Here is a 72089-nt window from a genome sequence, read left to right as displayed (position 1 = left end):
TGGCTACAGAATAACTTATTCTGTAGCCACTTTGAGTTATGATAATTACTATGTTAATTTACGAGATTATAGTAACTCCTTACTAAGTGGTTTAATATAACGTTATGGTAAATATCCCCATGTGTTATAGTAACCCAACTATCGTAAATATGTATTGACATTATGGTAAATTAGTATATAAAATTATAGTAAATGGAGGTGGCTACAGAATAACTTATTTTGTAGCCGGCTATATATATATATATATATATATATATATATATATATATATATATATATATATATATATATATATATATATATATATATATGAAAAAAATTTCCTACTCCCTGGGAGTAGTTACTCCCTCCTCCTAGGCACACACGAGAGGCTGGCTGGTCTGTTACTGCAGCTAACGGGTTAAAAAAACTTGACCCGTTATATATATATATATATATATATATATATATATATATATATATATATATATATATATATATATATATATATATATATATATATATATATATATATTATTGACGGCCAATGAAAAAAATAAAAATTCCATGTAGTTGACAAAAACATCTTGTTTATATTACCTTAGATCACAAAAAAAGGGGACGTGGCAAAATTAGGCTCCTCAAAATTGTGGGAGCAATTCAATTAATGACGTAATCTATGTTAGATAGGGACACGAAAGGCCTTAAACCAGCCACGTACGTTTGATCCTAGACTGGGATAACCACCACCATCAACCAAACCACATACATGAAAGGAACGTTTATATAAATATAATAAAATAAACAAATAATGTTGCTTATTAAGTTAGCTGAAACAACAACTATAAAGAAAAGTCAGCAAGGAACTTTTTTTGGATGGAAAGTTTTATTGTTTGTAGCCAGATTCCATGTTATGGTCCCAGTCCCACATCATCAAAATGAAAAGGAGCTATGGCATGTTGCACGGTTAAGGCAAATAATTTAGCTCTGGTATCCTTTTTTTTTTGCGAGACCTCATATACACCAGCATTCACTCGTCCCTATGAACATACGCACACGCACTATCCCTATGAGCATATCTAAATTAAAGAATTGAGTTGAACCGGTAAATCTAATGTGTTTGACACAACGTGAGAGTTGAGACACATCTTTCGGGAAAAAAAGACATGGCGTGCGAAACAAAAATATGGGTCCTTTATTTGCGGAGCATTGCTTGCCCTAGCTGCTTTCTGATCATGGTTTTTATTTCTACGATATATAATAGATAATTAATGCTAATCTTTGTTAATCACAATATAGACACAAACACTCATATATGCATGCTCATTCATCCTTATAAGCATACGTACGTATACTCTACCTCTATGATTACCTCTGAAAGATTGAACCGACAAATCTCGAGATTGATAAAGTAGTCATATACACCTTGTTGTCGACGTGCTCAAATCGAGGACTTGAACCCCGATATATAGCTTTCCATCACGACAAAAAACTTAACCAACTTAGCTCAAGTAACCCTAATCTAAGCTATAAAAATTGAAGTTGTAGGAATATTTGTTTTTTCTTTGAAAAAAAAGATATACTGTCCTAGGTCTCTAGCTATTTACTACATGAACACGAAGAGAGATAAGACGTACATATAAATATACATTTGATTTATTTGACCTTGACAACAAGTAGATACCATGTGTTCCGTTTCATGTTTGTGTAGGAGAATGTGAAATAATTTATACCCCGCTTGGATATGGATATTGGAGCTTAGAATTGAAAATTGGAATCAGGTTTCCCCAATTCTATTGTTGGGATGTCTGTAGAGTTGAGATTTAGAATTACAACCCCCATTCCCTATACTGAACTAAAAGTAGAAGTGGCCTCGTGAAATCCCCCCTGGTCGGAGAATCATGACCACTCTCTCGGGACATGCACCTCCAACCTTGATGCCTCCGTCGCCGCTCCACCCTCTCTATAGCTCTACGCTGCCCCAGCCCAACGCTATCCACTATTGCTGCCCTGACCCTCTCCACGTCCTTGATCCCTAGTGCCTCTCTCAATGCTCCTTTTTCCCTACCTCCTACAGACGTACTCCTTCCCCATCTCCGGTGATGTGAGACATCGGGTCATGGGCAGTGGCGGATGCACGATGCGGGATAAGGGGGGGCTAAAACAATGGAGATATTGATTTGCATGAAGATTTAAGGGTGAAATCAAGCTTTTGCTATAGTGATTAGGCTTGAAATCAAGAAATTAGGGGGGGCTGGAGCCCCCCCCCAGCCCCCCTGTGGATCCGCCGCTGGTCATGGGTACGGTGGCGAGGAAGAGAAGAAGATGGGTCAATACATCCAAACAATAGATTGGGTATTGTAAGCCATTTCCAAAAACAAGGATGATGCAGTTTTGTATACAATTCAGTTTCAACACCTCCAATATATACATCTAAAGTTCCAAACGCTTTCCTTAGGGTATTTTGTTCGGTCAGAATGAGTAGGTTTATGTGAACTGAGTGTAGCTCAGCTAGTTAGTTTTCTTGTGGTGAAACCTATTGTAACACCCCGGTGTTAAGCCTACATTTAGGCACTGCAAATCATGCATAGCATGCATCATAAAGCATAATTAATCATGCATGCCTAATCATGCAAATAACAACTGAAACACTGTTTCGAAACATATGAAACATGCTCGTGAAACATGAATGTTGCATATACTTGTTTAGAATTGTGTTTGCCCGAAATTCTTGCTAGATTAGTAAAACATGTTTAGCTATTATTGTAAATCATCTAGCAATGTTTAGTTCAATTTTTGGAGCAATGTTTGTATTCCAATTTAATTCAAAATTTGGCTTCAAAGATAAATTTCCAAAAATTAGGGTTTTGAGATAAACGTGGACTTTGATGTTACAATTCAAAATCTAGAAAGAATTTGGCTTTGGTCATAAAAGCAAAGTTGTAGAGAATTAAATTCTAAACAACTTTCATTTTTGGTACATTTTCAAAAGAGGTCATTTTCTTGTTCAAAATAATATTTGAAAGAGGGCATTTAAAAATTTCTTGAAAATATAATTGGAAAAAGGATTTTTCCTCATTAGTGGGCCGCCGCCTCGCTTTCGGCCCAGCCGCACAGGCGGCCCGGCCTGCCTCCGCGCCCGCCGCCCGCTCACCCGCCTCTGCCTCGGCCCAGCTGGCTCGCCGTGGCCCAGTCCACCGCGCGCTGCCTTCTCCTCCCGTGCGCCGCGCCCGACCGCGTCAGGCACGCCGCGCCGCGTCGCGAGCGCATGCCGGTGACGCCGGCCGGGTGGCGTCCCGTGGCCCCCGCAAGCACGCGCGCCGCGCCGATATCATGCCACCACAGCTCCGCATTCCCGCTGTCCGAGCGCAGCATTCCGCACTCAGCCAGCCGCAGCAGCTCCTTCCGCGCGCAGTGAGCTCCGCCACCGAGCGCCGCGGTCGTTCCGCCGGTGAATTGCTCCCCCTCCTTCGCCTCATTCTCCGATTCCTCGCGCCAGCAGCTCAGCCTCGTCAAGCCCTTTCAGTTGCGCCCGTGTGTGGCTGCCGTAGGCGAGGTGAGAGGCCGTGGTGACCGTTTTCTTCCCCGCTCGGCCATGGCCAAGCTCGTCGGAGCTCGTGCCCGCGCCGGTGAACCGCTCCACCTCGGTCTTCCTTATCTCGCGCATCAGCACCGCTCTGCCCCCACGACCTTTGTGCGCGCCTTTCCGTGGTTTGCCGTGGCCAGGAAGCGCCCGCCCGCAAGTACGCCGCGCCGCCGCGCCTGTGCAAACGCCGGCGAGGCGCTCTGCCTCAGTTGGCCAGGCCGAGCCAGGCCATGGGCTGACGCCCTGTTGGGCCGTCTCCCCTCCCTCGCGCTCGGGCCACGCAGGCCGGTGATGGCCGTGGGCCAGCTGTTCCCTTCGGGCCGGCCCAGTAACGTTGAAGTGAATTGATTTTTCATTTATTCTTTATTATTTGAAATCTGAAATGGTTTGAAAAATGTTTGGATGATCAAGCTTGCTCCAAATTTGTTGAAACAAATTTTGCTAGGTTCCTTATCATCAGATCTACTTGGGAAAATTTTTGCATGTCATTTTTGGGATAATTTGCTGTAGGATTTTATTTAATCATGGATATTGCTGATAACTTGAAAAATATGTAGAAAAATCTATAGTCTGCAGAAAAATATGATTTCAAGTTTGTTAATCTTCTTAAGTCATGTACTTCCTAGGAAAAATATGTCTCATGCATGTGCTGTGGAAAACTTTGGAGGTGTAGTTCAAGTGCCTTTAATGGCTGATTTTTGTTATTTTTGCTAGAGAGCAAACTTTGTATAAAACATGCATGTGATAATTTTTGTACAGTCATTATATGCTATTAAGAACCTAGGAAAAATACTAATTCTGTTGTTTGACACTTTTCATAGTACAAAGTAATTTCATGCTCATTTTTATGCTATAGCTTGTCATTTTTGTGTAGGATAGTTTACTTATCCAAATGCCATAAAATTTTTATGGTAGTTTGTTTAGGATAGTATTAGGCTACTGTAATTTTCTCAGATTTTTAGGAGCATCAGAAATATATGTTGCTATTCAAACCTATTATTAATTAGGGTTTAAGCAAGTGTTGCTTTAAGTGTGATTAAGAAATTAGTAAAGCTTTGGTGTATCTTTGAAGCATTTCATAAGATATGTTGATTTAACATATTAGTAGTAGAAGAGAATGCAGTAGATGACATGTGCTTGTAGTATAGTTTCTTGGATGATGTTGACTACCTTGCATTTAAACATATCCATTGCATTCATCTCCTTCGATGCACCGTTTGCATAATCACTTACGCGCATTGCATCATACAGGATCGCAAACCGAGAACCCAATCGTCATACCCGAGGAGCCCGAGGAGCAGTTCGAGGTGCAGCAGCAGGAAGTGCCAGAAGCCGACGAGGAGGACGATGAGGAACTTCCGGAGTGCCCCGATCACCGTCCGAGCTCCTTCGAGAGCGGCAAGCCCCGGAGCATTTTCTCCCGGTTTGCAATTATTTAATTAAATGCTTTACTTAATTGATGCATTACGTTCAGGAGTTGTTTGCAACCGTTGCTGCATTATACCTTGCTTACCTTTGTTATACTATATCCTTGTTACCCTGGTATCCGTAGTCGAGTCAATGCTTAGCTGGCTTAGACCGGTAGAAGTCAGGTGATTTCCTGTCACCTGCGAGCTATAGGTGGTTACCTGGATCTGCTTGGATGACTATGAAGTCGTGGTATAACTAAGTGTTAAATGAAGTTGAGACCAGACGGAGACTTGCAGAGTTTTGGACTGTAGTGTTTCCGTTTGTGTCGATTAAGGACCGACCATTGTTGGGCCTCGAGTCATGTTGAACGCATGCCTTACATTTAGCTGGCCGGATAAAGTACCTTCCGACCGCGAAGCTGGGAGATTTTTCGGGCCGAGTAGATTGCCCGTAACGCACTGTACCGGAGCAGGTGTGGTAGGACAAGGGGGCGGGATGATAAGACCAAAGTGCAGTCGGTCGGCCCCCGGGTACATGTGGTTCCTGGCAAACTCGAGATTCCTGGAAAGTTGACTCGGTGATCAATATCTCACTTTAGCGGGTGAGTGAGGTTTGTGTAAGGAATAAATCACCAGCTGGTTAGGAATCGATTCGAATCGCCATCGCTCCTGGATAGTGAGCACTTGACTTGAGTTACTTCATCGTAGTAAATGTTATAGAACACTTGGACAGTTATAATGAATATGACAGTAAGGAAGTTGTTTGATGATCATGGGTTATCGTTATCTGCTTAATCACATGTTTACTCTAGTATAGGTGCGAATCTAGTTGACAGGTTAATAATAATTAACTTGGCAATAATGCTTTTAGAAAGGTTCTTGAAATGCTAAAAATGCTTCTTTTTGCAAACGAGTCAGCTACCCTACTATAAAGCCCTTCATAATCCTTGGTGTCATTTATTTTTGGTTATGTCGGGTAAGTCTAGCTGAGTACCTTCTCGTACTCAGGGTTTTATTCCCACTTGTTGCAGATGGGCAGATGTATTACGGCTACTGTATCAACTGCCTTTATCCTGCGATGGGTGATGCTTAGGACCATGGGCATGGTCATTCCTTACGTCTCACCTGATGCTTTTGTTGGAGATGATCATTCGCTGGCACTATATTTAAACTCCGCGTGAGTGTGTGTGTGGTTTGAACAAATGACTTCCGCTACTTTTATTCGAACTGGTTTGTAATAACTATGTTTAAACTCTGATGTATCTGAGATCGCGAACTTTTATGTAATATGTGATGGTGACCGCTAAACTCATTACGATCATGGCTGGGACACAAGTTGGTTTGAAATCCTTCGTGATTTCACGGACTACCGGGTTATACGGGCTTAAGTTTGCTCAATCGTCTGCTCTGGTGGATGATTTTCTTACTTAATTTCGTATAATTGGTCGGTTCCGTCACACCTATCCACCCAAAGTTTAAGTCCTTAACTTCTCACATTTTTTTCTAAAATTATTCTAGATCCAAAATTTAAGACACTATTCTTTCATTGGTAGGTGATATGCTCGTCGATAGCGAGGCATATATGGTAATTTTGTCAACTTCGTGGTTAATTGGCTCAGTTCACTACCGGATACAGGAGCAAAGGGTTTGTCGAGTGTTATACTCGGCAAACAACACTCAGTAAACCCTTTAACGACAAACGCTAGTTTGCCGAGTGTTTTTTGTCGTGCACTCGGCAAAGACGTTGCCGAGTGCCCAAAAAATACTCGGCAAACTTTTTTTCAAAAAAAATAAAAAAAGGCACGCCGACACCATGCCCGCACCACCAGCACCGCCGCCGCCGCCACCATCCACGCCGTTGTCCCCTCCGCCGCCTGGGGTGCGCTAGATCTGGAGCTCAAGGTGGCGGAGCTCGTTGGATCCGCCACCTGCCCGCCGGATCTGGAGCGAGAGGTGGTGGAGCTCGCCGGATCCACGCTGCCAGGCCGGAGGGAGAGAGGAGAGAGGGCGCACCGGAGATGACGTAGAGCTGAGGTGGAGGAGGAGCGCCGCATCGCCGGCCCGACGCCGGTGGAGGAGCGCCGTCACCTCGCTCGCGCCTGCCGGATCTGGGCTGCTCCTCGCTGGGGCGCGCCAGATCCACCGTCAGAGCCCCGCCGGAGTAGACCTCCGCCATCAGGAGACGCGTCGCCGGAGCAGACCTCTACCCCGCTCGCCGGCTGCCGTCTCCATCCCGAGAGAGAGAGGTGTGAGAGAGAGAGAGATGAGAGGGAGAGGGAGAGGGAGACGGCCGCTACTGGAGGGAGAGGAGTGAGAGGGGCTCTCGATGAGGAGAGGGAGGGGGCGCCGGCGAGGCGAGGCGAGGGGAGGGAGGAGGTGCGTCGGCGAGGGTCGGCCGCCGACAGGGAGGGTAGGGAGAGGGAGCTGGTGCTCGTGTGCGGGGGGAGGGAGGGAGGGGCACGCGGTGTGCGGGGGGGGGGGGGGGGGGGGGGGGGTGGTGTGCAGCGGGGTTTTATTTCCAGAAAAAATTTAATTTTTTTGCCGAGTGTTCTAGATCTGAGTACTCGGCAAAGTTTTTTTTATTTTTTTTCTTCTCCTTTATTTCTAGAAAAAAAAATTAATCTTTGCCGAGTGTTCTAGATCTGAGCACTCGACAAAGTTTTTTTTCATTTTTTTTCTTCTCCTTCTTTTCCAGAAAAAAGATTTTATTTCTTTGCCGAGTGTTTTTTTTTTGACACTCAGCAAACCCTCTCTTTGCCGAGTATTTTTTTTTGCACTCGGCAAACCCCCTGTTTTGTCGAGTGTTTTTTTTACCGAGTATTTTTAGCGCAGCACTCGGCAAACATAAAAACACTCGGCAAATTTGAGGATTCCGGTAGTAGTTGTATATTTGAAGGTGCTCATAGAGATATTATAGGGTTTGCGTGTGTGTTCATAGAGGTGCACATTTGTGTTTGTGTACTCCTGCATCCGTGACTCCTTGTAATTCAAAAAAAAAATGAAGGGGGCTTTGACGATTAAAAAAATATTATTTGTTGGCTATTTTTGGGCTACTTATCGGACGTGCTTCTCGTCCAGCCTTTAGAAAGAGAAAGATAGCCCAAAACTGAAATAGGCTTCGTATGGTGAAGACAACGACAATCGAGGTCTTTGCCAAGTATGGATGGTTATTTTGCTTAGTGCTAAGTTGCTGTTAAATTTGATTTCTTTTTAATGTTTGTGAGCTTGCTCTTTTTTTTTTTTTGGGAACACTGTGAGCTTGCTCTTTAATAGCCAGAGGCTGGACTAATAGGGATTGGCTGTGTAACTCATGCATAAACCTGAAAAACAAAAGACTAAAATGTACATTGTAAACTGTATGCAGAAAATTATTTTGAGACATACCATTATTACCACCACGTCGCTATGGACCGGATGTTTCAGGCCCACGTTGCTCAGTCGATTTGGGCTGCGTCCCTTAAAAATGAACAGGGCCAATCTTGCCATCGGAATAGGATAACCGTCGCCGTCCTACCTACCGGATGTTTCACACACAGTGCGGCGTGCCTAGCATGTTGTGCTGTAATGGGAAGCATAAGCATTCCTCGATCGGCGAGCAGAGCAAAGAAAGAGAATTGAAGCTCGCGCGGCCATGGAGTTTGACCAGTTGGAAATACGAATCGTGCGGCCAACAACGAACTCTCGGAGGCGAAGACGAGCTGTGCAGTGCAGCTGTACAGGTACATCATCATCCCTCGTTCCCTCCCCTCGATCTCATCTCAACGTGCTGCCCAACACGTCGTAGCGGCCGGTCCGCCGGCCGGGCAATCGCGGCTAACTGCTGCTGCTTTATAAACGACGTCAACCCGCTCGTCGTCTGGCCAGCAGAGCACAAGTCGTCATATCCATCTCCATCGGTCGACCAACAAGGGTCGTCGTCGGCCGGCCGGACGTACGTACGGCGGCGAGCTTGCTAGCTAGCTCTGTTCTATTCAATTCATACATACACATACATTACATTACGGTGCGTATATATATATATACCATGGCGTCGAGAGCTCCGGTGATCGCCGTCGTCGCGGCCGTGATCATGGCGGCACACCTCGCGAGCGGCAGCGGCTATGACCAGGCCGCCGCGCCCTTCACGACGTCGGACTGGCAAGAAGGCAGCGCCACGTTCTACGGCGACGACTCCGGCCTCGGCGCAGACTTCGGTACGTTGCCGCCTACTACTTGGAGTATGCATGTACTATAGAGCAAAATATATCGGCGGCCCCTAAATTTATATATAATCTTTTTTAAGTCCTAAATCCAGGTGTTAAATTTCTGTTTTTTCTCTTAGAATTTCTGGATCTTTAAATTTGTCTCAGACTCTAGGATTAGTTCAAATAAGTTTTGACTTGCTCCACATACCGGCGTAGCATCAGTCCTGTTGGGTACCTAAACGTGCTTCGTCGTGTCATCTAGGCCCCCCGTGCATAAAAAATTGCATATCAAGTTTCCAAACTTGCTAAACGAACCAGAAAAGGGACCTAAACTTGTGGGTCGATGCTATTTAGATCCGTGTACGTAACACCCCGACCCATTAGTTGTATGTAGTAATTACGATATATAGAGGTGGGACTTGGGCCATGCCGTGCCGGCACGACACACACCCTCGTGCGTCATGTCGCTTCAGCGCGCGTGCCCTATAGGCACGCGAGACACGTTTGTCCGTGCCGATATGGCACGATAAATCTTTCTTCGGCTCAAGCACGGCCCGTGGCACGCCGGCACGTTTTAGGTCATGCCGGCCCAAGCACAACCCTCAAAGTATTTCTCTTAGTTTTCTTTATCCGCTTGTGATATACAAAAAAAAATTCGTGTGTACTATTTTCATGAAAGTTCTAATTAATGATTTTTATAATTGATTCAAGGATTAGATGAGTGGTAATATAGTAAATGCTAAAAATCACATTGTAGCGTTGTCGAAGTGCTTACGTGCCATTTTCGTGTCATGCCAGCCAAAAATGCGCGTCGGGCCATGTAGCCCATCATACCGAGATCCCAGGCATGACAGACCCTCACGTTCATGTCGTGCCGGCATGACCCAAAATATTTTGTGTCGTGCCATGACTCGCCCTCCCATGGCATGACCCAAAATATTTTGTGTAAGAGAGATGATATGCATATGCAGACCCGTTTCACGTACGGAGCTGGGCCATATAAGCAGATTTTAGATACAGGGTGTTACACTATATCCAAAATTGCTAATCTAGGTCCCCAAACTTGCTAATCGGGCTAAACAAGAGTAATTTTGATCTTGTGTGGTCTAATTATCACGTTTGCGGACTTGTATTTGCAGCCTTGGAAGTTAGGGACCTAGATTGCAACACCATACAAGTTTAGGTATCTTATGTGGCTCGTTTAGCAAGTTTGAGAACTAAGATAAGATTTACAGTTTTATAAGTTAGGAACCTAGATATTGAAGTTAGGGACCTATATGACACTGCCGTATAAGTTTAAGTATTGAACCAAACATGTCATGTCCACGTTAACGCTGAGTTATATAGCATACCATGTCAGCGTGTGGAGTGGGTTCGAATTTATTTTAAACTAGGGCTGGAGCCTAGAACAAGTTTATATAGAGACCCAGAAATAAAAAAAGAAGTTTAGGACCCAAAGACCACAGGTTTATTTTAGACTATGCTTGTATGTGTTATGCCTTTGCGGCTTTGCATGGAAATCATCATTGGAACGCATGCAGGCGGCGCGTGCGGCTACGGCGCCAATGACATCCAGTCGCTCTACTCGACGCGCACGGCGGCGCTGAGCACGCCGCTGTTCGCGAGCGGCAGCGGGTGCGGGCAGTGCTACGAGCTGCGGTGCGTGAACTCCCGGTGGTGCAACCCGGGTTCGCCGTCCGTCGTGGTCACCGGCACCAACCTGTGCCCGCCCAACTGGAATCTCCCCAGCGACAACGGCGGGTGGTGCAACCCGCCGCGGCAGCACTTCGACATGGCGCCGCCGTCGTTCCTGATCCTCGCGCCGCGGGTGGCGGGCATCGTCCCCGTGCAGTTCCGCCGCGTGCCGTGCCAGCGCTCCGGCGGGGTCAGGTTCTACGTGCAGGGCAACTACTACTGGCTCTTGCTCTACGTCATGAACGTCGGCGGCAGCGGTGACTTCGGCGACCTAGCCGTCAAGAGGGCCGGCGAGCCGGACTGCAACTACGTGCCCGCGTCGCGCAACTGGGGCATCACGTACCAGGTGTTCGCCGCGCTCGGCAACACCCGGGGCCTCGTCGTCAGGATGACCAGCTACAGCTCGCCGCGGAAGACCATCGTCGTCGACGACGCCATCACCGCCTGGTGGTCCACTGGACTCTCCTACCAGGGATCCAACAACTTCTATTGATTATCATACTCCTTCTTCATTCATGTATCATCACAGATTGATTGTCGATCCACGACGATGGATTGATATGCGGCATGATCCTTAATTCCTTATACATCAATTTCAGTTGTTTTTCGCTTCCGGATGCTCGTTTTATTTTGGGTTCATACTTCATAGCTAGGATCTATCTATGGTGCTAATTGGTCTTATTGATCAGTTCGAATTGCCTCCGTGCAATTCTTGAGTGCTTTGCGGGGGCGTCGGGGATGGTGACCAATGTTGACAAGTGCCTGGCGTCGCCAATTCGCTACTCTGAAGAGGATATTGCTCAGGTCCAGGCGGTCTCCCCATGCCGGATTGCACCATTCCCGTGCAAGTACCTCAGTGTGCCCTTGTCCATCTACAATCTCCGTCGAGCTCAAGAACAACCTATCGTCGACTCTATTGCAGCGAAAATTCTGACCTGGAAATCCGGCCTTCTCACGTGCGCGGGACGCGCGCTGCTCACAAAGGTCACCTTATCCGCCATACCCGTCCACGTCTCCATCGCGACATGTCTTTCTGCTTGGGCGATCGACCAGATTGACAAAAGAAGAAGGGCGTTCTTGTGGACCGGGAAAGAGACGGCGGGTGGGGGCAACTGCAAGCTGGCCTGGCGCACGGTCTGTTCTCCTACCATCAATGGTGGGCTCGGCATGATCGATCTTCGTCTGTTCGGTTTTGTGCTGCGGCTCCGTTGGGAGTGGCTGCACCGCGTCGAGCCATACAAGGGGTGGGCTCGTCTACCAGCGAAGCGAGAGCCGGTCGTTGCGGCAATGTTTGAGGCTTCTTGCTCGGTTCGGCTGGGCGACGGCATGACGGCGAGCTTATGGAAGGACAGATGGCTTAGCGTTGGGCCACTACACTCCTTCGCGCCGGCCCTCTACAATGCAACGTCGAGGATCGCCGCGGTCGCTCGGTCAGGGATGCCCTGCTCAATCGGAGGCGGGTCAGGGAAATCACTGGAGCGACGACAACTCAGGTGCTTTGTGATTACCTCAGAACATGGGCCTTGGTCCACAACATGGTTTGGACCCCTTGCAATCCGACCGGTTCATCTGGAAGTGGTCACCGGACGGGCAGTACTCGGTTCGGTGTCCTCCACTTACCGTGCTTTCTTCGCGGGGTCGACTGACTGAACTGCTGGGTGCTAAGGAGCTGTGGCATACCAGAGCGCCTCCGAAGGTGAAACTCTTCTTCTGGCTGGCAATGCACAACAGGCTCTGGACCGCGGATCGGCGGAAGCGCCACGGCTTGCATGATGATGACGGCTGCATCCTTTGCAACCAAGAATCCGAAACGGTAGCCCACCTCCTGTCAGGCTGTGTGGTGACTAAGGAAATTTGGTTCACGGTTTTGCAGCCTGTCGGCCTCCAGCAGCTCATGGCGGACTTGGGGGAAGGGGACCCGATCGAGTGGTGGCTGCATCGAATACTTTTGCTTAGTTCGGAGCAGCGTCGGGGGTTTGATTCGCTGGTGTGCTCCTTGTCTCTTGGGAGGTCTAGAAAGGACGAAACGCGAGGATCTTCAGGAATGAGGTCTCCACTCCGGCGGTTGTCGCGCAGCGCATCCATAGTGAAGGCGGACAGTGGATCGATGCGGGCTTTACCCCCTTAGCTTCTGTTTGGGCGTTCCTTGCTGCACCGACTTTGTGGCACCATCGACCACCGTATAGTATATTAGGGCTATGTAGTTGTAGGTTGTTAGCCTTGCTAATGATATCGCTTGCCACTCGCAAACGATTTGATGTAGCAGACCTAACAACCGGTTATACTAAAAAACTTCTTTCGTCTTAATGAAACACGGGCTGTAAACCCCGTTCGTGAAAAAAAGAATTGATCGAGTATGTGTTTTTGTTGTTGTAAAAAGAACAATTTTTTGCGTCGACAAATGTACGCTATGAATACAGTATTTAGCATCCCTGAAATGTGTTTGTTTTCTGATATCGTTGAGCAATTGTTGTAAAATCGACATGTCCCTCATGTTGGCAGGTTGAGTCGTTAGCGAGCAGCAATTGTTGTAAAATCGACATGTCCCTCATGTTGGCAGGTTGAGTCGTTAGCGCTAGACAACCGGAGTTCGTGGCTTCGTGCCAACGACGTTTAAGCTTTGAACAAGAAACTTCTACTCCTAACTTGTAATATAAAAAGAAACTCACCAAACATTTATTTATTTCATGGCTCAAGCTAGCTAATAAACTGCATAGCATGTCTGCAAGCCTGTTATCTACGACAATTAGATGAGGTACGGTAGGAGAATCCTGTAAGCCTTTAAAGAAAAACCACTACTACTAACAGCCCAACTGCCCAACACTGGCGCCTGGCGGTTCCAAAAACCATCTTCACTCTCGGTAACCGGCGGTAAGTGATCGGCAATGATACCATCTACCAAGTGATACCAAAAAGAGGGGATACTAGGGTTCTACGTTAGAGAGAGTAAGAGAAAACTAGTAATTGGCAAAATTGTCTTGCCTTTTCCATTACAGGCTTGGTATTATATCCCTCCCAATATAATTAACCTGAGGTAAACAAGTTAAGAGTAAAAAATTGTATGCAGCCATTCCAGTGTTTCACCATGCATGCCTTTTCGCTCTTCTTCAGTTATCTTCAGAGTTTCGGCATCAGAGATTCAGATTTCACCATCAGACATTCAGACTTGCCTTCAACCCTGACAGCACCTACCGGTTTAATCAAATTGTATGATTGTGATTTTTTTCCTTCTTTTTTTTTATTTTAAAAATGCCGCCCCTAACGTGACACTATTAGCTAAATACTTTTTAATTTACTTTTTTAGCTTGCACTTGTTATCGTCTTCTTTTTTTGAGTCCATTCATATTTCCTCTTTTGATTTGATTGAAGCGACGGCTATCATACATAGACATGGAAGTGAGCCCGGGAGCTGAACGCCTACGTGCATTCAGCCCATACTGAGTCGGGCCGGCCCATGGTCACTATTTCGAATACTGTTGTTAGCCTGATGGGCTCCTTTGTCAGCGTGTTGATCTGGGTCAAGGCCCATTGTGCACATGCCCATCTACTCGTGGTTTACCTGACAGCGTCATTTTTATATCTTCCAGTTCCAGCTTAATCCAAACTAAAACCATTATGACAAATTGGAAAATACCGTGCATTATCCGTTTTTTTGTCCGTTTTAACTAACATCACTTGTGCCTCTGGTAACGTTGACATGCAAATAGATTAGAATTAGTCAATTAGAGATTCGATCAAATTGATGTATCATATATACACTACTAAATAAGCATTTGTAGGGGCGATTTTATCAGCCGCCCCTACCACACCGTCTCTATAAATCAAGGGTTTGTAGAGGCGGTTTCCAAATCGCTCTTACAAATCAATTTGTAGAGGTGACTTGTGTCACCAACCGTCCCTACAACCGTATTTGTAGGGGCTGTTGGTAACACCAGCCGCCTCTACAAAAATAATTTATAGGGGTGGTTGCAACACCAGCCGCCCCTATAATTCCTATTTGTAGGGGCGGTTCACTCTAGAACTGCCCCTACAGTACATTTTCATAAAAAAATGAAATTTGAAAATTTAAATATGACCAGAACATATATATATATATATATATATATATATATATATATATATATATATAATATAATATAATTCACAGGGACATTATATCAATAACTAATTGACAAGAAATATATGCATTACAAACCCATAATAATTTAAATTACTTCATTACAAACCCATTCGTTATAAACTCATAATAATTTAAATTTGTTCATTACAAACCATAATAATTTAGATCACTTCATTATTACAGCTAACAGTAATTTAACTTCCTAGAATTTTCTAACGTCGTACCATATACTCGGAGAAGTGCAGATCATTCATTTTATATGCCAAAATGTCACAGATGTAGCGCAATGTATTTACTAGTGCACTCTCCCTTGCTTCACAGGATCATTCACAAGGTCTACTAACGACGATCAACATTGGTCGAGAATATTCACTCCTAGTCACAAGAATTTTTTCATGGGTTCCCTCTGAAGTGAGAACAGGGCCACCATATTTCTATTTATAACGACCCAAGTGATACATGTCCTGGTTTAAAATGGCTTCAAAGCTACAACTTACGTATGTTACGTTGTTTTGTGAATCTACAAGTATTAGAAAAAATATGGTTATCAGAACCATATATATATATATATATATATATATATATATATATATATATATATATATATATATATATATATATATATAGACATAACAATTAATCTGGATATAAGTTATGAGACTGACTACATCATTAATGTTGTCCTCAGCAAGCTTTGTAGAAAACAGTCCAATATTGTGGTGGAGGCCCACATTCAAAGCAGCAGTCCTCATAGAGGAGTATGTAGGAATATTGTACCCAATATTTTGAAGCCCCCTTAAACATACTTGCACAACATATTTTTACGTAGTAATATCATGAGGTTGACCGCTGCTCGTCCTATCGATGTATAAAACCATACCTTATTGGATACCCGCCCTAGCGAGAATAGAAAAGCCAATTTGACATTGCTTGAGTCGATCATCTACGGGGAATGTACCAACATTGACGAAATCAACCCTAAAATTTGAGAGTATCTCTCTGAACCAAGGTATATGATGAATTATCTACATTTAAAAATTATATATATCAGAACAAAATATCTATAGAGGTGTCTTTAAAACATGTTACTTACTATGCTTGGATATGGGTGGTTTGCCCTCCCCAATGCTGGTTGGAAGCCTAGATCATACATATAATTATTTGGTAGATCCGGCTAAAGGAGTTCGGCCATATCTTCTCCTAAATTTATGTCAAGGAAAACAGGTATAGTACAGGAACAGGAGAGGAGAGGAGTAATAGTAGTAGTAGAGGTAGAGGCCTCAGAAAATAGCCATCAATCAAGTTCAAACTAATTCACAAAACGGGTAGTAATAGTAGTAGTAGAGGTAGAGGTCTCAGAAATATGTCAATCATCATTTGATAAAGAACTTAGAGCATAAAGGCATCACAAACACAATGAGCATATATAAAAAATAGTTAGCATATAGAAAAAGACAGTAGGGGCGGCTGGTAATGATGTCAAGTTCCTCACAAGTTCTTGATCATCAGCTCATATTCCATATAATATATGGACTTAGACAATTTCATCATCGGCAAAACAAAGGTGAGGAGAGGAGAGGGGAGATTTGACAAAAAAACAACAACTGCTTAGCAAACATAGAGCAGTAACTGATGGCAAAAATAGCCAAAAAATAGCTCCAGCTTCTTGCTACAAAAAAACAAAAAATCAATAGGGCACAAGATCAGTCAGAGCTCTCAGAGTTTCCAAAAGAGAGCAAGCACCATGGGGATGAAACTGAAAAGATTAAAATGAGATTACTAACAAATACCAGACAGAAAATACAATTAAAAATGACAACATAGCTACCGAAAACTAAAACTAATTGATATTACAAAACTGCAAGCTAACTGAAAGCACATTGAAATTACAAACTGAAAATACTAACAAATACAAAAAAGAAAATAAAACTGAAATACTACGTGGAATTGCGATTTCTGAGCTGAAGTTACTAACTGCAATTGCAAACTGAAATTGAAAACTAAAAGTAGCACTACTTGAAATTAGAAACTAAAAATACCAGACAGAAAAGTCTACCTGCAATTAGAATCTAAAATTAAAAAATGAAATTACTATCTGTAATTGCTAACCGAAACGAAAAACTGAAAGTAGTACTACCTGAAATTAGAAACTAAAAATACAAAATGAAATTACTAATTGCAATTGCTAACTAAAATTGATAACTAAAATTGATAACTGCAGTTACAATACAAAACACCAAGCAGCTGCAAAGAAGCTAGGAGAACATGGCATAAAGCTAGCTTCCATGGATTATGTCTCAACTGGCTTGCAGTATTAGTTGAACCTAAGCATCACAAGGGATACATCCAAGCACCAGCAAAACAAGATGCACAAGATGAACAAGATGCTGCTGGTGTAGAAGAACCTATAGCTGTACCAGTACCAAGTTCTGGAACAAAAGTTAAGCAAGCCAAGAAGAAGACTGCTTAGGCTGCCATCACTTCTTTCACTATTTCTGTTGTAGCAAAACCAGCAACTCAAAAACAGTCCAGGTCAGTGAGTTTCATGCTTTGCAAGTCACCAGAAGAAGTAGTTGCAGAGAGGCAAAGATCCAAGCAAAGTCAACCTACACTTGAGCAGTGCACAAAGAAAAATAAGGATGCCAAAGTAATTGTTGATGATCATGTTGCCGATTTCTTTTATGAGAATCGCATTCCATTGAACGTCATTAATTCAAGAAGCAGGGAAGTTTTGCTTGAGTCAATTAGACAATATGGTCCTAGGTATTGCTCACCATCATATCATGATGTTAAGATTCCGCTGCTTCAAAGAGCTATGAACAGAACAGCGGAGTTGAGGAAGAAGCATGAGGAGGCTTTGCCACTTCATTTCTCACATTAGCAAGCCTACATAAGAACAAGAGTGGATTGAGGAATTTAGTGGTTAGTGATGAATGACATGCTACCAGTTTCTCTACCACTCAAGAAGGCCGACGAGTTGAGAACATTATCCTTTCAATGCCATTTTGGAATAAAGTGGAATTATGCCAAAGAGCTTCACAACCACTTCTTGTAGCTCTAAGGATAGTAGATAGAGATGAGACACCAGCAGCTCCTGAGATTATGGTAGCCATGGATGTTGCAAAAAGGCCGCAATCAAGGATTTTTTTTGCAACGAAAACCAAATTTACTCAAAGAGGTACTAAAATACTATGACAACAGATGGGAAAACCAAATGGAGCAGTAGTTGTATGAAGCAGCCCTATACTTGAATCCAAGAAAGTTCTTTGCCCTAAAGGAAAAGGATAAGAGACAAACAGGAAGACTGAGAATCATGTTTAATTAAGTTATGTGGAAGATGGTGAGTGAACACTTTTAATCAAGTTCTTTGCCTACTTTTGTTGGATTGTTAAATGTTAATGTTTGTGACACTATGTTGAACACTTTTGTTGAACTTGTTTGGTTATGTAATATGCTGGTTGTGTGGCTGCTATGGTCTGCTATGTGCTAACTGCTAAATGCTAGTTATTTGCTACTACAACAATGCTTGCTAATGCAGCAGTGCTGCTGTTGAGCTGTGTCAAGATCAAGACTACATTAGTGTTGCTAATTATAGTCTTCTTTGGTATTTTAGGCTTCTAGCAGCAAGTCAGCAAAGAAATAGAGTTTGGGATAAGAATATGGACCTCTGGACATGGTAGAAAAGAGGAGAAAACAACTCCCACAAGTAAATCACCAGCTAAACACTAATGTTCTAGATTTTAAATTTTGATGTTACTCAAGCCTTTAGTTTGAAACCAGTCCATAACAATGCACCATTTGAACATATGGAAGATAATTTTATTCACTCGACATAAATAAATACAGAAGTCTAGTAAACAAGTACTCACTAGTGTGACCACAAAAATGGAAGCATATGAACCATATAACTTATCACCAAAGATCCAAATTGTTCGACTAGAGCAACTTCATCCATGAAGATACACTATATAAATGTCTCAACAAGCTTTGTAGTACAAATTGATCAAACACACAAGATGGAATACACCCAAGCAGAGACCGAACACCTCATAGAGTTTACTATAGCCTAACAAAGCTGCTAGCAGCTCATACCTAGAGCATGCACTTTCAGTGCTTGTTAGCACTGGTGATTCTAAGAAATATGAAATATAATAAGCAACTATCGTACTGTCTAGATTTTCAAAAGTGCTAATAACAATCACTTCCTTATGGTCCATGTCTTAAGTTATCAATTTATGGCTTAATTCATTAACACTGAAGACCACATTGCAATCTTGATGAATGTCAACCGTAGCAATCAAATCAATGGCTACCACCGCAGCAATCAATTCAAAAAACAAAACATGAAACTATCAGAGCCAAAAAAGGGTGGTGGACACCGGAGCACACGGGTTCTAGAGCCATCGAGGAAGGGAGCAGGGACGCCGAGGCGCACCAGCACCAGGGCCGCCGGCGGAGAGAGCATGGACACTGGAGCGCACGGCAGGTACTAGGGCTGTCTGGGAGGGAGCAGGGACGCCGGGGTGCACCGGCACCGAGGCCACCGATAGAGGGATAGCACACGGGCACCAGGGCACCAGGGCCACCGGGGGGAGGTAGCATGGGCACCGGCAGCGGAAACACTAGCTGCCGTGGGAGGGAGAACGGTGGTGGAAATCCTAACCGCTGGGGGGAACGATGGCGCGTAGGGCAGGAGACGAACCGGGGGTTAGAGGTGGATTAGGGGAGGTAGGGCGCGACAGAGGTTGGGCACGGAGGCAGCGAAGGTAGGGCACAGAGGCAGCAGCCTGCTGACGTCGTGGAGGAGAATAGCGCCTAGGCTTAGAAAATTTTCGGCCTCTCTAGTATATATACCGGAGGTCATTTGTATGGACGGCTCCTAAGTTAGCCGCCCCTACAAATATTTTTTGATTTATTTTAATTACTAATTCTGTAATTCATTCATATATAAAGAACACCATGTAAATTTATATATTAGTTTTTTTATTATATATATATAAATATATGTATATATAAACAACTTTATTATATATAGATATAATTCTATATTTTCTTCTTTACAAAAACAATATTTTAAAAATTGAAAATTTGAATACAAAACAACTAATAGAATTTTAGGACACTAAATGACCTCAAATGAAAATTTTGTAAACATCAAAGTTGTAGAACTCATCAAGATGTACAACTTATATTTTGGTCATCTTTTCATTTGACAAAATTTGAAAAGTTCAAATTTTGAATTTCAATAAATGACAACTTCAAATAAGATTTTAAAACCTTAAATGATTTCAAATAAGAAAGTCATGAACACAAAAGTTGTTGAACACATCACTATCTACAACTTTTATTTTGGTCATTTTTTTGTTTGACTAAATTTGAACAGTTTAAATTTTAAATTTTAATAAATGACAACTTCAAACAAGATTTTGAAACCTTAAATGATTTCAACTAGAAAAGTTATGAACATAAAAGTTGTTGAACTCATCACTATCTACAACTTTATTTTAATCATTTCTTCATTTAACAAAGTGCTAGTAAACATTATTCACAAATCCACATATCACTCATAATTTCATAAACTATACAAGAGACATATTAATTTGTGAACAACGTTTACTATCACTTTATCAGATGAAGAAATGACCAAAATAAAAGTTGTAGTTCTTGATGAATTATATAACTTTGGTATTCATTACTTTTTCATCTGAAATCATTTGGTGTTTCAAAATCTTGTTAGAACTTGTCATTTTTTTTAAATTTAAATTTTTAAATTTATTCAAACTTTATCAAACAAAAAGAATGACCAAATCAACACAGTAACTTGATAGGGCATAATTTTAGAAAATTTTAGGAAAAAAATTATCACCTTTGGAGTTAATATGAGGGAGAAAGACTAGTTACAAATTTTACCTAGAGATTAAAAAGAAAAATCATAACTATTCATGATGATCAATGATGAACAAGTGTGATTTCTCTTTTTAATCTGTGGCTGAAACTTGTAACTAGTTTTTCTCCCTCATACTAACTCCAAATGTGATGATTTTTTCCTAAAATTTTCTAAAATCATGCTCTATCATTTTAGTCTGGTCATCTATCTTTGGCACTAATTTTGGACAATTTAAATTTTGAATTTCAGAAAATAACAACTTCAAACCTGATTTTCAATAACTAAATGATTTTAGCTGTAAAGGTGATGAATATAAAAGTTGTATAACTCGTCAAGATATCCAACTTTTATTTTGGTCATTTCTTCATTTCATAAAGTGTTAAGTGCTTGTTTTAAGTGTTTTAATAGTAGTCCAAACATGTTGCAGTAGTAATAAGTGCCTGTTTCAAGTGTCTGCGTGTTACAGTTGTACACGTGTTTGTTGCGGTACTTGTGACTTGTCTTTAAGAAGCGCCAATTTCTTAGGTAAACTATCTTCTTCGATACATTCAGAAACACCCATGTAGTACCATCCAAGCAAACTAAGCATCCCATCTTTCCTTTGATCTATTCAGATAAAGCAAACAGCGTGGGGTCATCATTAGTAGTAACAAATATTATTGCTCTACATCTGAAGTCCTCCTTTTGGAACGCATCGTACATCGGCTCCCTATGCCTCCATAGCCTCTCTATTTCTTGCATCAAAGGCTCGAAGAACATGTCTATATCAATGCCTGGTTGTTTAGGGCCAGAAATAAGAATAGTGAGAAGAAGGTACTTTCTCTTTTCACACAACCATGTTGGAATGTTGTACATGGTCAAGATCACTGGCCAAGTGCTGTGGTCGCTCATCCTCTCATTGAAGGGATTCATTCCATCGGTGCTCAACAAATCCTCGCATAATCAAATATGATCTGATGATAGTCACATCTGTCCATGCCATACGGTTCTTGTAATCTTTACAGGGATAAATAATTGTATCCTTATTCTCTGTCAATGTCGTTGTATGCTTCTCTACGGCTTCAATAAATTTATCCACCTCTTCACGAAAACATGCCTTGAACCTTAACGAACCATATATCCAAGAGTTCCTATACTCCATCTTTTACAACAACAACAAAACAAACATTAAAGGACTACTTATTCAGATATATATATATATATATAAATAAATCAAATTAATAATTACCTGAGAATAATTGTATATACTTCAGATAAATATGAATATAAATCAAATATAATTACATGAAGCATACAAACACACCATGGTAGAGGAAAATTAATTAATGGCCTATTTATCCATAAATAATTAAAATACATATTTGTTGATTACAATAAATAATTTCAAAGTCAACAATTAGCAACAATTATATTTTACCCAATATCTTTCATGCAAACCCTAGCCCAATTTCATAAAACATAAATTTACAAAAACGAAATTAATAAAAAAACCCCTAGATCTAGATCTACATGCACATGAAACATCCATAAAACTAACTAATTGTTCACAACTTGTTCCCCTATCTAATTTATCCTAGTACATTCAAAACTTGGGTCTAATTTGCTTCATAAGTAGCTCAAGCACCATAGAAGCGAGAGAAAAGCAAAACTCTAATTACTCACTAACCAACCATTTAAACTTTAAAAAAAGTGTGGAATAGCATTTTTCTTACCTTCTACAACCTCTCCATCAAAGGATTTGAGACTAAAATCTTTCCCTCTTAGTAGAGCAATTTTTGGGAGGTGTCAAGGCCTCCTAAGCCTTTTTGTCTCGGGTAAGAGTGAGTGACCCGAGGAGGAAGAAGGGGGCTGCAGCCTTTTGTACGTGCATCTTTAGTGGCGGCTGGTGATTGAGCTGCCTCTATAAATCGCAACACCGAAGGCGGCTGGTGAGTGAGCCACCCCTACAAATCGACTCATTTGTAGAGGCGGCTCGTATCACAAGCCGCTCCTATTATGCCATTTGTAGGAGCGGCTGGTCTCGTAGGTCCCGAGCACGTCCACTGTAGAGGCGGCTTCATCACCAGCCGTCCCTAAAAAAAATACCCCGTTACTATAAACGTTTTTTTAGTAGTGATACATGCACCTGCGCTATATATGGTTGGCCTGCATATATATTTTATTGAAATCAGATGAAACAATGGCATGTTGTTCTTCCTCCTGTTTCAACGGTAGTGGCAGGCAGGGTGAATAAGTAATCGTAGTCCTTGTAAAGGTGACAGAGCTTGAGTAAACAACCAGTTTTGACAGGCGAGTGGACAGTCAACGAGATGGATAGGAGTACAGCTTACTGCACCATGCATATTAGAGTATGGAAAGCAGACTATCACAACTTGTGGCAAATGAAAGAATTTCCTGGATTTTATTGGTTACCTATGACTGTCAGCCACTCAGGGAGCACGCCCACCAGGCCAACTTTTTTTTTTGGAACAAAATACTAAAAACCAAGGGTTGTTCTATATACCTTGAACTCCGAATCTCCCTCTGATCTTTATACATGTGGAAATAACAAAGCGCAGATAGAAATAGAATCATGCATTGCTGCTGCTTCGTTCCTGCCACTTTTTACTGCATTTTGTTTGATCTTTTGTCCAGTTCAGAATTGAATGGAAACTGCGTCTGAATTGAGCCGATTCTTGTAACTCTATTTTGGAAAATGCAAGTGGTAGGAACAGGTAACTGCATATGTACATGTTTCCCTTTTACAAACTGTGCATTGGATAGTTAAGTTAAGCAGACACTGCCAAGCCAAAGCGACTTAATTCTTCTCAGGAACGATGCAAGGTGGTAGCTAGTTAGTCGGCCAATACAGGAAACCAACAATCCCCAAAACCCAGGACCGGCCGGGAACTTACTTGACGATGAAGAGCCGTTTTGATTTGGGCCAGAGAACCTGAACCTTGGTTTCAGATACACATGCATGGGATCAAATGCAGTGCACTACGACATTCATCAAGTACTTAACAACCTAATAACCTATTGCAAAAATGCCTGGCGAACTAGTCTCCAAAGGCAATAAGGGCCCTGCACCTAGATAGCTAGTAGACAATCTCTTGGCCAAGGAACTTGCATGCTCATTTGATTTTTCTATTGTTTATTTTGCCATAAATAATTGGTGCGTGTTTGATTAATTAAGGAGCAACCTGCAGCTAATCGGAATCCGCGGCCCTGAACGAACTTTGTTTGACTAATGACCTGACCAGGGGCAAATGGCGCTTAACAGTAGGCTGACATACACCACCTTTCCGGGTGACATCATGCACCAGGCTGGCCACTGGCATTATATTCTCATATAATATATTTATATATTGCAACTGTACATGTGCCCATTTTTATTTGTTACTTCACTCCATCACTCATCTTTCTGAGACTGAAAGATTGTTTACTCCCAGTTGCAATAACAATGGCTGTCGTAGGAGGCCGACAAGCCCCCCACCACACAGCACATATCCAGATTTCAGTTCAGTTCATTTTTAATTTGCCGCTCTTCAAAATATGCAGATTATTGGTATATAATAGTAAGAGCTAGTACCCTTTGCTGTGTTTAATTTTGAAACCTGCTGTCCTGGAATCAGTTTATGCATGAACCCTTTGACCGGTCAGCGTTCAATTCACTAGCAGCCAAGAGCCAACAACACAGATTTTAGCGATGTGGATATATCTATCTATGTAGTATGTTTATCACTAAAAAAGTTTCCAAGTTTCAGACAAGCTGATGATGTGTCCATGTCAAAGCAGTTTCGTTCAGAAAAGTTTCATATTCGTCTAGGAGAGATTTTTATTTTTTCATATATTCATTAGACAGACTTGCCTAGCGGCTGTCTGACTGTTCTTCGCCATACCAATGCAATAATTACTCTGTTGTTTAGGCTGGATCACAGCTTGCTTGCTAAATGCGCGCTTTGTCGATAAACCTCTCACCTTTGCTCGATCGCTCTCAATAATTGCAGTATATATAAGCCTAGCTAAGCTGGAGTATATGATACTCAAGACTTGCAGGAACTTTTGGGTGCATATATACATGTGTATCCAGCTTGATGCAGCTCATCTAAGCCTAATCAATACATCATTGTTAATATCTCCCTGCACTCTAAGCTATAGATTGACGGGCTATATATCTGCCAATGTTGTCTTTTTTTTAGAAGAGCAAAATGCCTGACAGACATGGCACCCAGTACTTGATAGCTCTCTCATCTCATGCACCCAGTACTTGCAAGTACTAAATCTGAGCAAAGACTTTTCAAACGATGCGACAAAGCAAAGGAGTTGACTTTGTTAATGAATTGGCGTGCGTGGTCAAGAGTTAACTAAGAACAATTATGTAGGTGCAATGGGGGCAGCAGGAGAACACCATGATTGGCTTATGCCTGCTAATGGAAATTATCTAGTATGAATAAACACCGGTCGTCGCATCATCGTTGCTTGCATTGCTAAGACCGTCTCCAACAACCGCGACTCAAAATACAAGACATATTCGTCTTTTGCGTAGCGCTACAGGCAAATGGTTCAATATATATTTTTTGTCTTCTCCAACAATAAGACCTAAAAGACAATTCTTTCTGCAAATGGGTCTCCAGGAGAGAAGATACCCAGATTTGGGTTATGCCTCTCCTGACACTCAAAATGGGTCTTCCATATAAATACTCTATTAAAGGCTATATGTATTATGTTGGAGAGCCATTTTAAGTTTGGGTTTCGCAATGGGTCTCCTATTGGAGACAGCCTAACAACTGCTCCTAGTCCCTCTGGCCTCTCTGCATTAACCAGCTGACCTGCTCTTCCTTCCTGGACATAAGCCATAGCCCATACTACGATCTAGTCGTTTTTGACAAATCACTGGTGTGCCCGACCGAGACTGCGCGCGTTGATTTCGTAACTTGACAGCGAGCTGAAGAATAATTACAGGATAGGAAGAGCAAGCTACATATATGTACAGCTGATCGAGTCAGTCAGTCTCGATGATCCAGAAGATGAGAGTGAGGCAGTGACCAGGAATGCACTCATGGTTTCACATTTGTTTTTCTACCATGTTACGCATGAGAAATGATGAAAGCACATACACAGCAGCCCTTGTTTTTCTTCATTCTAGATTGCATTGCCTCGAATGAGATATATATTTAGCCTGTTCGTTTCGGCTTATACGATCGTGGATTATAAGCTGGAACAGTATTTTTCTCTCACACCAAACCAGCCAGCAGTACTTCTGGCTTATAATTCACGATTGTTTCAGCCGAAACGAACAGGCTGATTATATGCATATATACAATCTTGTAAACTGCGGTGAAGAAATATTCGTATAATCTTGTACACGCACGGAATTGAACAGGTAGTACAACGAAGTTACGAAGTAAAACAGTAGGTAGAAGATAGTAAGAATTATGTGTATGTAGCAGAAGAAATCTAAGAAGCTCGGCTGGACGGTAATGACGTCTAGGACATTGGTGCTTCCTCCAGTAGTTAATTTCATCATATAGCCCACATTTGTAACCCGCGAGCGGCCCTGGGTCGCTATCTCTTGTGACATAAACTGCTCTCCTTCTAGTACAATGATATGCACACTTGTGTGTATTTGAGAAAAAAAAATCTAAGAAGCTCACATGTGCATGCTGCAAATGGTTCCAATAAGATTTTAATTTGCATTGGAGAATGGAGATACATTTTCAGTTTCAGAGATATAACAAGAAGCAGAGAGTGAAAATGCCATCGTATGGCCGGGCTTTATTTGTATCATATATACCATATATGTCAGCTACCTATGGAATAAATCTATAATAAATAAGTAAATAAATGAATTAGACCAAGGATGGATATATATCATCGGTAAACGACGGACAAGGTCCGTACGGTCAACGCAAGGTAGGTGATCCAGTCCGGTCCATGCAGGCCGTTGGATCCAAAGCACTTAAGCACCAATGGATGCGGATTGCTGCTTGCCAACGGATCGCGATCCACGGCATGCATGCAGATGCAGAAAAGTCAGAGAGACCCCAGGTCCAAATGCTACTGCATGCTGCTTCTGCTTCCCTATAAATTCAGGTCAGACGACGGGACAGCGGTGGATTATTCATCAGCTAGCAGTCGCAAATATATATCTGGACCGATCCAGACATCCAGTGCACTGTATCTATCATAGATCGATCCCTTGGTTGCATTGCATGCAAATGGCCCTGACGCTCGCACTGGAGCTGGAGTCGTCGGCGGCGGGCGGCGGAGGAGTCGGCCACGTCGACGTCGACAACAGCCACAGCCCCAGCAACAGCAGGCGCGAGCGCATGTTCGAGAAGGTGGTGACGCCGAGCGACGTGGGGAAGCTGAACCGGCTGGTGGTGCCGAAGCAGTTCGCGGAGCGGCACCTGCCGCTGCGCGGCGCGGCGGCCAGGTCGCGGGGCACGGTGCTGTGCTTCCACGACGCCCGCGGCGGTCCGTCCCCGGCGGCGTGGCGGTTCCGCTACTCCTACTGGAGCAGCAGCCAGAGCTACGTCATGACCAAGGGCTGGAACCGCTACGTCCGCGACAAGCGCCTCGCGGCCGGGGACACCGTCACGTTCTGCCGCGACGGCACAAGGCTCTTCATCGACTGCCAGCGGCGGCGGACTCGTGCCGTGGAGCAGGGCGCGGTGCCTGCGGTCGTCGTCCGGCCGGCGATCCTCGCCGTGCCGCCGCCGACACGGCACCAGCAACAGCCGCAGAGCTTGGTCGTCTTCCCCGCGGCCGGCCATCACCAGCACCAGCAGGCGGAGAAGGTGGTGGTCGTGGAAGAAGCAGAAGCAGCAGAAGAAGAGGAGGAGGAGGCGCGGCGGCAGCGCGGGCGCGCGCGGTGGCTCCGGCTGTTCGGCGTCAACCTGCTGGAGCTTCGTATGGAGCCGGCGGTGCTGCTTGATCTGCAGCTCTGAGGACGACGTACATTAATTCGATGAGAGAATTGGCTTTGGCTTCGATTCTTGTAGCATACTATAGTAGCTAGCATGCATGCATTAAATCGAGAGGGCGGTGTTTGAATTGAACCCAATTCGGAATTCCCAATTGGAGCAGTAGTTGGTTAAACAAACACCCTCAACTTGAATGCATTCATGCATGTGTTGAAATTAATAACAAACTAGTGGGTACCCGGTGCTTCGCACGGGGCACGAGTCAGAAATATAGCACATTATATGATTATACATCGAAGCAATGGAAGGAAAAGATTAGTTAAATTAGCTATAGATGGTGTTAGCACTCAAAAATGTCCAAAGTGCATAATGGATTCCCCCATCATGTTTCTATCGTCAAGACAGCCAGAAAGCGTACTTGGATCATGGCATTTGGAGCCTGGGGTGAAGGAAACAGCTTTTCGGGAGGCTGACCTAGCAAGAGTCGGCTAAGCTGACTTTTCCAACTTCCTCATATGCAAGCATGGACTTCACCATTGCATTCCTCTCGTCGAGCTGATCGAAATACATATATGGATCGCCTCATTTGAAATCTGGATGAAGTACTTATGAATTTCGGAAGCTTTTTGCTCGGAACACGTGGGAATAGCTGACTTTGGCGGAATGCGTTTGGACGTTATTTGAAGGGGTTTCGACTCCTTAAGGGATAAGGCCGTCCCACCCTATAAATATAAGGTCCACTGTCGATTGAGGTACCCAACACACACAATCGTCACAAAAACCAATCTACAACCTCTTTTTTACCCTCTCTTTCCCTCTACTTCTTCTCGTTATTCGTCGACGCTGCATAGACCGTGGATCGATGACGGCAAAGCTCTAGAGCGGCTAGGCTGGCTAGGGCAACCCATAGCCGCCGCACGCCATGACGAGGTCCCTCCCAGGCGTGTGGGGTTCCATGTTTCAAGAGACCTCGTCAGTGTGTCTTGTGTATCACGCTCCTGGCGAGGCTGCTCCGGCGACGTATCTTACGTATCGTGCTCATATATAACTGGACGCACAAGGTACAAGTGCAGACGTACCCTAAGCGTCAGCCGACCTAAAAGTCAGCTAGACCCTACATCGAGCGTGCTAGCTCCTTACCGGCGTGTCGACCCAATTCGGCATAAACAGATGGGTCCTGTGCTGGGGTCGCACAATTAGGACATCACGCACCAGGTGTTTGCCGCACTGGGTAACGTGCAGGGCCTCGTTGTCATGATGACCAGCTACGGCTCGCCGCGGATGACCATCGTCGTCGGCGACGCCATCGTCCCTACCTGGTGGTCCAATGGACTCTCTTATTCATGTATCATCACATATTGATCCATCCACGATTGGATTGATGCATGCATGGTCCTTACATTAATTTCGTCAGTTGTTTCTCCCTTCCTGCATTCTCTACTTTGGTTTCATAGCTTGGAAAGGATCTATCCATGTGGTGCTAATTGCTCTTATTCATTTCGAATTGAGTATGTGTTTTTTTCGTAAAGAGAAGAACAATCTTTTGCTGCTCGACCAAGTAATGTACCTTATGAATACAGTACATATACATTAATACAAATATCCCTGCAATGTGTTTGTTTTCTGATATCGTTGCACACCTGATCAGAGCGGCAATTGTTATAAAATCTGACATGTCCCGCATGTTGGCAGGTTCAGTCGTTAGCACAAAAAGGCAACCAGAGTTCGTGCCAGCGATGACTAACATTTAAGCTTTGAACAAAAAACTTGTAATAAGAAAAATATCTCATCGAACATTCATTTATATGCCATTTCATTGGACGTGCTTGCTAGGGATTTAGGCATTTTTATGTTTAATTTAATTCAAAAAATCCATAGCAAATTGTTGACAACATGTATGTGCACGTGAGTGATATTACAACTTGCACTAGTAGCGGATATGAACATGAACAACATACAGATCATAGCGAAAAATATATTGAATTTAAGACATTCGAGAATAGAATTATACCTAGTGGAGGGACCCATATTCAAGGCACCGGCGGCTCTACGTGCACTAGTCGACATAGTGCGTTGCTCGATGTCGCGAACCACAGTCGATGCAGGATGAGGTTGGCAGTGCCGTCCCTCAAACGTCCATCAGGAAGAAGACGATCTGAGGAGGAGAAAGAAGATGACGCCCACAAGGAAGATGAAGACTACCCGAGGAAGTTAGCAAGCAGTCGCGGAGACGCTCCTCAAAAACCCGATCGCCCACATACCCGAGCAGATGTCGTAGATGCTGACGGCGGTTTCGGAGGCCTGCTCTCCCAACTCTCTGTGCGCAAAGAGGATTGGGACAGAGATAATCGAGAGCAACTCAACAGAAAGAACGATTGTGCTGGATGATGTGTCTCGTTTTCACGGTTGAAGGCGAGTACACCATTCTTATTGTCGCGAAAGGTGGAAGGTGAAGTGTAGAGAGGATGAACCTGGACGTCATGAAATGCTCATGAATTACTAGTAACTATTGATATGAATATGAGAGTTACCAGTAACTATAGCCATAACTATGGGAGTTATCATTAATCGGAGCCGCAACCATATACATGACCGTTATAAATTCAGCCATCAACTAAATTCAGTCTACCATTTTATTGCACCTAGCATCTAATATGGCCTTAGAATTTATTGATTTAACTATGAGGTTGATTAAAACCCACTTGAGTCTGCTCACAGGAGAGAATTCGGGCATCCGTGGCTTCTCCTTGTGTGGACGTGTGGCCTCAGCTGTTTTGCAGAAAAGCCCTTCGCGTCCGCGGAAATCAACTCACGATCCAATTTGGTTGTGATCTACAGTGTTTACGTCCAGTTATTTTCCATGTAACACCCTGTTGTACAAGATATTTCAACGTTCTTGTCATTTTTATGAAAAAAATGCCCGCAGGCAGTTTTGCAAAGGGCACCCCCTGTCCGCCTCAAGCCCCCCGACTCTTAGCTTCCCATTCATTCTCCTCTCCACCCCGCCACCCCTCGCTACTCGCCTCGCATCTCTTGGCGCCGCTGTCGCTCAACCATGGGGAGTCGAGCGAGGTCAGTGTGCGCAGATCGGGAAGAGCTCGCCGGACTTCTCGGCATCCCTGCTCGCCACCCCGACGCCGGCCTCCGACGATGTAGGCTTCGAGGGGATCTCCTGCGATGAGGACAATGGCGACGCTGACCTCCTGACGGTGGAGGGGATCTTTGTGTGAGTGCGAGGTGGGCAACTTATCCTCGAGGAATGTCAGATCAGATCTTTTATCGTGTGCAGCTTCAGTCTCCGCCGTCCGAACTCCAGATCCCCTTCTCGTCGCCCTTACCCACCCCAGCCTGTGCTTCTACAGTTTGGAGGTGCTGGCCGTTCTGGTTTGGGGTTTCCATGTGTTGTGTGTCATGGACTCAGACTCAGAGAGAGAGTCAGAGGCCACCATCAGATATATAGCAGGTACGTACGGTTGTAGATTATGTTAGGTTAATCTTTGGACTACCACCATTGAACATTGCGTTTTTACAATCACTCTGTTGGGGAGAACTTCTGCATCTTTCTAATGGCTCTGGTCCAAATATGAATGCTGGTGTTACCTCTTTAGTGGCTGGATGCTTCTGATAATTTTTCCATATGCATATATGCTCACAGGAGGAAACCGGTGACAACTAGGAGAGCAGGATGATGGCGTCAAATTCAACTGTGATTTTGATGGAGATGTGAGATTCCTTCTGAGCCTCCTTCTCTCCTGTTGACATATGTGTTCCTAGATTTTTTTTCACCGAGTGTTTAAGTGCCTATGCCCTTCTCTGGATCTGCATAAGAACCTGGCATCTCTATCCTCTATTGGACTTTGTTCAGTCCCATGGCTCTGCTTTTACTATCCATCAAAACAGCTGTATCCAATTCACTGGTTTGTGAAATTGGTTTCGACCTAAACTTATTAAGAAACTATCTGTAGCAAACTAATATATTAGATTTGGATTTTTGTAACAGTATTCCAAAAGAAAGTGTGGTTCCCGGTTATTGGAGGTTTATTTGTTCTGTATCCGACAAATGAGGCTTTATCAGTTTTCCGTGCTTGAATTTATCAGTAGGTTAGCATTTCTTCATTCGTGGTTTCTGTTGTTGCTAGGTACGTGGCTCTCTGTACCCTCCAGTTTTATCTTATGTTTTGCTGTTTTTCTTACCTGATTGTACCAACTCACTTGTATATATGTCCATACTCATCAAAGCATGTAGTGTTTATGTATGATTCCACATATTTTATCTTATGTTGTTGCTAGGATTATCACAAAAGACATACTTAGAAAAGGTTCTAAAGAAATACAGTATACAAAATTGTAAGCCTTCACCTGCTCCCATAGTCAAAGGCGATAGATTTGGAGAATTCCAATGTCCCAGAAACCAATATGAGATCGATCAAATGAAAGTGGTTCCATATGTTTCAGCTATTGGGAGTTTACGGTATGCGCAAGTATGTACACGCCCTGACTTAGTGTTTGTTACCGGGTTACTTGGCAGATATCAAAGTAATTCAAGAATAGAATACTGGAGACTGGTAAAGAAAGTTTTGCGTTACTTGCAAGGCATAAAAGGTCTCATGCTAATGTACAGAAGATCTGATTCCCTACACATAGAGGGGTATACAAATTCAAATTATGCGGGAGATGATAGAAAGTCCACGTCAGGATATATAGTTACTCTCGCAAGAGGAGCAATATCGTGGAAAAGTTCCAAGCAGACCGTCACTACATCATCTACGATGTATTCCGAGTTTGTAGCGTGTTATGAGGCCACGGGGCAGGTGAATTAGCGGAAGAAGTTTATGTCCGGATTGAAAGTGGTAGACGATATACATAAATCACTCAAGTTATACTGCGATAATAATCCAACAGTATGTTATGCTCACAACAATAAGTCAAGTGGTGCTGCCAAACACATTGACATAAAGTATTATGTTGTGAAAGACAAAGTTCGAGATCATATAATTAGTCTTGAGCACATAAGTATAGAAAAGATAGTCGCGGATCCGCTTACAAAAGGTGTACCACCCAACGTATTTAGAGAACACTTAGCCGACATGGGTTTAAGGGAAAGCCTATGATTTCTGGACAATAAGGGCCTAGTTGAGAATCTGTTTCAAAATAGAGAGGTGCATTGTAGCTGTTAATCTAATGGCACTGACCGTGACTATGAGGCATGCTGATGGAATGAAAAAAGATAAAGTAAGTTAAGTTTAAGTAATAAGATGAGATCAAGGGAGAGATTGTTAGTGTCGATCTCTCCAACGGCCGAGTTGAGCCTTTGACCTCGCGCCCTGATCGGCGGTGCCCAACCCTACATGGTTGGTGGACCCCATTGCACTGCGCTATAAAGAGAGGTGGGGGGCGGTGGCTCTAAGTACGAGATTCACCGTGAGCCGCCACACCCACTGACAAAACCTAACCCGATCTAGTGAGGGGCGCATCCAGCGACCAGAAGCACCATCACCGGGACGCCGTCGCCGTTGGACCACTTCACCGCTACACCGCCACTGGAGCGCCACCTCTTCACCGCCCTCTCTACCGACACGATGGACGGTTCCAGCTCCACCAAGCCCCCCCCCCCCCCCCCCCCCCCCCCCCCGATGGTCGGTACCTCTGCTCCTCTCTTCCTCTTGGATCTCATAGTCCATGTTCTAGGGTATATTTATCCTATTCTAGTCAAGTCAGCACCCCTAGATCTACATCTAATGATTCTGTAATTTTAACAGGCTTAGATAGGAGTACAAGTGCACCATTGCATATATATATGTATATGTACATTGAAAGAAGACTATTCGCAGCCTGTGGCAAATGACAAATTTCATGAATTTTAATGGTTATACACTCAGGGAGCATGTCCGTCTGGCCAACTTTTTGCAGACAGAATCATGCATTTGCTTGCTGCTTCCCGCCCTTTTAATTTGTGCTGCATTTTGTTTGATCGATCTCTCTTGTGTCCAGATCAGAAACGAATGGAAATTGAATTGAATGCCTATTTCTTGTAATTCTATTTTGGAAGAAGTGGCAGGGAGCAGGTAAATGCATGCATGTGTTTCCCTCTTACAAAACGCATGCATGCCTTGGATAGTTAACTAAGATATTTAAGCTGCCATTGCCAAGTCATAGCGACTACTTTCTCAAGAACAACACAGGCATGCAGGTGCTAATTAGTTAGTCGGACAATACTAGAAACCACTAATCCCCAAAACCACTGAACCTGAACCCTGGGTTTAGATACACATGGGATCAAATGCAGTGCACTACGTGCTACGACATGCATCAAGTGCTTCTTAATCTATTGCAAAAATGTGTGGCGACTGTCTCCAAATTAGGCAACAAGGCCTGCACCTTAATTAATTAGCTAGACAATCTCCTTGCCAAGGAACCTGCTCATTTGAAGAAAAACAAATTGCCATAAACAATTGGTGTACATGTGCCATAAACAATTGGTTTGTGTTTGATTAAGGATCGACCTGCAGTTAAATGGGAATCCCTGAACTTTGTTTGACTAATGACATGACCAGCAGGAGCAAATAGCTTAACTAGTAGGCTGACATACACCACCTTTCCGAGGGTGACATCATTGTGATTTATGCACCAGGCTGGCACTGTGCATGTGCCCACTGTTGTATATCTGTTACTTCGCTCCTCATCTTCTTGAGACTGAAAGATTGTTTAATCCCACCAGTTGCAATAACAATGGCTGTTGTAGGAGGCCGACAAGCCCCCCACCACACAGTACATACCCAAATTGCAATAATGTTTCATTCATTCAGTCCATTTTTAATTTGCCGCAATTTAAATTAATTATGCAGATTGATAATAGTATAGCTAGTACTCTTTGATGTGTTTAGTTTTGAAATTTGATGTCCTGGCACCAGTTTATGCATGCATGAACCCTTTGACCGGTCAGGGTTCACTAGCAGCCAAGAGCCAACACAGATTTTAGTGATATGGATAATACTATATACGTAGTACGTTTTATATCACTAAAAATGTTTCCAAGTTTCAGACAGGCTGATTGATGATGTACTCCATGTCAATGCCAATTTGGTTCAGAAAGGTTTCATATTCATCTAGGAGAGAATTTATTTGCATATATTCATCAGACAGACACACAGACTTGCCTAGGCTAGAGGCCTGACTGTTCTGCCGTACCAATGCAGCAGGAGTTTACTCTGTTGTCTAGGCTGGATCACAGCTTGCTTGCTAAGTACGCGTTTTGTCGATAAAACCTCTCATGTTTGCTCAATCGCTTTCAATAATTGCAGTATATATAAGCCTAAAGTTGTAGTAAATGATACTCTAAGACTTGCAGATGCATATATATGTAGTATGTATGTATCCAGCTTGATGCAGCTCATCTCTAAGCATAATCAATTCATTATTATTAGTATCTCCTGTACTCTAAGCTATGGTTTAATAGGCTATATATATCTGCCATGTTGTCTTTGTTTAGAGGAGCAAAATGCCTGGCATCTCGATCATCTTGTCATGCTAGCTATATATATAGAATAGTACTTGCAAGTACAAAATTTGAGCAAGGACTTTTCAAACAATGCGACAAAGCAAGGAGTTGACTTTGTTAATCAATTGACCATTATTCAAGAGTTTACTGGGGTGTTTGTTCCACCTACTAAAATTTAGTCCCTATTATATCGAATATTTGGACACATGCATGGAGTATTAAACGTAGACTAATTACAAAACTAATTGCATAGATTGAGACTAATTGATGAGACGAATCTATTAAGCCTAATTAGACTTATGTTTAGTCTTTCTAATTTGTACCTAAATATCTGATGTGACATATACTAAACTTTAGTCCCTGGATCCAAACACCACGTATAGGTGGGCACGAACACCTGATTGGCTTATGACTGCACAAATGGAAATTATGTAGTATATATAACACCCATCGTTGTATTGCTAACTACTCTAATCCCTTGTGCACTAATCTGGCCGTACATATTATGACATGTTCTTCCTGCTAGCCCTAGCCACGGACGATCTGATCTAGTCATATTTGACAAACTAACTGATCTGCCGACTGAGACCGTGCGAGTTGATTTCATCACTTGCATTGACAGCGAGGTAAAGAATTTGAGGTTACTGGAATGGAAGATTATATATATATGAAGCAGAGAATTCACAATCAGTGACCAGGACCTCATGGTTTCACATTTGTTTTTTCTACCATAACACATCATAAAATGATGAAAGAACATGACACAGTACATTGCTCTTTAATTATTTCATCCTCCAATTTCTTCGTTCCAGAAGATGGAATGGATTTGCTTCGAACGAACGACGTAGTAGCTAGCTAGCTAGGTCACATATATAGCAGCTAAGCTAGTATATATAATCTTGTGACCGTGGTGAAGAAACTTTCCTCATTAACGAGCGAATACGGAATTGAACAAGTAAGTAACGAAGTAAAACACAATACATGCATATAGTACATAGATTATGTATGTGCATGCTGCTTCATTCCTACTGTGACATTAATTCTCGAGAGACATGCATGCATCTTGAGAGAGAGAGAAGAGATGAATTGTGATTCTACGGCTAGGTTTGTACCATATACTCTAGGACTACATTTAGGTATTATTCGGCCCGTTCGGTTGGCTGGTTCGTATCGTTGCTGGTTCGTAAAGAAGTACTGCTGGCTGGTTTATGTGAAAGAAAAATACTATTTCGAATGGAAATTTACGATCGTTTACGACAAGCCACAGCCAAACGAACAGGCTAATTGTTTGGCAAAGCTCTAGCGCTGCGAAATCCATGGATTTCATACAGCTAGACGTCTGTAGCTCTAGAAAATCCTAGGTTTAGAGCTGTAGACATGTCAAAAGCATTTACCTGATTCATTTGGTTTATAGTTTAGATTAAATATAAATATTTTAACCATATACTCCCTACGTCCCATTATATAAGGCGCAACCACCTCTGGTTCAAAGACCATGGAACACATTTAATTCTCTCTCAACACTATTATTACTACATTAATGTAAGTGTGTCTAGAGAGAACAAGTCTTATATTATTATGAGACATGAATAAAAAGTGGTTACGCCTTATATACTAGAACGGAGGGAGCATTAATCTACGTCGGGCAGCACTACTCAGTGTTTTTTTCTCACAACAAATCAGCATAAGCAGCAGCACAAACCAAATTTTAGGGAAACGAATGGGGCTTAATCTATACACTAGAGAGAGATCTAGCGTGGATATATGTCAGCTGCTGCCGAGCTAGAGGAGGTGGTTGGTCGGCGAATGAACTATGATTGTCGACAAAAGATGCTCGGCAATCCTCCGAGAGGTATCCCACGAAAGTAGATTGATCGGTAGAGGTGCGCGTAATCGAGAACAAGAAGGCAACAGAGACACAAGAGTTAGACAGGTTCGGGCCGTCAGCGCGACGTAATACCCTACTCCTATGATCTATTGGATTGTATTGGCTATCGTATGATATTGCGTGTGCCTGGAGGGGGTCCCTACCCGCCTTATATAGTCTGGGGGCAAGGTTACAAGTCGGTTAGATCTAGGAGATAACCGGAAAGTAATAACATATTACAGGAATCATGGGATCGAGCGTATCCTAACAGATCTCGTAGTATCTTCAGGATATCTTTCCGGTGTCTTGCGGGGCACGTCGAGCAGCGCCGTGCTCTGCAAGGCTTCGTCTTGTAGGTTGGATCGCCCCTAGGAGCGTAGCTCATGTAGTCTGCCGTGGGTATCCGGGGTCGTACTCCCCACAGCTAGTCCCCGAGCGCCTTGTATCTACTGTGCAACGCCGTCTTGAGCTTGTCCGAGCAGGTGCCAACAAAGCTGAGCAGTCAGACTCATGGTCCGACCACCGTAATGAGTCGCCGAGCAGTTGTGGACCGTAGCCGACCAGCTTAACTGTCCGGCCGAGCACGAGCTTTCCCAAATAAGACTTGCAAGAAGGATGTAAGGAGCTCAAATTCAAAATTAAAAATTTTCTCGCTGTAAACCAAGTGTGCCCACTTAAAGTCCGACCATGAGAAAGAGAGATAATCGTCTTCAACTTCAGGAGGCATGGAGTTTTCCAAATTAGAGAAAACACACTCACCGCAAGGTGAAGTGTGCCCACTTAGTCCCAGAGCCTGATAGTAGGTGACGTGGTCATGTGGTGTTAGGGTCAGAAACAACAGTAACCAAGAGAAAAGTCCTCAGTATGGCAAGAAATCGAATCATAATGATGACATAGTCCCCGAGACTGCTAGAAGATTAAGAAGAAATCTTGTAGCAGGATCAAAGAAGTTTAATGAGAGCTTGCCAACGTCGCCTGCCATGTACTTATCAAGACCCCGAACGTGCTGCCCAAGATCAGCACCCTGATCCGAGCAGCATGGAACAACTTGATAGCACGCCGATGAGATGTAGCAAGATCCGACCACCGAGGGAGTCTCCAGCTTAGCCGACGATGCTTACACGAAGAATACGAGCACCAAGGAGTCCCCGGCGCAGCTGGTAAAGCTTGCACGAAGAATCTGAGCACCGAGGAGTCCCCGACGTAGCTGGCGATGTTTGCACGAAGAATTTGAGCACCAAGGAGTCCTCGGCGTAGCTGGTGACGCTTGCATGAAGAATCCGAGCACCGAGGAATCCCCGACGTAGCCGTTGACGCTTGCACGAAGAATTTGAGTACCGAAGAGTCCCGGCGTAGCTGGCGATGAAGCCCATACGATGAGCAGTCCAACCAACTAGTCGACGGCGAAGTGAACGTCGAGCAGTCCGACCAGTTGGTTGGTAGTGAAGTCCGTCTGATAGGTGGTCCGACCACCTGGACAATGACCATCTTGTCCAGTTCCTGGGCGTAAGCTCGTTGACCGAGCCGTGCCCCTGCGAAACAAATGTGTAGAATAGGTAGTAAAAATAAAATATATTAACTCCGGAGAAGAATCAGCAATGGTGATAAAATAACGTATGCAGCTTGGCGATCAGTTGGTGTGAACACTTAGTGTTATTCTGAAGATACGTTTATATTTAATATAAACCGTCTGATCAGTTAGTGTGTAGCTGAGTCTCCCGCCCTAGCTAGCCTGTTAACCATAACGCGGAGCGCGTGTGCATGTAGGAAGAACAAAGCGTCGTCAAGGAGCCGCTGCCGATCACCCGTAACGCAAAGGGCAGACGCTCGTGCACGTGTAGGGAGAAGCCGGAGATATGGCCGTCTCTGGGGACATCCTAGCGTCAACATAATTGTTCGGGGATTTGCCTTATGCTTAGCTGTATGTCATCTTTAAGATGGTATACATGAAAAAAAAAGTTTGGAGAACAAACATGAAGAAAATAGCTCGGAGAAACATCACGGTGATATATGAAGATTGGAGAATATTTAGAAGAGATATTAAAGCGTGACTTACCTTTAGACAGAACGTCTGGTCGGTGACGTATGGCGTTATCTGGTCGGCGTGTACGAAATTGCTCGGCCCTCGAGCTTTCCAAACTGTCATCATGGTGGCGGTCGTGGTTGTCACGGCGCCGTTCTTCGCGGCGATCATCATTACGACGCGGCAGGTGGTCGGAGCGAATAGTCTGGGCGATGTCGTCCTTATGTTACTGGTCGGTGACGCGGGCAGCTCGCTTAGCGGCTCGCTTGATGGCTCGGACGGTTCGTTTGACAGCTCGGTCGGATACGTGGAGTCGTAGGCGAACGGACGTAATCAGAGCCAAACGGAGTCAATCCACGTGCGGAGGCGAAGTCTTTGGACGTGGCCGACTAAAACGTAGTCGTGCTTATGCACCAAGATGAAGAACACGAGCGCAGCAAAATTATCCGTGAGAACGTTGCAAGTACTCGTGGCTTGCATGATGATCTAGCTAGCTTGGCTATGCAAGTCATCAATATCCTGAGTATTTGCTACTGGCTTGCATATCTGATTGTGGATCCTTGTTCGCGTTGATGCAGATCGACATGCAGATGGCCAGCGCCGCCTATCGTTGCGTGCCGAGATTGCTGACTCGAATCTGCTTGGTCCGAGCTTTAATTCCACGAGGGACGTACGTATCTGAATTGGAAATTGACGAGCAGCCCAACCGAGATCTTATAAATCTAGATGCACGCACGGTGCCGCTGCCGCCAGGCCCGACAATCGGTACTGCGAGTCCCATTGCTTCGCTGTTAAGCTTCATCAATCACACGATCACGCTGAACGTCGGGGGATGTCGTCGCGCTATAGTAGATTGATTCCGTCGTCGGCAAAAATCATGGTGGAATTGAGGTTCGCCATCTTATTCACCACGAGATCAGCATGCACATCCCTAAGTAGATCGATCGGCAGAGATGCACCTAATCAAGAATAAAAAGGCAACAGAGACACAAGAGTTAGACAGGTTCGGACCAGGTTTGGGTCATCAGCGCGACGTAATACCCTACATCTGTAGTCTGTTGGATTGTACTTGCTATCGTATGATATTGCATGTGTTTGGAGGGGGTCCCTGCCCGCCTTATATAGTCTGGGGCAGGGTTAAAGACGTTTAGATTTAGGAGATAACCAGAAAGTAATAACAGATTACAGGAATTATAGGATCGAACGTATCTTAACAGATTTCGTAATATTTTTAAGATATCTTTCCGGTGTCTTGCGGGGCACATCGAGCAGCGTCGTACTCTGCAAGACTTCGTCTTATAGGTTGGACCGCCCCTGGGAGCGCATCCCATGTAATCTGTCGTGGATATCCGAGATCGTACCCGCTATAACCCAAAGAAAAATAAAAGCCTGTTGACCCGACCCAACGAAGCCCTCTGCAGTCTCTTCCGCCTCGGCCCCTCATTGATAAACGACGACGAACAAGCTGGAGTACCCTATAGGTGTACCTACGGTCAAGGTCAACGAAGCGTAGGTGGTGCGGTCCGGTCCATGCAGGCCGTTGGATTCAAAGGCGACAACGGATACGGATTGCATGGCAACCGACCGATCGCGATCCATCATCCATGGCGTGCATGCAGAAAAGTCAGAGCCCCTAGCAGGTCCAAATGCTTCTTCGTTCTCCTTCCCTATAAATTCAGATCAGACGAGACAGCGGTGGATTCATCATCCATCAGCTAGCTAGCTACCAGATACATATCTACAGCTGGATCGATCCAGTGCACTGCATCTGCATCATCGTTCGCTTGGCTTGCATGCAGATGGCCCTGACGCTCGCACCGGAGCCGGCGGCGGTGGCGGGCGGCGAAGGAAGAGTCGGCGACGTCGACTACAGCCACAGCCACAGCCATGGAGGCAACAGCGGCAAGCGCGAGCGCATGTTCGAGAAGGTGGTGACGCCGAGCGACGTGGGGAAGCTGAACCGGCTGGTGGTGCCGAAGCAGTTCGCGGAGCGGCACCTGCCGCTGCGCGGCGCGGCGGCCAGGTCGCGGGGCACGGTGCTGTGCTTCCACGACGCGCGCGGCGGCGGGACGGCGTGGCGGTTCCGCTACTCGTACTGGAGCAGCAGCCAGAGCTACGTGTTGACCAAGGGCTGGAACCGCTACGTCCGGGACAAGCGCCTGGCGGCCGGGGACACCGTCGCCTTCTGCCGCGACGGCACAAGGCTCTTCATCGACTGCCGCCGGCGGAGGAGCAGTCGTACCGGGGAACAGGGCGCGGTGCCGCCTGCGGTCGTCGTCCCGGCGGCGATGCTCGGCGTGCCGCCGACGATAGGGCACCACCACCAGCAGAAGCAGGGCTTGGTCATCTTCTCCGGCCAGCACCAGCACCAGCAGGCGGAGGAGGCGGTGACGGTCGTGGAAGCAGCTGCAGCAGCAGAAGCGGAGGACGAGGAGGAGGCGCAGGGGCGGTGGCTCCGGCTGTTCGGCGTCAACCTGCTGGAGCTTCGTGCCGATCCGGTGCTGCTTGATCTGCAACTTTGACGACGACGTACATTAATTATATTGGATGAGAGAACGAACTGGCTTCGACTCTTGCTTGTAGCATTAACTACTGTATCTAGCTAGCTAGCATGCATGCATTCGATCGAGAGGGCAGTGTTTGCACCCAATTAATTCCCAATTGGAGCAGTAGTTGGGTAAACACTCTCAACTCGAATGCATGGGTTGCAGAAGCCAGAAATTAATAACATTTAAATTACAGGGATTGGAATGGTGGTTGTAACCCAGGAAGGAACGAGGAACGTCCTCCATCTCCATTTCCATGCCCGCGCGTTGACACTCACTCATTCGTCTCTCTTGACACTCACGCGCGTACGATCCAATTCTTCTCCGTGCTCGGCAGCGCTGCGACTCCCTCAATGGATCGTCCGTGTACTAGCGGACCCCACCTGCAAGTGATTTTAATTTACTCTTCTTTCCCGTCCATTCTTCTACCTCACGGCTCCTAGTGCGCCACCGTCCTCCGTGCTCGCCCGGCGCGCCGAAGGCCTCTGCTGCTGCAGATCGAAGTCCGCCCCAGTTGCGTGCGAGCCGGCCCCGCCGCACCGACGGACCACCTAGTCTCGCTTGGGTCCGGCCCACCGCACCAGGCGCCACTGACCGTGATGCCGGCCTTCGTCCTCGTGCTGTGTGTTTTGAGAGAGAAAGAGAAAGAGATAGAGGGAGCGAGACAAAGAACAGACGGAGGACAGTGGGGAGATAGATAGAACGAGCAGGGTGTGAGCGATAGCAGTAGGAGATGGGAAGAACTGGGGAGAAGAAATCGGAGGAAGAAGAAGAAGGAACAAGAGATAGCGCGGAAGAGTTCTTAGTTTAAGAAATCCGGTTCAATATTTACAAATGTCTCATGACTCTCTCTTCCTCACGCCGACTGATATAGTCTTTACAGAGACTCTGCCTCGGTCACGCATGCAAGCGCCGAAGAGTTCAACCCCATTGCTCGCCGAATACTCGCGGGTTGGGCTTCCTGGGCCGATTTCCGGCTGCTCCATCTTGCTCTTGGGCCGTGTTACTACGGTGGCTGACATCCCCTCCCCCTTGGAACACTGCTTGCCCCCAAGCAGTGGCGCGTGGATACTCCTGGCGAACAGCTTCAAAGTCTTCCCAGGTAGCCAATGCCGACGGCATATTGTTCCATTTGACAAGTACCTGAGGTATAGTAGAAGGACCACAGGCGACCATACGAGTCTGCAGAACCTGTTCTGGAGCCAAGTGGATGGCAAAGTCAGACGGTAGGGTGGGGATTACCTGATGATTGGCACCAACAGCCTTCTTCAGTTGTGAAACATGAAAAACCGGATGAATTGCCGAGTGAGCAGGCAATTCAAGCTTATAAGCCACTGAACCGACACGAGCCAGAATCTGAAATGGTCCGAAGAAGCGGAAAGCAAGTTTCTGATGGGAGCGAGGTGCCAGGAAAGTTTGGACATACGGCAGCAGCTTGAGGTAGACGAGATCACCCACTGCAAAACTGCGCTCTGATCTATGTTGATCAGATTATTTCTTCATCCGTTGCTTGGCCCGGTTGAGGTGATGTTGGAGAAGCTGGTCTATCCACTGTCGGTCTGAAGCCCAGACAATGACTTCCGGATGAGAGACAACAGAAGTGTCAACAGCCAGGAAACACGGAGGATATCCATATAGCGCCTCAAAGGGTGAGCGATCGATGGCCGAATGGAAGCAGGAATTATACCAAAATTTTGCAGATGGCAACCACTGACTCCATTTGTTGGGGGCAGGAATGGACAAAGCACCTCAAATAGGTTTCTAGGCACTGGTTAAGCCGCTCTGTCTGACCATCGGATTGGGGGTGATAGGCGGTGCTGCGGCAGAGGGACACATCCGCCAGCTTGAACAGCTCAAACCAAAAGTGACTTGTAAATATGCGGTCACGATCCGAAATGATAGAACTCGGAAGGCCATGTAATCGATAAGCATGCTGAAAGAATGACTTAGCAACTGTGACAGCAGTAAAAGGGTGATGGAGGGGAATGAAATGGCCATACTTGGTCAGGAGATCGACTATGACCCGCACACAGTTGAAGGTTTGAGACAATGGAAGTCCCTCGATGAAATCCATCGATATCACTTGCCACGCCGAATCAGGAACCGGCAAGGGCTGCAAGAGGCCTAGAGATTTGGATCTATCATACTTGGACTGCTGACAGACGGCACAGGACTGCACAAAATGCTTGACTGCAGTTTTCATACCTCTCCATGCAAAACATTGCTTGAGCCTCATATATGTTACTAGTATGCCAGAATGGCCGCCCCAGGAGCTAGAGTGAAATTGGGAGATAAGCTGTTGTTGGAATGTCGGGTCATTGCCAATCCAGACTCGGCCCTTATAACGGAGTAAGCCAGACTGAAGGGAATAATGAAGTATAGCCGCTGAGTCAACCGACAACTTGGTCAGCAAGGTAGTAGCAAAAGAGTCCAGTCGATAAGTGGCAAGCATTGCAGAGATCCAGGAGGGTACCAAAGAGGTGACTGCCGCACACACAGCTAGAGAAGAGGGGTGGCGAGACAATGCATCAGCTACCCTATTATCAGAACCTGAGCGGTAGACAATGCAGTACTACAGGCCCAGCAGTTTGGAGAAAACCCTTTGTTGCCAGTGAGTATGCAACCTCTGATCAGTGAGCTATGTCAGGCTTTTCTGATCGGTAAGAATCACAAACTCCTAAAACTGTAAGTAAGGACGCCACAGTTGTACAGCAAGCAAGATCGCCATGAATTCTTTTTCATATGTTGATAAGCCACGTGATTTGGAGCCCAATGCTTTACTGAGAAATGCCAGGGGGTGACCGTCCTGCATGAGAACCGCGCCGACACCCGACTCCGATGCATCAGATTCAATTGAGAAAGGCTTGGCAAAATTGGGAAGAGCCAGCACCGAAGCTTGACAGAGGGTAGTTTTCAATGTCTAAAAGGCATAGTCATGATCAGGAGTCCAGATGAACAAGGCATGCTTCTTCAGGAGATTGGTCAGTGGTTTTGAAATGATGCCAAAGTGGCGAACAAAGCGCCGGTAATAACCGGCAAGCCCCAAAAAGGAACGGAGTTCTTTGACTGAACCGGGAGTTGGCCAAGAGGCAATAGACTCCAGCTTGGAAGGATCAGTACCCACACCGGCCTGACTGATGACATGGCCGAGATAAGAAAGCTTGGTGTAGACGAAGGAGCATTTGGACATTTTCAGCTTCCATTGATCCTTAGACAACAACTCAAACATAGTTCATAAATGCATGAGGTGCTCCTCCCATGTTCTGCTATAGACCAGGATATCATCAAAGAAGACCAAGACGAACTTCCGAAGACAGGGAGCAAGTGTTGTATTTATGGCATCTTGGAAGGTACCCGGGGCTCCTGTGAGTCCGAAGGACATAACCCTAAATTCAAATTGACCAAAGTGTGTTTGGAAGGCGGTTTTGAATTCATCACCCGATTTCATGCGGATTTGGTGAAAGTCGGACTGTAAATCCCATGTTGTGAAATAAGCTGCCCCAGACAACTCATCTAGCAATTCTTCGATGATAGGAACAGGATATTTGCCTTTGACTGTAATTGCATTCAGTTGACGGTAATCGACGCAAAACCGCCAAGACTGATCCTTTTTCTTCACTAAGATAACCAGAGAGGCAAAAGAACTGGTACTCTTCTGAAGGATTCCCTGCTGAAGCATTTCATTAACTTGCCGCTCAATCTCTATTTTCAGAAGAGGTGCATAGCGGTAAGGCCGCACAAAGACTGGGTGAGCCCCTGAGATCAAGGGAATGGAGTGGTCACAGTGCCGGTTGGGAGGCAACCCTGAAATTGGCTCAAATAGATGGGCATATTCATCCAGCAATGCTGACATAGCCGGATGCATCGATGAGACTGACTGTGAAGACTCAGGAGGCTGCACCAAACAGAGTTGAATGACAGAGCCCACCAGAAGGTCTGTAGTGTCCCCAATCAATATAGCAGTAGCTCCCTCGTAAGGAATGGAGATCCATTTTTGAGCCCAGTGTACTTGCATCGGGCTAAAACTGGCCAACCAATCAAGACCAAGAATCATATCATAAGATGAAAGAAGCAACAACTTAAGATCAGTTGAAAAGGAGTAGCCCTACACTGACAAACGAGCACTGGTCAAAAAGGATGTGCATTGTAAAATGGCCCCATTAGCTACTTGCACTTGAACTAGGGACGGAAGTTCCTTGATGCCGGTGAGCGACTGAGCCAATGCAGAGTTCAAGAAGGTATGAGATTAACCGGAATCCACCAAAATAGACAGAGGGTGACCTTGGATGTGTCTAGACAAGCTAAATGTCTTAGGGGAAGCTGAGCCCACTGTCGCTGCCACCGAGAGGTGCATCATGATCTGATCATCAAGTGATGAATCATCAGAGCACTCGGCTGCATCAGACCCCAGAAATATATCCATCAATTCTTGCACCAAATGCAATTGCACCATGTCTGAACATTTGTGTTCACGGCTCCACTTTGCGCCACACCAGACGCACAGACCCTAGGCACGGCGAGAGGCTCGTAAGGCTTTGAACTTGTCTTCCGCCGAGGTTGGCAGAGCTTGGGGCAGCCACTTACTCTCGCCATCAACAAGCTTTGGTGGCAGTGGAGGCAGTGCCATGGCACTAGGCCACACTGGCTTATATGCAGGGGATATATCAAAATGCCGAATAGGCTTCTTGTTGAGTCCCAGCGCCTCTTCTTATAATTGAGCAAGAACACAAGCAGAATCCAAAGTAGATGGACGTTGAACCAGAAGAACAGCTTTGATTTCATCACGCAAGCCATCAAGAAAACGTTGAGTATAGTAGAGTGGGTCTGGGTGTTTGGTATAGGCTTTTAGATCATCTACTAGAGCAACAAACTGATCGATGTATTCATTGACAGGGCCAGTTTGTCGAATCTAGAACAAGCAACGTAGCAGGAGCTCGTGCTCATCCCTGGCAAAGCGCAAAAGCAATTGGGAACAGAATTCAGACCAAGTGATTGTCGCAAGCTGATCCTCAACAGAAGATAGCCAATGTTTGGCTGCACCATGAAAGTGCATAGTGGCAGCCTGCACCCAAACCACGGACTCAACACGATAGAGTTCAAAGTAGTGAATGGCTTGCTTGATCCACAGCTTAGGATGATCCCCCTCGAACCTGGGGAAATCAAACTTGGGAAGATTGCCGGTATGGCCGCCCCTAGAACCCCCCTGATAGTTGGACTCATAATAACCTCCTGGGTGTGGCTGAGGTGGACATGGTGGTGATGGGCGGGGAGGAGGACTTGGTAGCGGATGCGGTGAAAAAGGAGGGCAAGGAAACGTACCCTTGCCGGGAGGTGGAATCAGAGTAGTAACCACTCCGAATGCACCTTCCTGGTTCATGATGTCGACGCGGTGCCCGCTGAGGCGAGGGGCTACGGATCCCACAGATGGGCGTGGGGCATCCAGAAAGTCACCGAAGCCGGCGGATCTGAAGTGCGGAGTGACGACGGGCTTGGCGTCATGGAGCGAGGTGCAGGGTGACGCAGGAGCCAAGGCAGACTTGGTGGCGAGCGCTGTCGCGATCACCCTAGGAGTCATGGACGGGCCATCCACCACAGAGCGTTCCATGTACTTGGAGATCTTTCCCACTTCCAGCTTTAGAGTTGCGAGCTTGTTGACTTCGAGGCGAAGGTTGTCGATGACGCCGTCGACCCTCGGGCGCCATTCGTTGAACACCTTGGCTGCAGACTCCAAGGCATCTAGACGGGTGGAAGAAGACGCTGTAGTTGAATCGAGCTTCCGCTCCAGACCATCGAATCGCTTCTCCTAGGCAGCGAAACGCTTATCGAGCTTGGCCAACAGGGCCTTCTGGTCGGGACCCATGGCACCCCGGTTGCATTGAAGACGGGTGTAGTGCTCGTGGGTGGGAATGAGGGAAGGATCCAGATCGGTGGAACACACCACAAATTGCGACTCCAGGACTAGAATTACGGAATTCCCAAAGGGAACTGCAGCTCACAGCTCCGATTTAGGGTTAGACCAACCAAATCTAGTGAAGTGAGAGCAATCGATGGAGAAAGTGCGCCAAACAACCAACTGGGTGCCGAGAATCGGTGACTCTGATACCACTTGTGAGCGATAGAAGTAGGAGATGGGAAGAACTGGGGAGAAGAAATCAGAGGAAGAAGAAGGAACAAGAGATAGTGCGGAAGAGTTCTTAATTTAGGAAATCCGGTTCAATGTTTACAAATGTCTCATGACTCTCTCTTCCTCACGCTGACTGATATAGTCTTTACAGAGGCTCTACCTCGGTCACGCATGCAAGCGCCGAAGAGTTCAAGCCCATTGATCGCCGAATACTCACGAGTTGGGCTTCCTAGGCCTTCTTCCTCTGGGCCGATTTCCGGGTGCTCCATCTTGCTCTTGGGCCGTGTTACTACGGTGGCTGACACAGGGCCCATGAACGCCTTGTTTTTTAGTGAGATAGGAGTGGAGTGAAGAGATAGACTTTCTCTTTCATGCCTTCTCTATCTTTCACGTAAGCAAAATACGGATATGGATTTATATGAGCTAGCTAAGGTGACACTGTTTGGGGTCCCTTTGGTTGGAAATCAATGATCCCGAGGTTTAATATGTCCATATGTTAGGATCTCATCAATAATCTCCCTTCTCTCTCTCATTCTGGGCATTAATGAGGGGCGGGGGTGTTTTTTTGCTGGTCTAGTCCTCTTTAGTCACCCCTAAGGGACTAGAGGACTAAATCAGTTTAGTCATTTTTAGCCACCCTGTTTTGCAATTTAGGGACTAAAAGAGGCAAAAACCAAGTGACTAAACCAAACAGGACCTAAACAAAAAAAAGTTCTCGAAAGCTCTATTGAAGTAATTTTCTCTGCTCTTTGTTTACTGCAGAAGTGGAAGAACTTGTCGAAGGAGAAGGTCAAAGACTATGGTGAAGTCATGACTGTTAAGAGTTCAGTCCTACTCTGTCTTGTGCGTAGAGTTGAAGAAACCTGTGCCCTGCTGGTCAAGGACGAGCAACAGCGATGCCCCTGGTGACCGGTTGTAGTCTGCGCGGATATTGCCATCAATATTTAATTCGTGGTGATTGGTGAATTCGTGGAGCCAGAACTCCATAGAGACGGACTAGATGAGCAAGAGCACAGCGATGGCGAGTGAACCAACGGCGCGAGCATCATATCAGAGGCAGAGTTTTTTTCCCCGAGAGCGTGCATTTGACACGTTTTTAATTAAGCAGAGTAAGAAGTTTGTTACAAAAGTAAAGGGTTATGGTAAACCCAAGATTACCAAAGCCCTTAGCCCTTACCCCTCACACTTCTCGTACGCGGTTGTGATTACATAACACTAATTTGGTGACTGAAGATGACGAAGAGGTCAGGCGGAACGACGGCGCGAGTCGAGCACCCCTAGATGCCTGTAACTTGTCGCGCACCACATGGACACCTCCTGCTCTATGGACTCGAGCAACTGTGCTGGCGACGTAGCGGTGCGGCTGAAGGTTCTCGCGTTTCTTTCCTTCCACAAGAGCCACCTGACTAGAAGGAAGAGAGAGTCAAACCCACGGCGGCACTCCTTAGGGAGTCGTTTCCTAGAGGTCATCCACCAAAGCATGATGTCCTCCTGCTGGACAACGACAAGGTCATGGAGGAGGAACCTTCTCAGACATGATGTCCAAACCTCCCGACTAAAGACACATCCTAGGATGATATGATCCATCGTTTTCGTAGCTTGGTTACAAATAATGCAGGCGTCGTCCTCCTGCAGACCATGGCAATGTCTCCTATGTGCCGTCCAGCAGCGGCCATGCATGACAAGCCAGAAGAAAAATTTGACACGTGGGGGTGCCGACGTCTTTAAAATTAGCTTCGCCCCAAGCGGTCTTGAGGAGCCCAGGAACATCGCTCCATAAGCTAAAGCTGGAGTACTGGTTGTCTGCCATCAGCCGCCAGTTGAACGTGTCAGGCAAGTCGGGCAACGGCTGCACTTGCTCAACGATGTTCGACAGGGCGATGAAATCAGTGAGGAGTCTCATGGTCCTTGGCCCGGTAATGTGTTGCACCTAGGCCCTCCCATGGAGCGTCTCCATGACCGAGACGTGCCGTCTCCTCTTGGGGACTGCCGCAAACACCGCCGGCACGATGCACCGCACACTAGAACCCTTATAGTTGGCCATTTGGCCTGAGCACTACGGGCTGACCCAAGCACGACATGAATCAGCACGGCCTAGGAATGGCCCGGCCCGACGGCCTTCGTGCCAGTGCCTGGCATGGCCCGGCCTTAGTGCCGTGCCTAGGCCGCCATTCTGGCCCGTAGCGCCGGCCCGGGCACAACACGCTATATGGGCTGGCCAGGCAGCGGCACGGCTCGGCCGCAGGTGGCCGTTGGATCCCCGGCCTCGCTTGGATCCGCCGTTGGAATCGGGGGTATAAAACCACCCGTCCCGGCCGGCCGACGGTGTCTCCGTTGCCCTAATTCATTTGCTCTCAGTCAGTCAGTCGCCTCGCTCTCAGCTCTCCCCCGCAGCGCCGTCTCACCCGCTCCTCTCACGCCTCACTCTTCTCTCTCGGCGAGTCGGCGACTCGCTCTCCTCTCTCGTCTCCAACTTCCTCTCTTCTTCTGGCTCTCCGGTGGCCTCTGGAGCCACCGCTGGCCGGCACTGGCACAATCCCTAACCCTAACCCTTGCTCAATCCCTAACCCTAACCCTTGATCTCGCTTCGTCCTCGCCGGATCCGTCGGTTTCCTCGCCGGATCCGTCGGATCTCCGACCTCGCTCCCATCGAACCGTTGGATATCCGGCCTCCGACTTCCTCTCTTCTTCTCGCTCTCCGGTGGCCTCTGGAGCCACCATTGGCCGGCACTGGCACAATCCCTAACCCTAACCCTTGATCTCGCTTCATCCTCGCCGGATCCATCGTCGATCTCGCCGGATCCGTCGGTTTCCTCGCCGGATCCGTCCCTCATCATCTGTGCTCATCGGATCCGTGCCTCGTCGACCTCGCCGGCGACTCTGGTGCTCCGGCTTTGAAGGTAAGTCACCGTCAATCCATAACCCTAACCCTAACCCTAACCCTCAATCTCTACTAACCCTTGCTCTGTTTTGTTTGAAGCCGTTGAGTGGTGATGGCTGGATCCGATGACGAGAGCTGTGTTTGTGTGATTATGTGACTTTTGAGTCTTTGATAAGTTCTCTGAACATGTAACTTTGTGTGACTTTGACTCTTTGATAAGTTCTTTGATTCTGATCAGTTTGTGATTCTGATAGTTTGTGTGACTTTGTGATTCTGATCAGTTTGTGACTTTGAGTCTTTGATAAGTTCTTTGATTCTGAACATTCAGACTTTGTGATTCCGATCAGTTTGAGGTGTTGGACACTTATAGTGCCAGTGCCGGCACGGGCACTGCTGGGCCGCCGTGTCCAGTGACACGGCACGGCACGGCTAAGACCTGATAGTGCCGTGCCTGAGCCGGCACCTCAACACGGCGACGCTAACAGGCACGGCATGGCTAGTCTACCGTGCCGCGTAGTGGCGTGCCTGGCCCGTGCTAGTGCCGTGCCATGCCGTACAGCCCGTTTGGCCAACTATAAGAACTATAAGAACCCTGGAGCCAGTTGTCCAACCAGAAAAGGGTGGACTCGCCGTTCCCCAGGACAGAGAGCGTGGCCGCCCCGAAGACAGCTGCGACCGTGCGTTCCTCGTGTTCTGGTAGCGACCGCCAAGTACGATCGGGGTCGATGCGTTGAAGCCAAGGCCACCGAACCCGGAACGCCACACCCGCTCGTCGAAGGTCAGCCACGCCGAGACCACCCAACTCGCACGGCCTACAGACCGTTAGCCAGGCGACCTTGCAGCGTCCCCCAGAGACGGAGTCAGTGCCAGCCCAAACGAACGCTCTGCGCAGCTTGTCGATGCATTCGATTGCCCATGAGGAGAGGCAAAGCGCGGATGGACATGTGGACGGGGATAGCTGAAAGAGTGACCTTAACGAGCGTCGTTCTGCCCGCGACGTTGAGCATGTTCCCCTTCCACCGTGGGATGCGAGCGGCTACCGAATCAATGATTGCCTGCTCCTCCCCCCGCTTCAGCCTGAAGATGGACAAGGGGATACCCAGGTAGCGACTTGGGAAACCCTCAATCCGGCAGGAGAGGATTTCCTGAATCCGTTCAATGTCGGCGTCCGTGCAGTGCATCGGCGTCGCCACACTCTTGTCGAGGTTAGCAAAGAGTCCCGACGCAAGCCCAAAGATTTGGAGCACCGACCTCAGCGCAATGAGATCATTCTCCATGGGCACCGCGAAATCAGTGGCAGAGTCGTGAGTCGTCCGTAGCGCATAGCGTCCGGCGGCGGCGCGTAGATGAGGAAGCAGACGGTCTTAGGATGCGTGGTTTGCCGCGGCAGCCGAAGAAGAACGCATCATGGGTGTTGATGTCTTGACTCTCGTGACAAGTACTCCATACTTGATTATCGCCGCTACTGTACTGGATCGGAGGTACGTCGTATCTTTTGAATGACTGACTGCTACGCGAGTTGAAGAACATGTGGGCTCTTCCACGAAGTACCACCACTTCTTGAACAAAGCATTGCATGTTGTTCTTCAACCAAGCAGGGCTCCGACGGCCGGCGGTCGACCAAGTATTTTTTTGCCGTGCTGGCCAGCTGCTTCTTTCTTCTTCATTCAGTTTCTTCTCATCATCTATCAAAGCTCCTGGCTCCTCTGTGCTCGTACAGGCTAACCGCCGGCTGCCCTTCCTTTTTCTGCGTACGTTGTTCTTGTCATTTCTTTCTTTGTTTCTTTTTCTTTCTTTCTTTCTTTCTTTTCTTTCTTTCTTTCTTTCTTTCTTTCTTTCTTTCTTTCTTTCTTTCTTTCTTTCTTTCTTTGTGATTATTCTTAGTTGTGACGGTTTAATGTAGCGCCGTGTTGCCACAAACATACATAATGGCAGATGTAGAAGACCCCTCTTCTCGTCCTCAAGGTGAGGGAGGATCCAGCAGCAGGGCCGTCATCTCTTTGGTTCCCACCATGGACACCCTGTCTGATCTAGGTAGCAAATGCCGCTGCGGTTGTCGTCGGATTTTGGACGACGCCTGGGGCTCCACGTTCCAGGCTGCTGCCCGGTCCATGGTGAGCACTAGCAAGGTCTGGAAGACCTGGATGTGCTTCCCGTTTCATCAGGCTGCTGTCTGATCCAGGCTAAGCGCGAGGGCGAGAGCGGCAATTCGGCATGGTTCAGTCGTGGGTTTCACATCGTTTTTTGCTCTTGCTACTCATTGTCTAACCATGCAAATACTACTACTTTGCCCTGCCATTGCTTGTCTCCACATCATCTCGACCTCCTCCGGTCGGAGTCGGAAGGAGAAGATTGTTTTCGCTGCGTTTCTTGGTGCACTTGCCCTGGTTGTTGGGGATCTCTCGATCATTAGCCGTGGCCGTGGCATCTTACGATCCACCACACTCTGGTTCACTGCCAGTACTGTGGCTCTATGCTCGCACTGCATCTCGAAGCTTTATCCGGTTGCAATAAGGACTTGGCTCCAGCACTATTGCATCATGATCTGGGAGCTTTACCTTTATCCGATTATTGCACGCGCACACCCTTGGCTCCGATCGGACGGAGATCATTGTTTCCGGTGTATTATTTCTTGGTGCACTTGCCCTCGTCGTTGTCTTCGTCTCAATTGGTGCTCAAGGATTGCACATTGGGATCATGTTCATGGCCAACGTTGCGGTTATATCCTTTCACTGCGTCTGGAAGCTTTACACGGTTGCGCAGCCATGGCTTCACCTGTACTGGAGGAGGAAGCTTTATCCAATCGCACAGCCTTGGCTGCTGCAGTACCTTTCCACGCTTGCACCGGTGTGGCTGATGCAGGATGAAGAAGCAGGCCGGCGCCTTCTGCTCCCGCGGCACTAAGGGCGGGCCGCGTTCCGCATGCGGGAGTTCTCGTACGACGAGCTGCGCACTATGACCCAAGACTTCCGAAGCATGGTGGGCCAAGGCGGCTTCGCCCAAGTCTTTCGAGGCGTCCTCCTCGACGACGACGGCACGGGCACGGGCACGGGCACGGGCACGGCTGTGGCCGTCAAAAGGGTAACGACCACAGGTGGAGGAGGTGGTGGTGGTGACCACCCCCCGGCCATCGCCGGCGACGACGACTTCCTTAGAGAGATCTTCATCGTCTCCAACGTGCACCACCACAGCCTGGTGCGCCTGCTGGGCTACTGCCTCCCGCGCGAGGGCCTGGGCAGCAGCAGCAGCCGGTACCTGGTCTACCCCTTCTTCGACAACGGGTCGCTGGACTCGTGGCTCTTCCACGGCACACAAGAGAGGCGGCGGCTCCTGCCGTGGCCAGCCAGGCGCTGCATCGCCGTCGACGTGGCCAAGGCGCTCGACTACCTCCACCACGAGTGCTGGCAGCAGATCCTGCACCTCGACATCAAGCCGGGCAACACCCTGCTGGACGGCGACCTCCGGCGCACCTCTCGGACTTCGGCATCTCCATGTCCATAACCCGGGACACGCGCGGGAGGGGCACGCCGGGCTACATGGCGCCGGAGATGCTCGTCAACGCGGTGTCCGCCAAGTCCGACGTGTTCAGCTCATGGTTTTCAATATCGGCCGAAATCTTCTGATATTTCCGATATATCCTCTTTATCCGTAGATGCCGATAAGAAAATATGTATCTTTTTAGTACAAATTTTGTTTAAATTTACTTAAATTCAAATTAAATTTTATTTAAATTTGGTTTGATATTTCTGATATATCATGTTTATCCTCTTTATCTATGACTCCCGATAAATTTTAATTTTCGAAAATGAAAACCTTTCAGCTACGGCATGACGCTGCTGGAGCTCGTCGGCGGGCGCCGGAACTTCGACCCTGCCTCCTCGTCGACCGCAGACGATGCCTCGTCGTCGTCGATTCCCAACTTCACGTGGGACTTCTTCCCGTACATCGTCCGGGAGAAGATGGCGCGAGGAGAGCTCATGGCCTCATGGAGGCGGTGGACGCGGCCATGGCACTCGTGGACCGGGAGGAGGTGGAGGCGGTGGTGAAGGTGGTGCTGTGCTGCATCCAGAGCCGGTGGGACATGAGGTCCACCATGCTCACTGTTGCGGATATGCTCGAAGGCCGGGTCGCCTCTGATCTGCCTCTCCAGAGCCGTCGTCTGTCCACCGCCAACTTCTCGGATCTACTCTCCTCCTCCTCACTTACGCACGTACGGCCGGTAGTACTCCGTACTAATCATCAGTTCATTAACTACTTCTATTATATAAGGATTATTTTCACATGCAAGTCATGAAACACAACGATTTGTTTAATGAATGGATTTTTGTTAAGGTACTCAAATGAATTTGTACCATTCACAAGAGTGTGTATCCCAGCGGGTGTGTAATGGATGATCCAAATTCAAGTTTCACAGTGTTGTTTTATCATCAGACTTTTTTATTTTGACAGGGGAGATCTTACTTACATTACTCAACATGATTACAAGGAGCTAAAAGTTGGCGATACGCAGGCCGGGATGCCATTAGCAACGAAAACATCAGAAAGCTCTGATCTCTCCTATCAAACTGACACACTCATGAGTACTCGGTGGCATTTGGAGACTCTGAATTTCTAAAAACATTGGAGGATTTTCTTTGCTTCTTTGATGATATTGCATTATGGAACGATTTCTACACATGTCCTTTACAGAACATACCATCGCGAGGCAGTTTGACTCCAACTAGAGACACCCTTTTCTAGGAGAAGGTGACCTGACCTGCCCATACAGCTAGGCATTCAGCTTCTTCGGTGACTCGCATCGTTGATTGTGAACTCCTGGCTCCAGCATAGTGAATTCCTAAGGAGAGTATAGTGAATTCCTGAATGTTTAACTCAAAGCTGGTCAGTTCCAAGCCAACGAGTTGATTGTGCTAAGGCTCTGACAGCAAAGCTCAAACTCCTAAGGAGACGCCTAAAAGAGTGGCAGGCTGGGTGGTCAGCCTCAAGAATGTCATTGCAAATTAAATGTCAAGTTGATCATCCAATTTCTAGAAGTAACAAGGGACTTCAGAGACCTCAGTCTGGAGGAATGGAACTTCAAGGACATCCTAAAAGAACATTTGTTGTCTTTGCTGGAACAACATAGAATCCATTGAAAGCGTTCGTACTAGTTCAATTCTGTGTGTATTATTTCCTCTAGTTTCATAATTCATGTATTTTGGTCCAAAATGATTTTCAAGATATAGTTCAATTTCAGTTTTCTATTCTAATTTAGTAAAGTGATTTTAAAGACTATTTTTAAGAGCTATCAATAGTGTACCCCGCCTCGCGCACGCCGCTGCTTCCCCTGAACCCCTCCTCTCTCTCTATGTGGTGGGACTCGGGAGCCGGGATGAGGATGAGCACACCCCGTCTGCAGGACCCCAGGTGCGTTGCGCGCCCCATCCGCCGGCCACCGGTTCATCACGCCCCTTCCCCTAGCGCCGGGGCCATGCCCCATGACTCTCTGAACATACCTCTGAAACATGAACACTTGCAACATGAAATACTTGAATGCAACATACGTCTGAAGTAAATGAAACATTTGGAACATACACGTGCAACATGTGTGTGAAACATATACAACATCCAGATAAAATACTTGCAACATAAAAACGCTTATTGCAACATAAGACTGAAACAGCTGAAACATTTCGAACATACTCTTGCAACTTATGTGTGAAACATATGCAACATCCAGATCAAAAACGCTTACAGCATACGTCTGAAACAAAAAAAATATTATGAACAAACACTTGTAGCATGCCTCTGAAACAGTTGCAACATGCCTCTCGAACACTTTACAACATATGCAACATCCCGATCTACTTTTGTAACATCCATATGAAACGCTTGTAACATGCCTCTAGGACATCTGAAACACTTGAAATATGCGCTTGTAACATGTCAGGCGCGACACTCTAGTGGGAGGCGGCGACCATGTCAGGGGCGTTGAGGAACTTGATACCCGCCTCGATGGGCAGATCGGGGCTGGGAGGTGGCAGAACGAAGAGCACCACGGGCTTGGCTGCCGCGAGCTTCTTCTGCTGGGGCACCGGGGCGCGCGGAGCCTCGATGCGAGCGTAAAGTATGGCACGGCCGCAATGCCCGAGCGGTCTCCAGCCGCAGGAGGAGGTGACGAGGAGGATGCCGGCGCTGACTCTGTCGACGAGGGCAAGGGTGGGCGGCAGGCACGACCCCAGTGGCGCAGCCTGGCGTCGCGGAGGCGGGCGAGGGCCTCGGCCCTCGGGGCGGAGGAAGCAGAGGTGGTCGCCGCTATAGAGAAGGCGAGCGGCGGGGCGAGTGGTAGGGAATGCCGCGATGGCCGTGCTAGTTGGGAATGTCGCCGTCTTTTTTTTATTTTGAGAAACGGTGAAAGAATAAAGGGAAAGGGAAACAGATCTATTGGATTGGCAGTGTACATGCCCAGGAAGTGCGGCATCCGGACTGTTGGATGTCTGCAGTGTAGCATTTCCGAATTTAGTACCTTGGTAGTTAATTATTAAAAATTGATGGTATCTCTCAACATAACTAGGCTGGCGTAATTAATCTAAGAATATTTGTTATTGTCTGCCATAATCTAAAAGGTTGGGCTTGCTAATTAAGCAGCTAGCTAGCCTATGCATGTGCATATATCTTGGTATGTAGGGTCACACACGCATACTTGGTGCATGTGGCCATCTCCAGCTAATGAAATCGATGTGTGATGCGTGTAGGTCTTCTTTTTTTTTAACTTTGATGCGTGTAGGTCTTGACTTGATCACTCAATGTCAAGCAAGCTCATTGCATTGGCGTGAGCACGGAAAACATGCATGCATGTAAACCGCATTGAGTGTCAAGGCTGGGCCTAAGGCGCTGGAGCCTATTGGGCCGACTGGGCCGCAAGAGAAAGCTTCTCGTCTCTTTTGTTTGATGATGTAAAAAAAAAAGGACTATCATAATGCGGCTATGCATTTTTTTCGCGTTTTTTGGGTGGCCATTTATTTTAAGAATTGATTTTTGAGTCGGATTTATTTTGTAAATTTGGTTCAGTCATTGTAGTAGTTAACTGGTTAACTTGTAATTATTTGGTCTGATTTTTCTCTAAGAATAAAGCCAGATATTTCTTCCATTATTCTAATCTAGCAAATTTGCCCGTGCGTTGCTATGGGTGAATGTCAGATTATTCGATTCACTATGTATATTTTTGGTCAATTATTTTTTATATAACAATTAAAACTGTAATAGGTTGTTGTGTAGTTACCTAGACGATTTGTGTCTTGGCAGATTTATCCAATGATTGCATCATCTGTTCGGATATGTCTTTGACACACATTGTTCTAGGTCATGTGCGCACAGGTCATAAGTCCAAGTTATATACGGGACATGAAGAGACGTATGGCATTGTAGGAAGTAAAAAAGATAATTACAAAAATAACATTTTTAACTTTCATATTAAAAGCAAAATATGGTCGTGTGTTGCAACATAACATATACCTTATGACATAAGACCATGCCGCTTGAAGATTTATTCTGCTCCATCTCTTGACGTGTGCGGCCATTGGCCTGCTACCACATCCATTACTTTAATATAAATTTAAAGACCTAAAGTTGTAAATACTTTTTGAAATAAGAAAATACAATGAAACCCACGTTGTAAAGTAGATTTTCACAATTTATCTAAATATATTATTATTTTATTTCAAACATTTTTTTTGTTCTCTATATTATATTATTATTTAATTTGGGCAAATATATTATTATTTAATTTAATGTTGGGCAAGCCGGCTACCGAGGCTCTTTTCTTTGCTACTTTGACGGAGTGTATCTGTGCGGACTGGTGGCCGGTTATCCGTCGATCGTTTTGAGTTGAGCAGGTTTGGACCGGATTTGTCGTAGTAAAGGGCGGAACACAGGCTTGAAGCAGATACGACTAATCCGGACTGGAACGGAAAATATATACAATAATACCGAAGCATAGGAAGTACAACCGAAATTTTGACTCTTTATTATTTTGATTATTGGTTGATTCAGATTTTAATATAATAAAAAAATAATTTTATTCTAATCAAAATTACATCAATAATCAACAATTAGTGATAGAAATAGTTATTTATTAGGAAAGACTAGAGTTCACAGACTTATAATATTGTATTTATATTCGTAAAAACAATAAAAAGAAAAAAATGCACCGTGTGCTTTTTTCGAAAAAACATCTTCACGGAAACGCTCTTTTTTTCGAGGCAGATAAACGGAGAAGACATGTTTCACATACAGACTTGAAAGAAAGAGCAATTCCGTGAAGATGTTTTTTTTTCCTAGAAGCACACGGTGCTGAGCGTCTGGGACTTCTGATGAAAAAGAAAACAAGTACCATATGCGGTACGGGGAGGGAGAGGCAGATACGGATACAGATACAGGATGGGAGAGGCAGAAAAAAATATGGCAGAAATTTTACCTCATTATTATTAGATATAGAAAAAAGCAGGAGATTTGTCAATGCAAGTATCAACCGGGTTAACCCCGCCTAAACCCATATCTCATACGTTTGAGAATTGATTTACTGGCATATCGAAAGAATGAAAAGATATTGATTTATGTGCGGCTTGCATCTCTTCTTATTAGGGCAATATGATCTACAAGTACTGCTCTTGTTTTTGAGAAAAAAAATGATACACACTTTTATATACGCAGCCTACCTTGTTCGGAACATATACTTGTTGCAGTTCTGAACATTATTGTTGCAACATGAGGACGCAAGGGAAGGGAGTCCAACCGACAGACGAACAGAGCTTTAGAGGTGGTTGTGGATTTAGACATTTTCACCAAAAATAAAATGGATTGAGAAGCAACAAAAGAGTTTGCTTATGATTATCTCCCTCTTGGTTGTGTTCTTTTCATGTTTATTTCGAAGCAGCTATATTGGCAGTGTGCGGTCGTAGACACCGGAAACTGTTCCTTTTTTCTAAAAACAAATGATGTGCTGTGTTCAATATCTGTTAGGAAGTCTCACAATGACTATTGCTACTTTTTTGGATAATAATAAATAAATGAATGGCAATGATGCGTGCCTAGTTTGTTGGGTGGACACGTCATCTAGCTAGCTAGTACGTGATCATATAAGCAACTCGCCGTTAGGTCGCCAACAATTGGTTCATGATTCATGAATATGAATACCATCTGCACCCTGTCCCCGGCCTGAAAGGCTGAAAATAAGAAAAGAAAAGAAAAACGAATGCATCATCGACGATATGATTTGTGTCATGCGTATTATGCATGAATAGACACATTGTTTAGGTAGCTTATTAACATAGTTTTTGGCCTGGAGCAAAATTCAAGAGACTGAAACAAGACGGATAGATATATCATGCAACATGCATGCATGGAGGGAAACACACCACCCTCAATGCAGGCTTTATTGCAATTCAATATAGCTAACCTTAAGTACGTCATATATATGTATTGAACTGCATGAATTTTGCATATATATGCTGGTATGCATTATACAACACACATATATAATGCCTGCCAAACTGCTTCTGTATGTTTTGTTTATTTATTTGTAATATCTTCTCTTCTCTTCTCTTCTCTTCTCGGGTGCTCCAATTTACCATCAATGATATATCATCAGTCGTCTCACCTTACCGGCCATCACTAGGTTTACATACTGCCTCATCAGTATATAGTTAGACTACAATTGCTAGCAGCCTCATATATAAATCAGGTTGTTGCTAGCAATTTATTAGAGACTAGCTAGGTCATCTCGCTTTCGCCCCGCCTCTGCTCCTCCTCTTCCTGCTCTTGCTCCAACTTCTTTTTCGTGGCCGTAGCTTGCAGCTCCTTGCCTTTCCCCCACAGGAATGCGTACAGCCCCACGATGATCAGCAGCGCCCCCACCACTCTGCGTGTGCACATATATAAACACCACTTAGCTTAGTAGTTATATACATACATATTTCATCTCGAAATTTACTGATCAACGGCCACTAGACTAGCTCAGTTGTCGGATTTGCTACAGTTGCAGTAGCATCAGGCCTGAAATGAAAAGGTGCAGTCTCACTCACCCTCCAATGTAGATCTTGGTGCCTAGCAGCAGCGAGTCCATCACCGTGGTGATGATCAGTGACAGTGAGTTGAACATGGTAGGGTAGACTGGCCCGCGACGGCTCACCGCCCATGAGATGAGGACGAAGGTGATGCCCGTGTTCAACACACCCTGCACATGATGATCCGTCATCAGCAGAAGATACATGTGTAATCCAATCCATCACGCTATTGATTATACTAGTTAACTACTCTGGTTAATTCGTTGTTGATCAGTATGTACATATAATTACCGAGTAGACGACTGTCAGAAGCTGCAGGTCCCCCTTGAGTCTCCAGTCTGCCCTGTCATGGCTGAGGAACACGCTGATGATGAAGGCCTGTATGCTTCCTGACAGGCACGTCAGCATCGTCCCCCAGTACCTTGATGGAAACACCTTCCCAAGCCTTGCCTGTCGTCATTGGATGCACGATGGAGCCATCAGCCATCACTCATCACAGAGGGAGATGTGGATTTCAGTTCTTCAAGCAAAGACTAGATATACCTGTACGATGAACCACAGGGCGTAGCTCAGGCAGCTGCCGCACAGGAACAGTGTGCCGGTGAGCATGTCACGGTGATGGCCGCCGCTCGCCGGCGCACCGGCGTCGGAGGTCTTCAGCAGGTGCGTAGGCCACAGATGCAGAAGACGGCCTTTGAGCAGGCTCACGATCATCGTGCCGCCCACGCACGTCAGGGCGCCCAGGACTTTCAGCCTGCCAGGCCACTTCCCCAGCGCCACCTTCTCAGCTCTGAATGCATTTAGTCATTTACATACGCATCACACAAATGGGGGACATGCATATATACCACCCAAGGTCCATGTATGCTTTGGTTTGTTTGCGTACCTGACCAAGATGGCGATGACGAAGGTCACGATGGGGATCAGGTTCAGGAAGACGACGGAGTACGCGGCACTTGTGACCTGCAGGCCGTAGTAGTACAGCCCCATCGCCAACACAACTCTGCGGCATATGTAAGAACAATTAATTTACTTCTTCCAAGCACATGTATGGGACGATGTAAGAACAATTAATTTACTGCTCCTGTAATATATTGCATTCTAGGAATTTTAGGACAAATTAAGAAAGAACATAAAAACACATATACCCACATTTTATTTCCTAATTAGATGCTATCATCAACGTGATTGATGGTGATTGGTTGATAAAAGAAAAATATTTAATCCAAAACTGGTTTTTGTCCTCTAAAATGTATTATATTTGAGCACAAATTTTGAATGCTAGAATGCACGGTATTACAGGACGGAAGGAATATGTATCTAGCATTCGTTAGAAAAAAGACAGGGGAGTATGACAACTGAAATCAGGCTGAGTGCGAGTGCTTACGAAAATGTAGCATTTAAGGAAATCCAACCCAACACAGCCAAGTTCAGTTTCTTCCACATTTCCCTGAAACAGACCAAGATGGAAAGAAATCATGAAAAGGAATTGGAGAAGATCAATCGATCGTGCCATATCAGGAGTCAGGACATATATCTTTAATCTCATTAAAAACACTGCATATATAGTATAGCCAACAGTTTGTAACTGCTGTTTAACAAGAAGTTATTAGTAGTACATCGTGATCGTACCATGAAGAACAGCAAGAATGTATAACAGAGACATGTGAGTAATAACATTGGAAAACACTGAAAATGGAAGTAGTAGGTACCGATCTGTCATCAAGCTTTGGCATACACGTTGTGTCCAACAAAAGCTGAATTCGCCTTCTCGATATCGTTGGAGCGCCCCCCCCCCCCCCCCCCCCCGCTCCCCTCGGGTGCTCGCCCGCCCCCTCCACAAAATCCACCACAATCTTCCCTCAATCCCGCTCAAATCCGTCCTTCAGCTTCGGATCCGTTCCCCCCTCATGCTGATCTATCGACTGGTGGGTCTCCTGCCTCCGGTCTTGGCTGCTGTTGTGGTGGCGCCTCCCGTCCGGCGGGCGGCCAACGGCTTCTGGCGGCCGAGCGGTCTTCGCCTGGTGCGGGTGGACCTGCGACTGCCGCAGTTGCCGATGTGGGTTTCGTGGCTGCCGGCGTGCCCGCCGCCACGCATCCTTTGCTGTCGTCGCCACCGTCCCGGATGGGTGGGGCCGGGCTGGGCGCATCCAAGGCCTCCAGCTCCGGGCTGTTGGCGTCTCCTAGTCACCCCACTCTCTCCCCCGACGCCGCCTTGTTCTTCCCTGGCCACCTCTCCGCCGGCAGGTCCAAGCACTTGCGTTGGGAGGATGGCTTTCTCGCCGACGACTCCGACCCGCTCCCCTTCCCCGTCGCTGCTAGCCACGCGTTTAACCCGCTCGAGCGCTGCTCCCTCCTCGGCGAGCGCCCCACCGATGGCAGATGCGGCTGTGGCTGCCATCCAGGTGTCGCGGCGCAGCAGGCAGCGTCGACGCCGTCACCGACGCCGCTGGCGGAGGGCTGCCGCGGCCGCAACGGGTGACTGCGACGCGCCACGCAGGGGCAGTGCGGCCCCGCCCTCTGAGGCTCCGCGGATCCTAGTTCGACTGCGGCTCGGCCCGTGGAGCAGGGTATCCGCCCTTGATGCTGATGGGTGGCAGTGCATCTTGCCCCGTTCTCCAATTCATCCTGTGGGCAACCAGCAGCTGGGTCGGGGAGGTGGTGAGGCCAGGCTTCGGGGTAGGTGCTTCAACTGCCTATCCCAGACTCACCGGGTGGCCACCTGCCGGCTCCCCCGCCGCTGCCTGCGCTACCGCGGGTTTGGGCACATAGCGCGTGACTGCAAGCGGCTGAGGTCCAACATTGTCGCTACTGCCTCCACTTGCCACTCATCGCCGTTGATGGGTGTATGTGCGCTGGGTTGCAGGGCATGGTCGTGGTCTGGCTCGCTTTGCTTCGGTAGCGTTACCGTCAAGGCCACCTCTGGGTTGCCTGCTGATTCATCAACGCCCCATGCCCCATCCGTGATTCCTGCTGCAGGCGAGGTTGCCGTGCACTCCTCCCTGCCTCAGGTTTCCTTCGACGACTTCTTCGACCCCATCGCTTCCGAGATGCAGGCCGTGCCCGCCCATGAGAGATGGGATCCCATGCGCTCCGAGGGGTTGGTCATCATGGAGAAGGCTTCGGGTGTGGGGGTACCAGAAGGAGGGTCACCCCTTCCGGCGCAGCTTTGTGGATCGCCTGACTTGGCCGCGCGTTCACATCTGGAGGATGTTTCCTCCGGTTGGGGGGGGGCGACTGCGTCAATGTGGAGCTCGCTGGCCCATCTCACTCGGCCCCGTCTTCGGACGAGGACCACTCGGGCCACGTGGGGTCACCGTCCAGAAGTCCTTCCCAGCCTGTGGCCTTGTCGCCCATGGGCGCAGCGGCGGCTGTGGCGCCAGCTCCGGTGTCACCAAGTGCAGTCTCGCAGCTTCTGCAGTCGTAGCTTTGCTCTGCCACCACAGAGTCGATCTAGGTCGAACCTCCACATCTCCATGTTCCTAGGAGGCGTCGTGCGGTTGAATGCACATTCTCACCGCCACGTCATAGCGGGAGGCTTTCGCCAAAGAGCAGATGCAGAGCCTCCAACCCGACCGTGCAAGCCCAAAACGTGTTGATGGCAAAATGGGGACTCCGCCAGTAGGATCACGCGCCGCAAGCCGATGCGGAGGGCGATTTCGATGAGTACATGGCCCTATTCGGCGGGCCTCTCTCGGAGTCCAAGCGCGAGGCAATCAGGATGCTCTTCCCGGCAGGCTACGCGATTGAGGGCATCCAGCTGGTGGAGGGGTGGAACTTGAGGTTTAGCCTACCTCTGGGTATCCGCCCTAGGTCGTCCAATCGTTGCCCATTACCTAGTTTACTAGCTCGCTGTTGCTCAACCCGTTGTTGCTTTTAGTCAATCTTGTGGTAGTAGCCGGGCTTCGTCGTAGTTTTCTTTAGTTTTTTTTCTTCTGTTTTTTTTCCTTCCTTCTGCTCGCCTAGGAAACCTTTGGTTACCCAGTGTTGAGCCGTTTGTTATTTGGTTTGATGTTGTCTATTTTCTCTTAATAAAATACGTGCTACACGGCACGTTCGAGAAAAAAACGATATGCAGGTGCTGACAGTGCAGTAAGAATCAATCAAGTGTGGGTTGGCATTTGACATTTGGCTAGCTAATGGCCATGCATGCATTACCCATTAGCAGTGCAATTAGTGGCAGCCAGGCACACCAACAAGCCACTCTAAATCCTGTCCCTGTTCATCAGAGAACTACTAGCTAGCTGGCTCTAGTTGTAGCCCGTAGGCTCTAGTCCAAAAGGACAAAGACAGAGATCAAATCGGTTTGAAATTTCGCGGCTGCGTCGAATCTGAAGGCAGCAGGGGTCAATGGACATGTGGACTGCAATGCATGCTGGTTGAGGTTGTGTTGTCTTTCGGGGGTATGTAACAGTTGGCAGTCAACAACAGATAGTAGCTGCTGCCCCTTGGATCCCGGATGCAAACAGTCATCCATCCGCTCATCTATCACTTCATTCAAGGACCAAATTATTATACTATTATTAAAGAATCATATTTGATTTATACTATTGTCAACCGGCCGGGTGGTAGCGCAACTGAAAAATGTTGTTCCTCTTGGAGGTATATGTAAAATATTTGACCACGGACTCGGTCGTATCCGCCGGTATATATGGACACCATCGAAATGAATGCATGAAGAAAATCTTCTATGATGATATTTCTATATATGTACTTGGGTACGTAAGTATGAGAAGAAACCTTTTAATGAAACACGTGTTAAAGCATGTTTCCGAAAAAAGAAAGTGGAGTATGAGAAGAAAAAGAAAAGTACTGTCGTGCATGCGCATGTGCACGGTATTTTCAAGGACAAAAATAAATGTGCACGATGACTAGTATAGCTTCGGTCCTGCAGTTGATCTTTTTTGTTTCCTTTTATTTTATGTTTCTTAAATTTGTCTTGTAAATAAACTTACTTTATGTTACTGGTTCTGTTTTTAATAAAGGCAACTGTAGGGGCGAAAGCCCCTCCGGATTCTTCCAAAAAAAAAAACTACTGTTGCCATCCCATTTTCAAATAAAATAAAATGAAGTGCGGCGACCAGGGCGTGCATGCATACGAGGGCAACTGGAAAAAATCTAGATATCTTGTGTGGATTCAGTTCAAGTCAAATAAAAAAAATTGTGTGAAAAATCTATATTGTTGAAGCATCATGTACTAGTGTTGACATAGCGACATACGTACTATCTATAGAGTGCTGAGATATTCAGAATGCATATACAGTGTACATAGCGCCATGTTTAGATGCAAAAAATTTTTAAAGTATTGGAAAAATATTATGGTTTTATAAAATACTTTGTCTTTTAAAAGCTACTGAGTATTTGGATGCAACAAATACTGTAGTCTTTAAAACCATGGTTTTGTTAAAACTGTAGTCTTTTTGAAGTTTTAGAAACTCCACTCGTGACATTTTTTTTTCTAAACCACAGTTTTCTATCTCTTTGGCACATAAAACCACAGTTTTATGATACTACAGTTTTCAACAACCGTATCATCCAAACATGCCCTAATTTTTGGAACCAGCAGCAAATAAACTCACAAATTTATGTGTGCATTCAGTTTGTATTAGTGCTGATGCGAGCAGTACGTTCTGGCTCGCGAATGCAATCCAGATAATGCTCGGACCCTTGCTCCAGTGAAAGCTCCGGGTGATGGCGGAAGGTGATCTCGAAGGCCTTCTCCCAGCGGCGCCGGAGTTGATGGAGGACTAGGGTAGATGGGAGATTTGGAGCAACTGAATGGTTTCTCTTGTTTTTGTCTGATGGTATGGTAAGGGAGCAAGAAAAAGGTGCTCCACATCACAGATTCACAGGCGGTGTTAAGGTAACCACCTACTATGCATGTATGGGAGAATAATGAGAAGAAATGTGTCTAGATTAATTCTATATCTATATCTTGTGAATTAGTAGAGTTAATGTTATAGACTTTTATATTGCTATACTTTTTTCATATTGCTATACTTGCATGCCGCGAGTTATTTTTAATTTCTAAAAAAAAACGAGTTATTTTTCAAGTAAAGAACAAAGAAATCAAGGAGGAGAAACTAACAATATATAGCACGCAATGCATGACAAGAATTTTTAACTTGCAGGACAAAATAAATTGTTTGCAGCTATGTATTCTCGCAACCAAAAAAAAAGAAAAACAGGAACTTTTTTTTTTTTGCGAAACGAAAAACAGGGACTTCAGCAGGTAGGTTAGAGGATAGGCACAACCGTACCTCTCGAAGAAGAAGGCGAGTGGAGCGACGGCGGCGGTGGCGACGAGGTTGCGGTGGACGATGAGGACGCAGGGGCGCATGCCGGTGTTGAGGGCCAGCTTCGACAGGAGCAGCATCACCACCGTGAACGCCTGCACCACCACCATGCTCAGCGGCAGCGCCGCCGTCTCCCACGCCGACGCCCCCGCCGGTGATACTTTCACCGGCGGCGGCGGCGCCGGCATGACGGGCATCTCCACTACGATCTTTTCCTCCTCCGTCGCCGCCGCCACCGCCTGCCGATCCTCGCCGTTCGCCGCCATGTGTACTCAACTTCCTTCGACAGATCCTTCCTCCCTAGATAGATGCCGCCGCCGCCGCGTAGACGACGATCGACGAGGAGGGCACGAGCACGAAGCAGCTAGCTAGCAATGCACGGCCGCGGCAAGAAGGGTGGGTGGAGAGTGCGTTGGCATGCAAATGCAATGGAGATTGATGACTGGGAGGAGAAGAAAGTGTAGGTGACTTCAAGGTGTATATATAGGAAGTCGAAGAGAGCGGGGAGAACGTTACCGGAAACAAGGTGTTTGTCGAGTGCAACAATATTTGCCGTGTATTATATTGTACACTCGGTAAAAAAAGATTTTTGTCGAGTGCTTTAAAAAAACACTCAGCAAAATAATTGCACTCGACAAAAAAGACAAAAAACACACAGCAAAGTTTGGCACTCGGCAAACCAGAAAAAAAAAACACTCGGCAAAAGCTAGGCACTCGCAAAGAACTGCCACGTAGGCAACCGCTAGTCAGTGTACCGTCAGTTATTACGTTTGCCGAGTGTCCGTTAGTGCAAACACTCGGCAAACAAATACAATCGGTAAAGAAATATATTTGCCGAGTGTATTTATTTGACACTCGACAAAAAAATATGTTTGCCGAGTGTATTTGTTTGGCACTCGACAAAGAAACAAGTTTTTTTCTCTTCTGACCTTGAAACTTTTTCTGCTCTCCACATACAACGTGTGGTACTCCATGTTAAGACTTGGTATATTTTTGGACCTGTTTGCTATATTGAATTAATTTATTGTATTTCAAGGAATTTTTGGTATAAGTCAAATTTGAACTGCAAGTGATTCAAATAATAAAATAAAATGAGTAGAAAAATGATATTCATGTTATTAAGTCCATTGTGAGGCCTTATCCGAGAAATGAAAAGAAATTTCGAACATCTTGTTCAGGAAACACAACCACGAACGTGTGGCCGAATGGTTTTTAAATTCTAAAAAAAAGCAAATGAAGTCTGAAAATCATGAGATTTGTCATGATGTGATGATATCATACGTGGATGCTATGGTAAAAAATTGAGAAGGTTTCACACAATTTGTCACGTAGGATGTTTACAAACCGAAGCATCTCAGAAGAAGAATTGTTGCGTTGAGAAGGATTCGGTAAGATTTGGAGTCAAAGTGACAGTCAAATTGGGGTTTGGTTTTAAAACTTTTTGTATAGGCAATAGAGAACATATATTGTTTCATGTCAAATTTTGATAATTTTTTTATCCGTTTGATAATTTTAATTTGTTAAGTGTAATTATAAAATTTTAATTGATATAAATTGAATTTGAGTTATAACTGCATGAAATAATTGAATAATATTTGTAAAAAAATCAAATATATATTGTTGAGTGAATTTGATAAGGTATTTTCAAAGTATATCGGAACAAATTTAGAAAAACACGTTATGAAAAAGAAGAAAAAGAAGAAAAATGAAAGAAAATGGTTTGCCGAGTGCCCTTGATCTGGCACTCGGCAAAGCTGGGTTTTGCCGAGTGTCAGATTAGGGGCACTCAGCAAACCCCCCTCATATCCACCCACCCGGCCGCACGCACACACACAACCACCCACACACACGCCCCCTGCCCCCGCCACGCGCACACACACCCGCCACCGCCCCTTGCCCCCTTGCCCCACGCCCGCACCCCGTCGCCTGCCAGACACCCCCCCCCCCCCGACGGCTGGCACCCTCCCCTCGACGGTCGACGCGCTGCCCCCCCTGCGCCCGCTATCCTCCCCCCGGCACCATCTCATCACTTGATAAGGTAAAAAACACAATGTTAGTATATATATATATATAGTGTTTTTTACCTTAATCAAGTAATTTGTAACTAACCGGTAAAGTTCACCAGCTAGTTACAAATTACTTGATTATGTTTTTATCTGTTCCAATCACTGTTAAATTACCAAGACTTATGAGTATATATCTTGGCAATCATGGAATTGAAATTTGAGTAAATTATATTACTGAAATATTGATTAGTATTTTTAGTTTAGAAATAGATTAGTGTTTACTGATACACATGCATGTGAGTACTACATTGACAATATGAAGTGTCTCATTTTTGTGGATTGGTTGTAGAAGCTATGCTTTGCTTTGTACTGTGGTATTATTAGGGCTACAATTTTTTAGCCAGCTATGTTTTGTACCATATTTTTTCAGCTAGCCTGCTCCTGGATGGTCACGTCCTGCCAAAGAGCATGTATGAGGCACATAAACTCCTTCGTGCACTTAAGATGCCATATGAGCAGATACATGCTTGTTCGAAGGGATGCATCTTATTTAGGAAAGAACATGCGGAAGCAAAGTACTATGTGAAGTATAAATCCTCTGGTGATGGTCAGAAGAGACAGCTCGCCGTCCCCATGAAGATCCTACAGTACCTTCCATTCATACCGAGGATCCAACGACTTTATATGACTGCAGAATCCACGAAACAGATGACATGGCATAAATACGGACGTCAATACAATCCTGAGAAGCTGGTGCATTCATTCGATAGTGAAGCATGGACAAGGTTTGATATAATTCATCGTGAGAAAGCTCTAGAGGCTCGTAATGTACGTGTTGCGCTGGCAACAGATGGGTTCAATCCTTATAGAATGGTGTCTGCCTCATACACTTGTTGGGTTCAATCCTTATAGAATGGTGTCTCCCTCCAGCGTCCTCTTTCAACGACAGAAAATATTTTTGTCGTTAATAATTTCTGAACACCCGGGGAATAATATGAGTGTGTACATGGAGCCTCTGATTGATGATTTGGTATGTGTTTGGGAGGAAGGGGTATGGACATACGACCGAGCTACAAAGACAAACTTCAAAATGCATGTCTGGTACCAGTACTCCCTGCATGACTTTCCGGCGTATGGGATATTCTGCGGCTGGTGTGTTCAAAATTCAAAATGCATGTTTCGAAGTTATTAATGGCGGCGTGTCGTCAGCAGTGAGAATGTGAGATGCATGGCCATTAGCGTTTTTTTTTGGCTGGCCTATTAGCGTTTCTCATGTCTAGATTTTGGGCTGAAGGGCCAATTTGAATTCAACGAGTTTTTTATTTCTCTTTCGAGATAGTGATTATGTGGGAGATGAAAAGGGCGGGCGATGGTTTGAAATCCATATAGATGTAGAAGTAGTATTCTCAATCTTCATAATATCTTATGTTTCATAATACTTTATATAGGACTAATGATTTAACCGATATAGAAAAATAAAAAAAAAATAGTTCACAAAAGACATGCAGGTTATCAGAAAAAAATAGAAAAAGGAGTACATCTTATTTATCGAGATATATATGTCCTTGCAAATAGCTAATATAAAGCACATGTGGCTTCCATTTTTCAGTGCTAAATAGTTGTCATTAATACCCTGAAAAAATTAAGACAAGGTAAACAGATTAAAAGTGTATGATGTTATGTTGAACTTTACATCTGTGTATGTAAAAAAAATATGAACACTACGAATTGTAAAATTGATTCCAGAATTTATAAACTTTGAACCATCACATTACAAACTTTGAGCTGCTAGGTTTAAAACTTTGAACTATTATATTATAAACTCTGTACTGCTAGGTTTAAAACTGTACACTCTGAATTTATAAACATTGAACTATTATATTATTAAACTTTATACTGCTAGGTTCAAAACTTTGAAATATCACATCATAAACTTAGTTCTGCTAGATTCAAAACTTTACACAAAGAATTTATAAATTTTGAACTATGACATTACAAACTTTGTATTGCAAGTTTCAAAAACTTTGTACTATCACATTATAAACTTTGTACAGCCAGATTCAAAATTTTATGCTCAAAATTTATAAACTTTAAACTATCACATTACAAACTTTGTACTACTAGGTTCAAAACTTTAAACTATCACATTATAAACTTTGTACGGTTAGGTTCAAAACTTTACACTTAGAATTTATAAACTTTGAACTATCACATTACAAACTTTGTAACGCTAGGTTAAAAACTTAACTCAAACTTTGCACCGCTAGGTTCATTATAAACTTTGCACTGCTAGATTCAAAACTTTACACATGAATTTATAAACTTTGAACTATCATATTACGAACTTTGTAATGCTAGGTTTAAAACTTTAAACTATCACACTATAAACTTTGTAGCGCTAGGTTCATTATAAACTCTGCACTGCTAGGTTTGAAACTTTACACTAAGAATTTATAAACTTTGAATTATAACATTACAAACTTTATACTTCTAGGTACAAAACTCTGAACTATGAAATTATAAACTTTGTGCTGCTAGATTCAAAACTATAAAACCTTTTAAAACTTTATACACTGAACTATAAAACCTTTATACACTGAACTATAAAACCTTTTAATTGTAAAGTTTGCCCTCTAAATTCAGAAGCTTCATGTCCCACAATCCTATAATTTGAACTATATAAAAAAAACTGAACTTGAACTTCAGCCACCAATCTTAGAAAAACTTGAACTATGACTCTATAAACTTTCTACTCTGCACTATGAAATTTTGTAGTACTAGTGTGACACAACTCAAAAGCATGGGATGATACAGACATGTTTTATTTCATTATCTGTAAACATTCCATATGCACATATACTGACCGTAGTTCTTAAACTATTTTCATGAACAGTGTTTTCATAAGTGTATCTGTAGTATAGTCAAGCTCGCAAACCATGCAGTGGGGTAATTTTGAAAAATGTTGCTTAATATGTAGAAACTACTGAAATTGCTCTCATGGTTTCAGTCCATAAAATTAACCCTCAAATGCTATGTT

The 72089-nt window shown here is 45.5% G+C and overlaps 5 protein-coding genes across 5 annotated transcripts; 4 read left to right on the top strand and 1 right to left on the bottom strand.

Annotated features, from left to right (window-relative positions):
- The first annotated feature begins 8998 nt into the window (after positions 1 to 8998).
- LOC136526829 (expansin-A17-like) lies at positions 8999 to 11346 on the top strand. Its single transcript, XM_066519409.1, has 2 exons — positions 8999 to 9167; positions 10700 to 11346. Exons 1-2 carry the CDS (start codon positions 8999 to 9001, stop codon positions 11344 to 11346), a joined length of 816 nt encoding a protein of 271 aa, XP_066375506.1.
- Positions 11347 to 27060: 15714 nt separating this feature from the next.
- On the top strand, positions 27061 to 27792 carry LOC136527064 (B3 domain-containing protein Os06g0107800-like). Its single transcript, XM_066519684.1, has one exon. The coding sequence runs from the start codon at positions 27061 to 27063 to the stop codon at positions 27790 to 27792; it is 732 nt and encodes a 243-aa protein (XP_066375781.1).
- Positions 27793 to 40955: 13163 nt separating this feature from the next.
- Positions 40956 to 41678, top strand: LOC136526993 (B3 domain-containing protein Os06g0107800-like). Its single transcript, XM_066519585.1, has one exon. The coding sequence runs from the start codon at positions 40956 to 40958 to the stop codon at positions 41676 to 41678; it is 723 nt and encodes a 240-aa protein (XP_066375682.1).
- Positions 41679 to 53629: 11951 nt separating this feature from the next.
- LOC136525476 (probable receptor-like protein kinase At5g20050) lies at positions 53630 to 54208 on the top strand. Its single transcript, XM_066518449.1, has one exon. The coding sequence runs from the start codon at positions 53630 to 53632 to the stop codon at positions 54206 to 54208; it is 579 nt and encodes a 192-aa protein (XP_066374546.1).
- Positions 54209 to 60249: 6041 nt separating this feature from the next.
- Positions 60250 to 67312, bottom strand: LOC136529952 (WAT1-related protein At1g09380-like). The gene is made up of 7 exons (XM_066523001.1): positions 67011 to 67312; positions 62138 to 62200; positions 61637 to 61753; positions 61294 to 61540; positions 61042 to 61200; positions 60769 to 60920; positions 60250 to 60605 (listed from the first exon to the last, which is right to left on the bottom strand). Exons 1-7 carry the CDS (start codon positions 67310 to 67312, stop codon positions 60458 to 60460), a joined length of 1188 nt encoding a protein of 395 aa, XP_066379098.1. The 3' UTR covers positions 60250 to 60457.
- Between the last annotated feature and the right edge of the window lie 4777 nt (positions 67313 to 72089).

Source organism: Miscanthus floridulus, chromosome 19, assembly GCF_019320115.1.
Source record: "Miscanthus floridulus cultivar M001 chromosome 19, ASM1932011v1, whole genome shotgun sequence".
In the NCBI taxonomy this organism is placed as follows: Eukaryota; Viridiplantae; Streptophyta; class Magnoliopsida; order Poales; family Poaceae; genus Miscanthus; species Miscanthus floridulus.
This window is presented reverse-complemented; position numbering and strand designations above follow the sequence as displayed.

What these genes read in the sequence shown, in the direction of transcription:
- LOC136526993 (XM_066519585.1), top strand. Translation starts at nt 40,956, where the DNA reads ATGGCCCTGACGCTCGCACCGGAGCCGGCGGCGGTGGCGGGCGGCGAA.
- LOC136529952 (XM_066523001.1), bottom strand. Translation starts at nt 67,312, where the DNA reads ATGGCGGCGAACGGCGAGGATCGGCAGGCGGTGGCGGCGGCGACGGAG. An exon ending in TCCTTAAATGCTACATTTTC is followed by an intron (nt 61,754 to 62,137) that starts GTAAGCACTCGC and finishes CATATGCCGCAG; the next exon opens with AGTTGTGTTGGCGATGGGGC. An exon ending in GTCATCGCCATCTTGGTCAG is followed by an intron (nt 61,541 to 61,636) that starts GTACGCAAACAA and finishes AAATGCATTCAG; the next exon opens with AGCTGAGAAGGTGGCGCTGG.
- LOC136527064 (XM_066519684.1), top strand. Translation starts at nt 27,061, where the DNA reads ATGGCCCTGACGCTCGCACTGGAGCTGGAGTCGTCGGCGGCGGGCGGC.
- LOC136526829 (XM_066519409.1), top strand. Translation starts at nt 8,999, where the DNA reads ATGGCGTCGAGAGCTCCGGTGATCGCCGTCGTCGCGGCCGTGATCATG. An exon ending in CGGCCTCGGCGCAGACTTCG is followed by an intron (nt 9,168 to 10,699) that starts GTACGTTGCCGC and finishes GAACGCATGCAG; the next exon opens with GCGGCGCGTGCGGCTACGGC.
- LOC136525476 (XM_066518449.1), top strand. Translation starts at nt 53,630, where the DNA reads ATGCGGGAGTTCTCGTACGACGAGCTGCGCACTATGACCCAAGACTTC.